The sequence below is a fragment of the Opisthocomus hoazin genome, chromosome 2 (assembly GCF_030867145.1).
Source record: "Opisthocomus hoazin isolate bOpiHoa1 chromosome 2, bOpiHoa1.hap1, whole genome shotgun sequence".
Lineage (NCBI taxonomy): Eukaryota > Metazoa > Chordata > Aves > Opisthocomiformes > Opisthocomidae > Opisthocomus > Opisthocomus hoazin.
The window spans coordinates 81,851,792-81,923,880 of NC_134415.1; positions in this window are offsets into that span (position 1 = coordinate 81,851,792).

Below are 72,089 nucleotides of genomic sequence, written 5' to 3' on the forward strand. Positions count from 1 at the left end.
ATACAGATACAAAATGAGAGTGTTAGAAATTTCAAAGGTACCAAAGAATACAAGATATGAAGCAATCATAGCTAAAAAATTTTTTTTCTGACATCTCTGGAGGAGTTAATTTGTGGTAAAATACATGTACATGAGGAAAACCACTACATAGTCACAATGCAAAATAGCAAATGACTAATAATGATTTTAGGCCGGTGATTCTTTTTGATGCATCTCCTTATTTCAACCTCAAGGGGTGTCTATGTGTTTTCAGGAGTTCAGTGCTTTTTCTGAAAGCAGTATAAGTGCTGGCATTCAATACCATTGGATATTCGAATGATAATGTAACTCTATTCAACTTCATTTAAAAAGAATATTTATTGAACTAAGAGAATAACCAGATCTCTGTACCATACTCTTATTTACAGCTATGGCATATGCAAGTTTAGATGCCTCTTACAAGATGTGTGCTTCTGTTTTTTTATCAACCTGATGCAGCTAGACCTAGCAATACATTTTCCATTGACAGGGAGAATTGAATAACGCATAAAATCCAAGCTTTTTAACTTCCTTTAAATTCAGCATAAAATGTTTTTAAAAACACTAGCAAGTACATTGAGAATAGTGCATCGTCTATCACAAACAAAATTATAACTGGATTTTAGCCTAATTTCCACCCCAAAATTCTACATATTTTTGTATCATTCAGTCCTTTTACTTTCCAGTGTAACACATCTCTATGAAGAACTGTGGCAGTCCAAATAGTGATTAAGTTTGAGATAAATCTTTAATTTGAATTCAAATCCTTCACACAGCTCTTGTTTTTTTGTACCTTTTTCAGTGAGAAATCTTTTCCTCAGTACTGAGGGGAGAGAAAACTACTTACATATTACTATTTCTGTGTATATGGAGAAGTGTGGAAGGGTACAGGCCGTGTCAGTATTGTTTATAATCCTTATCACTGGTAAGTAAGGAATATTAAGCTCTGATGCCTTTAGCCTTGAGATAAAACAGCCTCCAAAAAACAATTTATAATGTCTTGTCCTGGGAGATTTATGTAGAGATGTTAATGAAATAAAATATAAAGGAAAATAGATTAATGGTCCTGTTACTCTTGAACGTCTTAGTTGTACTATTCCCTTATTGTCGTCTTTACTCATTTTTGCCTAAGCAGTACAGAACTGCAGGGAGTACTGTGTGTTTGTACTAATCTTCTTGCTGCTGAAGGACCACCAATGGATTGTTACAAATGTGAGTTTTCTGTGAGGAAACGGAAGACTTGCTAAACGGTATTGATGGATGATAACTGTGTAAGTGGATATCATTAACCACTTGGTGTGCAATACAAAGTTTGCTTTCAAGACGTAAGAAATTGCAGTAAATTAATGAGCTTGAAGCCAAACCAAACAAACAAAAAACAGAGGTAAGAGAGCAATCAGATCTCGATTAAAAGGCTCAAATTAGCGAGGTTGTCAGACACAGCTTATATAAGCCACTCTAGAAATGTGATTTTCTGCAAGTGCCAAAATGAGGACTGTATGCCATATTAGTTCCTCTTAAGCAGGTAAAATAGAGGTTAAGCTGGACTTCGGTGGACCAGGCCCCGTGCTGACCCAATGCCACTGGCATACACTTGCCCCATAAAACTGCTCAGACTGGCACTTTTTCACAGGTGAACCAGTGGGTCCAGAATATGCTTTTTCTTCTTATCTGAAGAGTATGGCTTATAACCTTATGTCAACTTCAAAGACATTTTGCCAGCATAGGACAGCTACTCTGCTGCCATTTAAGGTGAGGCAGTAAAAGCTTTTCCTGACTTGACAATCCACAGGCTTACCAACCTTTCAGTTTCCACTCTTTTGAGAGGAGTTCTAGAAAAGTTTAACATTTTCTCACCAGTTTAAAAGCCCTCTTCCTTATTGCAAACAACAGACAGCTAAAGAAAATTAGACAACATAATGCTAGATGAAAAAAAAGAAAAAGACATTAAAACTTAGGAAATTGTGGCAACTAATATTGCTGAGTATTGCCAGCAATATAAACAAGTCTTAAAGCAGTTAAAAATTACGTTATGTAACTCAAGACTGCTGTGGCGTGACTGAAAATCATTGGAATTAATGAGAAGCCTCATGGTGTCTGTCTGTGTTTTGGGAGGCAAAACCCAGACTGAAGTGCAGGCTTACATAGTTTAAGCTAGTCACACTCCTTTCTGCTGACAGAGCTAACTATTCCGCCCAGCTCATTGTCCATCCATACTGCCAAAAAGAAGACAGTCTTTAAGCCAGGTGCCATAGACTAGTTGTGTCCACCTTACCCAGCCATCAGTCATAGGACTACCCTGGGTGCATGTGGTGTCCCATGTGGTCCCAAAGCATAATTTTTAATTGTGTGTACACTTGTGGTGGGTTTTGATTGATTATTTTTCAGACCAAAGTGTGCCAAATACCTGAGGGCAGCTGTGTCCTTACCCCATGGAAATGAGTGTGCGTGTTGCATTCACTGAGTAGTGGCAAAGCCACAGCAGGTGACCTACTGGTGCACTCATGAAAAAGTGCCAGTGTAACAGTGTTGTGGAATGTGTATATCACAGCAGAGTGGGTCAGCACAAGGGCTAGCCCATCTAAGTCCTTCATAACTTCTATATTAAATACTAAAGAGGAAATAAAATGACACATGGACCTCATTTTGGCTCTTGCAGAATGTCACATTTCTAGACTGGCTTGTATAATTTTCTGAAGAGTAGATGGGGTAGGAAGTAGCCTAGGGCCTGGCTACTGGGATGCAAGGCGAGCGATGGGGAAGAGAAAGACCTCTGCCCACATCCAGATTACCCCAAACATTGTGTTGCCTCTCAGAGTCCTTCACGGTCCTTCCTGGTCCCCAACCCCTAGTCCTAGGGCTCAACCACCTCTCCATCTGTCTTCTCCTCCACGGTGCTATCTCCTTCTCCATTTCAAAATCAAATTTTGCTGCCCTTCTTTCTCCACACACTGTGACAAGAACAAAATTACTTCCTTTGTCCCTAATCTTGAAGTAAAATTCAGCTATGCTTATTCTGCTGAAGAGTGTTGAGCTGGCTCTGGAAAAAAACATTCTGGCAGCCTTATAGCTAAGGACAAATGCAGTTGTAAGCATGGTATATGCATAGAACAGCTTGGGCATAGGGAGGTTTGGACTGGCAATGAGCTTTACTGCTTTTTAAAATAAGATGGTTCTCGTTGTGGTAACAGCCTGTCTCTGTGCCCTCACCATGTAAGGGTTTGCAACTGAACCTCACCTTGAACCTGAGTGGCAAATTCTCATCCCAAACAAACACAAGAATGGTGCTTACAATCTCCATCCCTTTCCCCAGGTAATATGTTCTGAATGCCAGTGGAAGCACTTTGCAAGTGTCTGTGATCTGCTCCAGGAATCAAAGGTTTATTGCAGAGGATCTAGCTCCTCTGCCCTGGTCTGGAGCGTATGATCACACTCCTCTTCTGCTCTCTCACAGTCCTGCTGTGTACTGGGTACTGGCATATTTTGCAGGGTCCCTCTCCCATTCTGGGGGAGGCAGCAAGCAGGCACAGAGCTCCCCAGACCCCCTTGAGTGCAGGGAGGCAATTTTCCCTTCTTACCATCTTGGTTCAATGCTTTATTCTAAAACTCATTGTGGTGGCATTATATGCTTCTGAACTTAACAGGCCTTGAAAGCCACTGGTGCTTTTTCGGCTACAAATGGGATGCTACTGGTAGATTTGTTTCGTTGGATTCCTTCAGCAGAAATCTCCCCTCCACCCCTAACAGTAACCTACGCAGCAAGAGGGAAGGGAGCTGGGTTTATGCTGCTGTTGGTTTAATGTTAGTACAAAGCCTTCCTAGCAAAGATGCATTACTGTGGAAATCTGGGATTTAGTGGGTCATTGGAAGGGAAGATAACCATCAGAAAATGCTGCAGTTTGACATCACACAAGTAGCCTCAATCTATGAGGCCTAATCTTGCATGCAGTGATTCATGGGTAGTCCATAAAAGAAAAGCAGCTCTGCCACGGTGAAGTAAGTTCAAGGCTGCTGCGAAGAGGGGAAGACTAATCTTAGTGGATGAGAGAAGAGCAATGAGCTGGTATGAAGGAAAATTCAGGCTGGATTTTAGAAAAACCTTTCTAGTGATAGAAACGTTGAAGCACTGCAATAGATTTTCTGGGGAGGATATGGATCTGCGGAGCTGGAAAACTTTAAGAACTGATGATACAAAAATCAGTGAGATGGACACAACTGAAGTGGATCCAGCCATGGCACAAGAGAAGCTAGATGACCACCTGAACTTCCTCTAGACTATTTTTATCTAAAACTGTAGATTTATTGAATGACTCTCAACATTTTACACTTTGCTTGCAGTACCACATTCTGGAAACAAGGACTGCAGTTTTCACTTAACAAGTTTCTAACTACTGTGATTGTGAGGACGAATTCCAAATTGTGGCCAGTCAAAATCAAATTAAAGTAAGTCCAAACTGAGAGAGAGAGAGATTTTAAGCCAGGCCTGCAGCTTGGAAATACTTTGTATTGACAAAACTAAAGAAGTCCAAAATATAGGGTAGAGTGAGGAGCGTTACACAGTGTCATGCAACTTGCATTCTAGTAAGAATTAAATTTTGCCAAAGGCTGAGATTTTTAAGGCTTCCCACTGCCTGAAAAACATGGAAGTTGTTTTCTATGCATGTTTATTTATCCCTTTTCACCGGGAAAATATTTTTGCAGCCATTACAGGAGTGCTTTAGAGAGTTTGATATAATTGAAATGCTGTAGGCATTGGGAAAAAATAATGTTTTGGAGATGGAGTTCTCAAAGGAAACTGAGTTCTGGCTCCAGCTGCTTTTTTTTGCTAGAATCCTCCTTTTTAGATAAATGTCAGACAGGAGTTCTGAAGCTGAAAATAGAAGTAGATGATGAAAACAATTCTAATCACTAAAGCAAGATACAGAAACAGCAGAATAGGAAAGTGGTCCTAGGTGAAGCTAATAAATCCACGTCTGACAGCTAGATACATTGGAGTGTACAAATTATATGCTTTTATCCGGGGAAAATTTTTGAGCAAGATTAAGGTTTTAATGTGATTGCCTTCTTGTGACAATTGGAAGGAAGTGCATGATTCGTTGCAGTGAGAGGGCACTGAGTTAAGGTCACTGAGTGTTCAGTCTTCCACACGGCACTTGAATCACCTTAGGCAGCAAATTGCACACTCTACTTTAAACAAGAAAATAGAGGCAAATCACAATAGCTGAGAAAAAATGGAGACGTGCACAGGCTCTTCTGACTTTACATGAACACTGAATGTCATGCTAAGGGAAAGAAAGGCTAAAAGACAGAAAGAGATGAAAATGACATGCCCTATTTACAATTGTTTGTGTATTTTAAAATACAGCTGCTTTATTCTTGAGTTACTGTTGAAGTACACAGATCTTTAAGTAGAAATAATATAACAACATTGGAAATGTAACCCCTCCCTCCTTCCCCCATACCCCCCATTTCAGCGATTAAAGTACTTTGGATACTTTGATGTTTTAAATTCTAATTCCTTTGTTGTGATTTTTATGGAGGCTTTGAAGGTAGCTTTGCAGATTTTTTGTATTTTCTTTCCTAATAGTTTTATCAGGACATGCTTCTGTTACAGCTTAGGCACTTAAAGGAAATACATTATTTAAATGTGAAATGGAAAGAGAGAAAATGTTAGACCACAGTGCTTTTTTCTTTGTCATTCAGAGATATAATAGAACAACTCAGAAGACATAAAAATAAAATTAATATGGGAAATGGCGTACTCTCCTGGCTTATCTGCTAGCCACATACAGATGTGGTCCTTCCACCTTTAACTAGCTTTGTTTTCAGAACACAAACAAGTAAGTAGCTTATATCTACATATTTTGATGGGAAAAAAGCAAGGCACTGATTTAAAAAAAATGGCTGAACAAACCTTCTGCTTCTGACAGTGGCAAAAGGTCTTTCTTTCTAACTTCCTCTATTCCATGCATTTATACTATGCCAACCATTCTCAACCCAATTCATTTTATTATAATAGTAATTGTTCTTTATTGCAGTAACATCTAAGGATCCCAAATAGGGTTCAAGACCCTATTATTCTAGGCACCATCCATGTGCATAATAAAACCATCTCCGCTGTAAAGAGCTTACGATCTTGACATATGACAAGGCACAACAGTAAAAGAGAACAAACAATTGCAGGGGAGGGCTGGAGGGGATGCTATCAAGAAAGCCAATACACTGGATGTGCTAAGTAGCAGTGTCTGAACACTAACTGATTAGCTATTGTCAAGGGCTTTGTATAATCTGTAGAAATAGTTTTTCTCTGTGTCTTCTATATCACTTAGTTTTCAGTTTTTAAAATGCAAATGTGCTTTTTACACCTCTTGAATAAACTGTTGGGAGGGGGGAGGGGAAGGAAAGCTGAAAGATGGAAATGATATAAGATCTCTAGAGATAAGACAAAAGGATAGGTGAGTTTGGCTCCATCTCTGATGCTTGTACCTGAGTACATTAAGAGAAATTGCACTACTGTCTTCAAAGCATCTAAAGGAAATCTGAATTACTTTTGCTGTTAATACCTTTACCATACCTCTACTGCAGTTTAAACAAGTCTGAAAAATCAATGCACACATGTACAGTCCGCGAGGGAATTTTCTTACTTTTTTCATTGTGTAAGTGTTTTTAAATAGTGAACAGGGTAATTTGGATGCATAGTAAAAGCATGTTGAATTAGTTTCTTTGACTGAAATGCAGAGGTGTCAGTTTTCTCTTTCTGTTCTTGAATTACTTGATCATAAAATCCTTCCCAGTATGGATTTTCTATAATACACGTTTGCTAGCATCCTGTACATTTTCTGCTAATCAATTAGTATGTGAGCATATCAGTGAGAATGGATGACCACAGAAGATGCGAAAGTAGAAATAGCTGCATTTTATTTTTTTTTGTCTCAGCAAAGCCTTAAGAGAAACTGTAGGTGTTGGCAGTTCTTCAGTTTAAGATGTGATGTTTTGGAAGTATTATTATTTGCTTCTTTGAAGGGAAAAAGAAGTTATGGAAAAAACTGTGTGGTAAACCAAGTTTGTTAATATGCAAAAATAGGTGTTATTTAACAATATTTCTCCACAATATATGTGCAGAACCAGTGTAAGTTTATAAAGTCCTTACTGGGCCAGGAGCAACTGTGCTCACTGGAGCTGTTTTTTGATGTCTTACAATTTGCTCATGTTCATGATCGTTCAGAAAGGTCCTTAAACTTTGCTGTAGTTTTCTTTTTTGCCCGGACAGCACTGCCTCTTCCTCATCAGCACATGTGCATTTTGTCATCAGCCCCTCTGTGAGTGACACTGCCAAGAGTCTTCATGTAACGTGTATCTGTATGGGGATGGTAGAGTGTCACGTTAAAGGGAGGGGTAAAGGGAGTCTGATATTCAACTTGCCTGCCAGAGTGCTTCCAAGGACTTTCACTGAAACAGTTTCACAAAGTTGAAACAATAGGTAATTTATTCAAGCGACAGTTATCACAGATTCGAATTGTCGTTGATAAATTCACTGTCTACAAAAGTCGAGCTCAAAGTAGTAGTTTAGCGCTTTAGTTAACAATGTGTTCCCGGGGATACGTCTGACAAAGTCAGAGGCACGACTCTTACCAAAAAGGGCATCCCTTCTTGGGAGGGGAAGAGAGGTTCGGGCCCGTCGACCCATCCGTCAGGTGAAGTTCTTGCTTGGCTCCTCCTCCCAAAGAGAGTTTTCAAGTGCCAATTTTTATATGTTTGGAAATCTTTTTGCGAGGTGGGACTAAGTCAATTATTGTGTATCGATTGGCTCTTGGCATGGAATGTCGTGTCGTCAGAAGTGGGACTCAGCAGTGTGACACGCCTTCGGAGAGGGCATCTTGGTATGTGTATTCGGGGGCCATCTGTGCTTTATCCAAAGCAATCTCTGAAGCAATCTCTGGCTGCGCAGCAGCCTCCACGATGCCCCACAGATCACTGAGTTTACAGTGATGGGCTATCCCCCCTTACTTTTGTCTGATAAGGTAAGCAGCAGTTATTTACTTCCTTTGTTAGTTCTTCGACTCTTGACGCCTCAGTCCGTTTGTCTTGCATTCGACAAGTCCAGCAAGGCCATCGATTACATAGAGGCACTGGGGATGCCTAACACATACCATCATAGAGTTATCTCAGGTGTCTAATACTGAACCACGCTGAGTATCTATGGGCTATAGGGTGGGAACACAAGGCCAGGGGCTCTGACTGCCATTGCCTGTTCAGGAGCAGGATGCTGTTGAGACCTGGCTTGAATCTGAGAAAAGAGAAAATGCTAAAGTGCCTGTGTAGCTGAAAAGATGTTGTGGCTCCCAGGTGGACATGGCTGTGGTGACAGTAGTGAGCCAGGCCCATGGGTCCAGTTTTTAATGGCCAGATCTGGGCTGAACCACCCAGAGGAGAGCACTGGGTGAATTTAAGCAGTTAGACTTCTAAGTAGCCTGGAGATGGACTTCTCCAGACAGACATTCAGAGTGGACTCCCATGGTTTCTCTCAGTCTAAAGGGACTGTGTAGGCCATATAAAGTTAGCAAACCCTAACTCTGTGGAAAGATCTCACTGAAAGTGAACTCCACTGCTTTGTCCTCTTGCTTTGTATGTTCGCATAGAAGTAATAATAAACCAATGTTTGTAGGTAACTTTTTCCTTCGGGTAATGAACAGACATATGGTTGTGTAACTAAACAGTGCTGTGCATTGTTTCTCCACTGGAAGAAATGTGACAGAGAATGGACTTCTCAATTCCAGTAACCATTATTACCAATAAGTTTTTCATCCAGTCTGGGATAGCTGTCACCTCCAGAAATCAGTGATCATTGTGAAGTGCTTGTCTCCTTCCACTGATGTCAACGAGCTCTTAGGCAGCTTAGTCTAGATGCCCTTTAGATGGGTAAAACAAGCTGTGATGAATCCCACCACAGCTCTACTTCCTTTGAAAGGATGTGATGAATGATCAGCAGAAACTGTGTGGCAAGGTTTGCAGGGGAGCACAAGATGGTAAAATGGCATGACTGGTCTCTGCATCTGATATCCACAGCTATTTCTCTACCCTACTCTCTTCTTCCCAAGATGTAATCTTACTTCAGTGTTAAATGAACCAATTATATTAGCAAGTGCTTGTGCATGTGTGGGACAAACAACCAGGACATCGTGCAAGTCTTTTGAGAACTGGCTGAAGGAAGCCTAGTGAGGGGTATGCATGTGCCTTCTGCATTTTGAAAGCATAACTCCATTAGAAGAACCCTTCTGAGAATGGTCTAGCTGGACAGCTGAAAAGCCTGGTGTCTCCATCTTGCAGCTAGACTTTTCTCAGACTGGTTCTTCTAACGGAATGATGCTTCACACGTTTAAAAGCATTAAATAGATGAAGCTTAACTTTTGCCCTTTTCCTGTCGTTTCACCCCGGCTAGCTCAGGTGGTGCCTTCTTTGACTTGATGGCTTCAATGAATTGTTAGGGTTTTATTTACAGTTGACTCAGAGGAGCTTGGGCAAATAAATCCAGCTGAGCACTACACCAGACAATGACTTGTCTGAGAGGTAGGGACTGCAGTGATAAATCTAGCCATCATTTTTTCACATTTAACCCCTTATACAAAACTGCTTTGCTTAGAAGTTTAAAATTGTTCTTTTCCCCTCTCTGCAGAAAACATGCACACACATGCATAGACATATGTACATGGATGCATGTGCACACACACACAAATGCTTTTAACAGAGGTCTCCCTGAATTCTGGGAAAAAAGCAAATACCCTTTTCCTGCTAAGCTGAATTGTGTTCTGCAGTATGCCACTGGTTTACAAGGTAGATTTTAAGAATTAAGAAAAAAATAAAACCTCTACAAAATAAAAGCAAACCCTTGATCTAGTCAGAATCAATTAAAAGGGAGCCTCTGATGCAAATGCCACATCAGCACCAATTTTGTCACTTAAGAACTTTAAGATCAGAAGCAATTACCTTCTATAGCACCTTGTTTTTATGTGTCTACCCTTCATGGCCTTGGCTAGTAACTTGGCCTACACCATAATCTACACTGACATCTAATTTCAGTGGATCTGCAAGCAATCTAACTGAAGATGGAGATACTGAAGAGTGAGGAGTCCTGCTTTATCACTGCAGATGTGAAGTTTCATTATTTTTTGCCAATCCAGAAAGCCAGTCTTACAGGAATGAAGTTTTTTTGTATACATACGTGTCTGTTTTGCATATCTCATTACTTGAATTATTTCCTGGTTTAGGCAAATGATCACTGCCTTTAACTAGATGATTAAACACTAACAGCTCACAAAGAAAAAAAACCAGCTGAGTACTACTAGCATTGAGTAGATTTACCATTTTCAAGTATCTCTGAAAAATGAGAGCAAAAGAAAAAGAGTGCATTCATCGCTAATCATATTCTTTGAAGTATGGTAGAGACCTGGCAATTTTATATTGTGAGTGAAAGTCACAGTATTAGACTAAGATTATTTTAAGAAACACTTTTATCATTTTCTAACTGACAGAAAGGGCAAGTCTGCCAGCCATGCATCTTGATATTTCCCCGTGAAACAAAGAAAGAATCCTACAATGATGTGATTAATGACTTGCACCCATTTTCTCTGATCCCCAAAGTTGAATATAGAGAACAGAGCTGATCTTTGCACTATTATCCCGCCTTCTATTCAGACCAGGCTAATACCAGCACAATTTCTTTTGCAATGCTTGTTCCCCAAGCCAAGGAATTTGCATATCACAGAATAAGGTTATGTAACCTAGTTGTTGATTTCGATGGTGCAAAGAGTTGTCAGGGTTGTTTTTGTCACAAACAGTGTGGCTTTAAAGTAGGTCTGATAAAAACGTGTGTTCTTCCTTGTTATTATACAGTATGCAAAACTAGGTAATGTTGTAAACACGTAATTAGTGAAAGAAATGTTTGCAAGTTGTGTATCAGTATGTACCCCCTCAATTAGTGTTGTGCAAGTGGTGAATCAAGACAGTTGTCACAAAGGGCAGCTGTCACTTCTCTATTTGAAAATGCAGTTGCCCTTGCAGCTCTCTTTCCTAGACTGTTTTGAGATTGTTGTGGGTCACTTTCATACAAACTCTTGCAGAACAGTTGCAAATTCTGTAAATCTAAATTTTACATGACTACTTCTATTGGTTCGTGTTCTTACGGTCCACCAGAGAAAGTGCCCCACTTCAAAATGGGACAAAAGACAGAGAGCCTGAACATTGAAGGACACTCAGATCTGGCAAGTGTTGCATAAGGATCGTGATGCTGAGGGCAGTTTACTTGCTCAGCACCTGACACACTTTTGTCCACTCACACATAAAACGATCACCAAAGGGGAGAAAGAAGAAAAATGTGCTGCAAAGAGGGAGAAGGAAGGGATACGTTCCTACTGATGCTCCTGAAAAAAAGTACTGGCTGCAGGTTCTTAAAGTATAAAATAAATTGATGAAGGGATAAAAAAGAGACAGTTTAACTGCTTCAGTTTCTTGCCATTTTTCCATGATGGGAATGAAGGTTTTCTGAGGCATAACCTAAGGTACAGAAGTTATAGCAAACAAACAAATAAATACCAATGCAGATGAATATACAGAACTGATGCAGGCAGATTCCAGAGCTCCTAGTAGTTAATTTTTTACTGTAACACAGTGGAACTGGCAGAAGTGGAAATACATTTGGAAAGCTCAAGCATTTTTAATACTACTGTATATATTGAGTTATTAATTCTAAATTATGGGGGAAAAAAGCACTGATTTTATCAGAAGCAACATTAGCACTTTCCCTACAGAAAGTATTTAGCCTAGTGTCATTTAAGCAGCCCTAGTTTATTTAGTCAAAGTAATAATAAAATTAATTTAGACACCAACATTTAGATGCTCAAACCAAGGGGATTTGGGAATAAATGCTATACCTATGACGACATAAATGGCACCATCATCTTAACTGCATCTTTCCTATGTACAGAACAAAGACTTCTTTTTGCCTTTTTGGAGGGCTGGGATGTCAGTCACATCCATGTGATGTACTCAGAGGGATGGCTTGCACCTGAGTAGTAAGCAAAACACTTCCCTCCTCCTGCCCTGCACCTCCACAGTCTTCACCCAGGGAAATGTTCCAAATGTTCTCACTTGTCTCAGACTTCACTAGCCAGGACCAAATGCTCTCATCTCTCTTTAGCAGAAGCTGCTTCTGAATACAAGTCAGCCTTCTCAGGACTGAGGATATCAAGTCAGAACGGAGAGCAATGACCATTTCAGCTTCCTTGATTGTTTTTTTCATTCAGTTACAGAAATGAAGGTCCTGAGAGCTCTGAAGGATGGTGAGGTCTCTACACCATTCTTCAGTGAATTACCAGTCTTTCCCTTCGTTTGTTAGCTCTCCGTTGACTTCTAATAACCTTTTTAAGACACCAATTTATTCCATTAGAACGGGAATTTTCCACACAAGGTTTTTACAGTGATCGGGATACAAGTTAAAACAGTTTTATACTACTGATTTTAGAGGTTATGGACATAGACAAAACTTCCCTGAGCTATGATCATTTTTTTCAAAAATATTTTGTATGATTAGCTCTTCACTGCCAACCCAAAGTTGACCTAACGTTTTCGACTCCAAAGCTTGTCGCTGAAGAAACTTGACAAGTACAATATGCAGATTCATCTGGGCCTTTTTGTTTCTTGACTTAATTCCAGGTATCTTTTATACTCTATAGTAATAAAAAGAAGTCTCCATCTGAATGTAAATCTCATTCAGGGGCTTTAGAAAAATCTGCCCTAATACCTGTCTTTCCTTAGAATAATTTTTGATATAAACCATTTCTACTTTATCTGTGCTATTATTTTTTTGTCCTTACTCTGTTACACTGCCAATGTACAGTGCAGCTACACTGTCTTTATGTTTATTTATGGTTTTCTGAAGAAAACCACTACCTACTTCCTATCAGGATTGCTATTCTTCTATTTTTCTTTTATGGTTGCTACAGCAGTTTAATGTCCTGTACTAGTAGCTCCATCTTCTCTGTTTTGTCAGACCTCATCTAATTTCTTATGTGAATTAAGAGCAGTAACTTTCATTAGCTGTATTGACTTCTACTCTCACTTATCTTCATATTGTGGTTCTTTGTTTTTTTTGGTTTTGCTTCATTTAGTGGGGGTGTTCTTTTGTTGTTAGTCTTCCTGCCTCGTGTGCCTTTTTATCCATTATTGCAGTCTTATTTACCTAATATTTATTTTCTCTGTGTACTGAAAACAGATGTGGAGCTACTAAGTTTCTCTCCCAACAATGTTCTTAATTTCCATGTTGTCTCATAAGACCTGTCTATAGTGATTTTAAAGTCTCAGTACTCCAAGGATTTAACAGAAGTCAGTCCAATGAGAAGGTGCAGAGACACCTTTTCTGTTGCAAAGTCCCTGACAGACTTTCATTTTTTAACCTCAGTTGGCAACAGAGAATCATACAGTTGCTCTCTTACTCCTCCCCCCTCCCCAGTGGGAAGGGGAGGAGAATCAGAAGGAAAAGGCAAAACTTGTGGGTTGTGATATAAACAGTTTAACAGAACAGCACAGGGAAAAAAACCCCAGCAATAATACTGATCAAAAGAATATACAGCACCACCACCCAATGCTCCGCTTGCTCTTCAGTAACAAAAATCTCTTCCTTCAGCCAGCCCCCACTTAAATACTGAGCATGAAGTCACATGGCAATGAATATCCCATTTAATTGGCTGGTTTGGGTCAGCCCATCCAACTTCTTGTGGAAATTAACCATATCCCAGCTGAACCCAGGGCATAGACCTTCAGGGCTTGGGTCCTTCAGGGCCCTGCTCATACCATGTCGCTTGCCAAAATCCCCTGGCAAGGCTGCTCATTGCTTTGCTACTTCCTAAGCTTGTATGTGAATGTTTCTGCAAGATCTTCCCTACCTCTCAAGTATATTTAGCATTACCTTGGTGAAATAGGCAGTAAACTGGTTTTAATGATCATCAGATGTGTGAAATGTCTTGCTTGCCGCTTCCCCACAGTTACTCATATAGCCAAGAAATGTTAAGACAGAATAAAGTAAGTATTTATAAAATGCAAAGATTAAGAGCTCAGGTACTATGTTTAGAGAGATGAGCACATACATAAAAGAATATCTGTATGTTAGATCATCTCCAAAAGGTTTCTTTTTTTCTTTGATCAAACAAGCTGACAGGATGCTTAGATGGACTTGCACACACAAGGATTTACTACACAAAATCTTTCTCCAACATTATTACTTTCACTAAGAAGAGTCCTTATTTTGGGGATACGTATTACCTTATGTGCCATCAATTCTCTCCAAGTTTCTCTTTGGATTCAGACCTTCAGAATGCAGATTCAGGTCTGAAGAATTTCTGTGGACTGTAACTTGACTTGGATCCTTGTCTGAATAAACAACTGAAAATGACTTACTGAGCTAATTCATTTTTAGAAAGATTGATGCTCTTTGGGTATAATTTTTGAAGCCACTGATTATTTAGGTGTTAGAACGACTATCCCAGTTCATAACTAATCACAAATATACAAATCACTAGGAAAATGCTCCTTTCCACCAGATGAGTGTGGATCAACAGGCAAGTCATCATCACCTCGACGTCCCAAAATTTCTTGCTAACACAAGCTGCAATTCTCTTTACTCTTTTTGCTTATTCCTGACCTTTTCTAGAAAGTAAAGATTCCCCTAAATGTCACTTCAGAACCTAATTCTTTTAATATACACCCCAAACTTAAAATCATTGAATTCTTTCATTCAGAAAGGATCTTTGGAGCTCATTTAATCCTGATCAAGTCAAGCTCAACTTCAAAGTCTAATCAGGACCGTGCTGAACCAAGTATGAAAATTTCCAAGGATGAAGACCCCGAAATGTGTCTGGGAACTCTTCAAATGCTTAATCCTCTCACCATGAACATAGTTTTCCCTTGGTCCAGGCAAATTTCCCTTGCTACGCCTTGTGACAGTCATATCTCATGCTTTTATTTGTCAGCTCTGAGAAAAGTCTGGCTCTATCTTCTCTATAGCTCAGTTTTAAGCAGTAGAAGGCAGCAAGCTGATCCCCCCTTAGCTGCCTTCTCTTCAGGTTGAACAAATAGATTCCTTTTGGTCTCTGTATTTCATGTGCTGCAGCCTCCTAATCACCCTAGTCATCAGTTGCTACCGGGAACAACTAAAGGTAGACATTGTTTTGGATAGAGCTTCACAAGGACAAAATGAAAGGAAACAACTACTCCCTCATACCTCCTGGTTACACTTTTGTTGTCCAGTATGCTGTCATCCTTCACTGCCGTAAGGGTGCACTGCTGCCTCATATTCGACTTGCTGTCCATCATGCCTGTATCTGCAGAGCTGCTTTGTAACCAGTCCCCTCCAGCCTTGCTGTTACTTGCCGTTATCTGGACTCTGTCTTTGCCTTTCCTTTCCTCCACCTTCATGGGTCAACTGTTTTTCCATCTGTCAAAGTCTCCTGCCTCTCCAGTGCACCAACTGCTCCCCGTTGTTTGGTGTTGCTGATGAACTAGATGATCCTACCCCAAAAGTGTTTAGCAGCATCAGTCCTTGTACTGAGCTCTGAGGAGAGCCACTTCTAACTAGGTGCTTGTTAGACTCTGAACCGTTGACCACAGTCCTTTGAGTGCAATAATCCAGCCAATTTTTCCCTGTCCTTGAAGTCTGCCCATCCTGTCTGTACCCACTCAGCATGCCTACAAGAATGCTGTGGGAGACGGTGTCCAAAGCCTTCCTAAAGTCAAGGTAAAAGACACACACTGCTTTCCCTTTGTCTGCACAGCCAGTCATTTCATCATGGAAGGCAATCAAGATTAATTGGAATAATTAAGGATAATTATAGATAAAGGATAATTATAGAATTTTCCCTACCTTCCATCAATTTCAGAACCACATTTGACGTCCTTACTCTGGTGGTTAGTTTTATATTTCAGTTTCTCAGTCTGTACTTGTGACAGACTTATTAATTCACCTTCATAATTAGTCCCCAGTTGCATAGATTTGATTCTTGTCATGAATCTCAGGTACTCTCTGCTCTGTTTTATCACCTCTTTTCCCTTGCAAACTCTGTATAACATTCACTTTTCTCTTTGGGCTTTAGTATCTAACTTTATCTGTCTCCTATTTTTCTCTTGCGAGTCCGGTTGCTTATTTTGTTAGTTGCACTGCAGCTTCTGCTTGGCTGTTTTCATCAGATCTTCAGAGTTTTTTATGGAGAAATACATTCATAACTTGGTTATAGTTACCATTGAGTAGACTATTGGCAAAATATTAACATATGTGAATTTGGCATGGAACTATGCACTAGCTTAGTGATACCTATTATAAATTTCAAAAATATACTTTGATTTACACAGACTAGGAACATCTTTTGCATAATTTATTGATAGGTCGGATAAAACATTTAAAACTGGTGCACAAATTTCGTATGCAAAAGATGGAACTGCACACTTAAGCTGAAATGCTCTGTAGTTTTGTAGTAGGGGAAAAAATGCATATCTACATTTGCAATTTCAGTTGGTGGATACCCAATTTGTATGCATATGCTGCACATGTGGGTTTTAAAAGAAAATAATAACCTTCTGTATATCTTGGAGTTTTGGCAGGCTTTGATATGCACCTAGGTAATTGTCTTTTACTGCAAACCTGAAGGATCACTTATAAAGCTTTTAGATGGTGACCACAGCAGTATTTAGGTGTAAAAGAGATTATTGTAGTAAATGAATCTTGTCTAAAAACTAGAAGAAGAAAATTTGTTTGGCGTTCAGTTAAAAGCACAATGACTTTATCATTTATCTTGACTCAGAATTTTGGCTCTAACTCTTCTGGCTCACACAGTTGCAAAAGGAAAAAGGATATGTGCTCCCCCTCCTGCCTATTTCTTATCCAGAACCAAGCAATTATGTTTCAGAAGAAACCATTTAAAGGACAACCAATTTCACTGCAAGCATCTAGGCCTCCAGCAGTTTAGCATGACTCTTGCTGCAATGACATCTGTAAATGTGTCTTGTTGCTGCAGTGTGCCTCCTAGTGTTTTCTATAATTCTGTGGCAGAAACCCTATTACTTATTGCCTGCTGTGTTCAGTACTGTATTTCAGTAGTTACTGCCATAATGGACATATTATGCTCACCCGAACAGTATGCCTGGGAATCTAGGGAGACAATTCTGTGCGTGTTTTGTAAATGCAAACTGCTCAGACTTCTATGTTTTGATCTACACAAGAATACATAAATGAGAGAAGTGGAAAGATTTTTGACAGATACATATATAAAAATATATTTCTCAAGAGACAAATACCTCACAGCATGTACAACATTCTGATTGTCCAGTGTATTACTTTTGAAATAGACAACTTCTTTTCTCCTGACTGAAGAATTATTTCAGTAAAATGGACTTTTCCCCCACAGAACTGGATTATGATAAATGAATAGCAAGTGCTGCACTTAATTCATAGGTTACCTTTCGAGTAGCTTGATTGTCCCATTGCACATTCCTGTCTTTAGAGCTGATAGCATCTGAAAAGTGGGTGTCAAACATCCTATTATGGGTACCTAGCATCCTATTCTCTCTATTTAGGATAGTATATACGGGTCTAAACTGTTTGTCTCTGTACTGGGAGGAAGGCATTCCAGCCCATACTGTCTATGTGCATCTGGCAGAGTTGTTGCATTACAGCGTACTTCTAAATGATTCACACTCAGGGACAGAACGAAAGTCCGCTGATCTCACTGAACACCACAAAAGACATGCAATAAATGAAAAAAGACAGTAGCTGAGTACAGCGGAAAGGCAGAAATTTTCTTATGGAAGTGTTGTCAAGCTGAATCTACACAAGGTAGAATGGAATGCAAATAATTTTCTGTATTTTAAAATACACATTAATCATAGCATGGAAAGGAATACTAAAATTAAAGAATTCCTATAGTTTAATTCAATACTGAGCTTTAATTTAGCTGCTTTGTCTATACACTTGTTCATACTTTTTTTAATTACCAGATGAAATATAATCTTTTTCCCGAGAAAGACCACTCCTGTCTTAAACTCGAACTCTTACACCCCTAACTAGTCTCACTCCATTCTCTCACCTTATTTTCCACTCTTTTTTCTATACTTTTCCATCAAAGAAAAACTGAATTAGGAGTTTGGATTTATTTTTTTTCAAGAGAAAAGGTCATCCTGGGACTAGCTCAGTCAGAGCTAGTCTGAACAAGAATGTCAGTGAGAACAGAATGGTTTGGTCAAAGTTCTGAGCATCTTAAAACAGGGTTGTACACTGAGAAATATTGAGCAGCTTTAACAATATGTTATGCTTCCAGCACCGCTTATAGTATATCAAGTCAAAACCAGGAAAGGAAAAGAAATAGTTTAATAAGCAAGCAGATCAACCTTAAATGTTGTCAGTCTTGAGAAACACATAATGTTAAATACACTGTTACTATTTATATAGGTGCTATTAAGTGTCAATGCTTTTTCTGTTAATTCTAGTAAATCAATTCAGATTTCTTAAAAAAGAGGAAAAGGGAGTAGTTGTCCATCACAGAAAATAATTAGTGGTGTATAAGAGGTGAGAAGGCGAGAGTGAAGGAAGTTCAAATATCCCTTGAAATCTCAGCCCATGCTGAAACAAATCTAAATTCGAAACCTTTCCAGGAAAGGGATGAGGAAAGAAAGTATGCCTTCGGTAGAAAGAAGTGAAGCAGATACTGATTCATCTGGGTTTATTTTATCTGTGGCAGACCATGAGCTTAATTACAGTGAAATGATGATTAGTAGGTCATCAGGCTGAAGGTGAAATCTACGAATGCCCAAGAGGAATAGTCTGAATATTCTTCCTATATTGTATAATTAGGCCAAGATAAATCCCTCCTGACTACTATGCTAAAAGTATTTGAAAGACAGTGAGGTAAGGACAAAAATGTGTCTGTATGGCTATCCTCAAACTAGCCAAATCTGTATTTTTAGATGTTGTCATAATCTGTGGATGTAATCAAAAGTGGAAAAAGTAGTGTAAGAAGAAAACAGTGTAGGAAATACTGGAAATGTGGTTGAAATTGTTAGAAGATATGCAACTGGTGGAATTAGATACAAGTAAAGTAGTTTTCTTTTGGAGCAGGTTCCTGGATAGGACCTCCAAGGCCTTGTTTCGTTGCTGGAGATGACAGAAGTCAGGAGCAATATAGAGCTGTTTCAAATTTAGACTGAAAACTCAGATCAGATAACAAAACAAAAGGCAATATGCATTTTTCTTTTGGATTATACCTTTAGTGAATAACTTGACAAAAAAATTAATTATATAGGAATATCATCTGAAATGAACTTTACAAATCAGTTGAAAATAGTACCTCTGAAACCTTGCCAAAGAGCCACTTGCGAGCAACAGAGAGGACTTGTATTTTCAAAATGCAAGCTCAGATTTGTCCAGTAAGGGCAGGGCTCATGCTAAGAACTGTCTTGGATTTTGATTTAAGATAGTTTCTGCGTCAAAAAATATGTAGTGCTGCAACGGATGGCTTCAGTCTTCTTGATGAGACCATTGGATTTCTGTTTGATTTCCCAGTATTGAAGAGCTAAACATAAAGAACACTGTCATCATTACTGGGACTGCTTCAATGGACACTGGAAAATATTTATTTATGCTAGTTGTGCTGTAGTAGAAGTATGATAGCAGGGGTTAAGTTTTATTCACCTTTAGAATTGCGTGATACTGGAAGCCTAGAAGAGGAGTGACATAGGAGCCTTTACAGGAGCTTATTACTTTCAGTCTTCCTAAACAAGAGAGTGGTCTTCACAAGGACAGCTACTCTGGCTTTTGGGCTTCCACAAAGTGAAGAGGGAAAAAAGACTGGTTCTATCAAGTTGTGAGCAGAGAAGTATTACCTGCATACTTTACAATCTTTGGGGCTTTTCTAGTTAATAGGATTTATGTTTCCTCTTTGAAAGATTTATGTTTCTCTTATGCTAAAATATACCATATTTCAGTACTGTGAGACCTAGGATGATGTCTTACTGTGGCAATGAATCTATGCAGATGACTGTGAGAAGAGAAACATAAAGTAGAGGCAGATAATTATTTTTTAAATCTTTATATAATTTTATGTATCAGCCTGAATCTGTATGTGTTTAACAGTAGCATTTGCCTTTACCATTTCATGTACGTGCTTCATTCGGTTGGCATTTATTGTGATTTAATCTCAGGCTCCCTGTGGCTTTTTCAATGCCTGTTTACTTTTTCTAGCTTTGATTCTTTTCCTTACAATGATTAAGAGGAGAGACAAACAAAAACCAAAACAAAGTCTTGTCTGAACATGCTTAGGACCTGGTATGAAATGTAGCCAGGGACACATTCTTTCTACCTCCATTATCCACAACAAGAAAAGACAAACTATAAATGACAGCACTAAAGCAGACATGTAAGATTAGTAAAAGTGGGATTGCTGATTAACTTCATCATTCCCTGAATGATGATATAGTAAGTTTGAGCAAGTGACAAAGATTTATTTATTAAAAATTCTTAGGAGCATGATGTTGGTATTCAGCCTTTTCTGTTGAATACAGTTTAAGGATTCAAATTCTGCAGCAGTACACTTTTCAAACAAGTTTAAAATAGCACTGTAGTTTAAAAATGTACTTCTTTATAGTGCTGCTCTTGAGAATTAGGCTTAATTTTCCAAGATAAAAAAGTCACTAATGTTGATGCATCATTATCTGAAGTGTACTGCACACTTAGATTTTATGTGTAAGATACTATTCTTGAACAGCCAATTTGAGGAGTTGGATGAAATTGTAACAGCAATAAATATGAATTGTTTGCAGTTGGAATTGGTTTGAAATTGATTGCTTCAGTTTGTGGTTTGTTTGGTTTTTTGTTTATTTTTTTTGCTTTTTTGTTTTTTTATTTTATTTTTTTTTACTATGAAAATGCTGCCTGTTTCAAGGAACAACTGCTGCGTAGTATTGCTACTGAAAATATAGAAAAGAAAGAAATCATTTAAAACTTCTCTTATGGGTTACTCCCTAGATATTGCATGTCTGATTTTTTTTTCTATAAAATAGTGTTTTGAGGGTTTTTTTTCACTTTTTTCAAAGCACAAATGTCATTTAGTTACTAAAATCTTCTAACCTATTCATCTGATCTGATAGTTCAATGCCACTAATTCACCCTGAAAAAATCACCTTCTTAAGAACCTGAAGTTAAGGAATTTGTATTCTTTTACCTTGGAAACTGCAAAATATTTTAAACCACAAAAATAAACAAATGACTTGGATTTAATAAATACAACATGTTCAGAAAGCAAGTTGGGCGAGCTTTAACCCTTATTTTCTGTGGTCAAAAGCACATCTGACCTTGTCCTAAATCTAACAAGGGCTCAAAAATCCATGAGCTCATACAGTGATATAGGCACTAGTACATAACCAAATCCTCTGGATTCTTGCAAGATGAAAAAATGTGATCCTAAACTTTGGTCCTGTTATCTGCAGTCCTAATCTTAAATACAACGGGTAGTCTGAAACATAAAACCAAGCCAGAGACCATTTGCATCAGACAAGTACAAGCCACTTTTACTTTCTTCACCAGCTATCATGCTAAACTGGCCCTCTCACTTGTAGCTCTAGTTTTATGTCCATGCTCGGTGGGGAGTTCTGTTGAGTGAAGACCACTTTGGCCTTAAAACTGTTCTCAGTGCAGTCCAGGGAACCCAGAAGCCTGAAACATTTAATTGATTTTTTGGCGAGTTTCCTGATCCTGTACCTACTCTAATCCAATCTGTTCCCCCTGTCCTCGGCACTGGTGAGTCGCACCTTGAATGCTCACATACTGGTGAGGCCGCAGCTCAAACACTGTGTTTGGTGTTGGGCCCCTTGCTACAAGAAAGACATTGAGGTGCTGGAGCGTGTCCAGAGAAGGGCAACAAAGCTGGTGCAGGGTCTAGAGAACAAATCTTATGAGGAGTGGCTGAGGGAACTGGAACTGATTAATCTGGAAAAGAGGAGGCTAATGGGAGACCTTATCGCTCTCTACAACTACCTGAAAGGTGGTTGTAGTGAGGTGGGTGTTGGTCTCTTCTCCCAAGTAACTAGAAATAGGATGAGAGGAAAAGGCCTCAAGTTGCATCAGGGGAGGCTTAGATTGGCTATTACGAAAAATTTCTGTATTTAAAGAGTTGTGAAGCATTGGAACAGGCTGCCCAGGGAAGTGGTGGAGTCCCCATCCCTGAAGGTGTTCAAAAACTGTGTAGATATGGCACTTCGGGACATGGTTTAGCTGGTATGGTGTTGTTGGGTTAATGGTTGGACTTGATGAGCTTAGAGGTCTTTTCCAACCTTAATGATTCTATGATTCTAGGATTCTCTAACTGTAGCCAAAAACCTCTAAGAAGAACAGAAAAATGTGGAAATTATTATTCCTTTCTGGAATAAATCCTTACTCTGAACTAACAGCCCTCCCAAGTTCTATCCATATCAGAAGAGAATGAAACTCTCCCCTTCATTTACTTTATCATCCAGTTCTGATCTAATCTTCAGCTGCTGCCTTTCCAAACCATGCTTGCAATCCCAAACCTAGCCCAGAGACTTTTTTCAGGTCACAAAACTGATAAACAGAACCCACAGATTTGATTTTCTCCTCTTCAGCAGAACCTCTCAATTGAATCTGACAGGGCTTTTGTTACCTGGTAGGCTATGCAGTTCCGCAGTTTCTGCTTTCTCTGATGGAACTCTAACTCAAGACTTAACTATGCATAAATATTGGCCCAGAGAACCAGCTCTCCGGACAAGAGAAAATAAAGGTTTTTTTCTTCTGGAAAACTTCTGGAACCAGTTTTCTTCCTTTTAATGGTGGGCCTGGTAGGAGGTGGTCTCAGTAACAGAGTTATGTTTATGTACTCCAAAATCCTTATTATAAATTTAACTAAAAACTCCTCTGTGGACTAGATTACAGAAACTGCTCTCTTACTCATGCCGAGCTCTTCTGAATGCACAAACCTGATGTTTTTATTTCAGCTTCCCACAGTTCTAGGTCTAAGCTCTAATAAGCATCCAGAACAACAAAATTGAAAAGACCTTTTTTCCTTTCTGAAACCTTCATTCTAGACTGGTATCATTTGCAGGACCAAACACTGAAACTGGCTCTTCAAGATCTGCTTTTGTATTAAGAATTCCCAACTCACTAAAGAATAAAGCTCTGTCATGAGCTTTACAGGATCTTGGATAAATCTGTTTCCTTGGATTGTCCAGTCCATGACCTTAGCCATAACTATCACCCCTTTCCTAGGCTCTAAAATAGAATAGAGAGATGGACAGGGAAAAAATAAAATCTATTTCTTTTTGCCATGGTGGAACAAAATGTCCCAGTGAGTCCTGAAGGATAAAGAAACATGAGTTTACATTTATGGCTTCAGACCCTGCTCCTAGGAAAGTTAACATGAACTGCAGCTCTACTCATATGCTAATAGTTTTGACTTGTTTACAAGAACAGAACAAAATAGCAACAAAAAGTCTTCCAACATGAGAAGAAGCTTTCTTCTGGGTTGGCACCCTGAGACCTACTGCCATATGGTGTTCTGTGAACCTCAGTGGAGTCAACATCCTAAGTTTGTGCTTCACTGTGGCAGACCTATACGTGAGGAAAAGCAAAATGTAAGCTGTTGATTTATGATTCAGGTATTGGAGGATCCCTCAGTAAAACTCTCTCTCTGTGCTTTGCTGTCAGAAACTTAAACAGAACTCAAGCAATAGAGTACAGTATGGCTTGTTTCTACCTACTCCATCAAAAGAAAACAGAAATTATTTGTCAAAATAGATGGCTGAACCTTTCAGGATCATACAAAAAGACTGGGTCTGCAGCTTACCAGGAAACAATCATAAGGATAGTTAGGGAGTACACAAATTTATAGGACTAAAGGGCAATTTTTTGGCACTGTTTTTTATCATAGGTCAGTGCAGGCCCACTCACTCTCCTTTCTGCCCTACCAGTGCTAAAGTTTAAAAATATCTCCAAGACCTGAGCTACAAAAAACCCGAGCAATTTACGTTTGTCATGGTGTCTCATCTTGGTCACAGAAACCTTGTAAACTGTGCACTTATAGCAATAATCTGCATCTGAGAATAACAGGACATCAAGGATACTGCTGTCCTTGGTTACAATGCCTGTCATCCTAACCAGAACCATAACTCGATGTCTGCCAACACATAAGAAGTTTCTTGTTGGACTAGAAGAAAATATCAACCATTCTCTGGAATGGGTGCCAGGAAATCTGCTAGGAACCTGAAGTTCATCTCTTCCCCAGCTTTTCTGTGCTTAAAAACATACTGCACAGCCTCCAAGACAGCTTAAGGCAAGATATAAATTAAACTGCCTCTGATTTTAGTCCAAAGGCCAGGCAGGAACCAAGACAAAGCAAATTTCTCAGACACTATTGTAAGGTGATGCCAATTGATGATATGGCCAGTGCTAAGCTTAGCCTTATTTCACAGACTTCTGTTGTTTTCTTCTGTTTTAGAGCAAGCCATAATTACAGAGGGAACAGGGAAATAACCTCATCAGTAAGTGTAAGTCTAACTTCAGACCCAAACCTAAACTAAAAAAAAATTCTAGAGACTCCAAAACAAACTTCAGTAAAAATAAGATGTATTCTTTTCCACTGACTTGGGGATGCAGGATTTTAGGATGTGCTTCTCTATAATTCTAATGTTAACCATTCACCAACAGCCATATTCCTCTTCCCAATATTCTATCTGCAATTGTAAATTTAACTGTTATGCTCTGCTTAAGAGTGGAGACACTCCACTCTTGGGTGGTGAATAAAATAGGAATCATTTTTTCTTTGTAGCTCTAGATCATATTTTATGTTCCTAAGCCTTGAAAGGTCCAGTAATAAAGTAGGCACTTCATTCCCTCTCCTTTCTAATCCTAACCCCAGCTATAAATTTAGTAAAAGGAACCATCTTGGGAAAATTACTCACCCTGACTCATCCTTTACCATAGGTTTACTAGTTATACAGAGACCCTATATAAGGAAGAAAATGAAATAGGAGCTACTTTCTTGCTCTGACACCTGTTATCATTTTACATCACTGCCAAGATTAGGGGGAAAAAAATCCTAGAAGTCACTATCTTCTTCCTGAATCATGCTTTATCACCTCTAAGGAAGTTCTGTAGAATCAGCATATTACTGCTGTCCATGACCCTGAGCCTACCTAAGACTTAAACCAGGGCTTAACAGTAAGCCAGAGACCTCAAAGTAAACTACCACTCTCTGCCTAGACTGAGGGGATTTCATCAGCAGTAATAGTAGTTCCTAACACACTGTTCTGCTTAACCAAAGCCCAAGGCTCCAAAGCTTGCTGTACAAATGTAATTTCTGGAATTAATTGTTCTAATATCTGATGTAAGGAAGTTTTAAAGGATTCAGTAATAAATTAATATCTTCCTCTAATTCTGACCCAGTCCTCACCCTTTCTTTAGCAGTAATGCTTAGTCACTGTTGTTATTTGATTTAGGAAAAAAAATAGAAGCCATTCTCCCTTCCAGAATCATCACTCATCGGTGACTGATTAACCTTGTGGGATTCAGAACTTCGCAAGTCTTTCTCTGTAATCTCAATTTATGCTTAATGAAAGATTCATAGTCAGGTGTCACAACATACAAATTGTTCTTCATTTATAAAACCAGCATTTTATAGCAGTTCTTGCAGGATACAGCAGGAAAAGTAAACTCTTATGTCTCCATCTAGCTACAGCACTGGATTCTAGTACTGCAGCACTGATATACAGATAAACATTATTGAAGGGACTGAGATAAACTCTTCCTTCTGCCACCAAGGTCCATTCTACTTTAGAACAAGCACCCAGCAGCTTTGGCAGAGGACAGCATTTTGGATACTCTCCTCCACAACTTGCACAGTCTTAAGAAACACCCAGAGAATCCTCATGTAGGGATAAAACGTGGATAATTTCTTTCTTTCATACTCAGCTTTCTCAAAGCAAAAGACACACAAGAGAGGAAGAGTTTATTTTTTTAGAAGTTCACAACAAAACTCTGGCTTGAGTGTAGGCTTAGCAACAGCAGATATTTTAGTCTAGTATTCAAATTATAGTGGAAAAGTAATTCAGATCTTAGTCAGAAAAGCCATTCTCCTGGCACTAAGCCATTTTTTACCTAAGCAAAATCTTTGATACACAACAGTACATAACTATGCAATCCTGCTGTCATGGCCGTGAGTACACCACATGCCCTGACCAGCCTCACCTGGGGCCCTCAACCCTCACCCTCCACCCATAGGCCAGAAGGCCTGTTTCAGCCTAGGTCTTGGTTTCTACTCCTGGGCTGAACCATGGTGTAGGTCAAACCAGCCGTGTTTCTGGCTTCTGTTGTCCTGACTTGCTGTCTGTACTCCTTGATGGACCAGACTTCCCCCTGCCTGAAGACTGTTGGGCTGTCAACAGAGGCTGTTACTGTCATCACCCCTGGACTGCTCAGATACAATGGGGCAGTGCCCTATTTGTGCAGTCACTGCCCCAGGTTTACTCCTGGCTCCTCATCCCTTGGGAAGCAGCCCTGCTGTTACTATCCCCTGATGCTCTGTGCTTAGCAATCATAATCTTAATTCAAATCCTTGCTCAGCTCATCCTTCTTTGAAGTCAGTGAAGTGTCTGGGAACACAAAAAAGTCAAGATTTCCAGCCTGCTGTGAAGCTTTTCCTGTAAAGCAAACTCTTCAATCATAGAATCATAGAATTACAGAACAGTTTGGGCTGGAAGGGAGCTTTGAAGGCCATCTAGTCCAACCTTCTGCAATGAGCAGGGACCATCTTCAACCAGATTAGGTTACTCCAAGCCCTGTTCAACCTGACCATGAACGTTTCCAGGGATGGGGCATCTACTGCCTCTCTGGGCAATCAGCTCCAGTGCCTCACCATCCTCATCGTAAAGAACTTCTTTCTTATATCTAATCTAAATCTACCCTCTTTTAGTTTAAAACCATTACCCCTTGTCCTATCACATCAGGCCCTGCTAAAAAGCCTGTCCTCATCTTACTTATAAGCCCCCTTCTAAGTATTTAAATGCTGCAATGAAGTCTCCCTGCTGCCTTCTTTTCTTCAAGTTGAACAGCCCCAACTCTCTCAGCCTTTCCTCATAGAGGAAGTGTTCCGTCTCTTTGATCCTTTCTGTGGCCCTCCTCTGGACTCGCTCCAAGAGGTCCATGTCTTTCCTGTTCTGAGGGCTCCAGAGCTGGATGCAGGACTCCAGGTGGGGTCTCCTGAGAACAGAGTAGAGGGGCAGAATCACCTCCCTTGACCTGCTCGCCACGCTGCTGGGGATGCAGCCCAGGATAACGGTTAGAAAATCCCTTTAACCTAAACCACGGTCCATTATCTTTTTCTTGAACCAGCTTTTGCTGAAATTCAGCAGGCCTTGAAGACAGAGCTCCTTGGAATTTTAGTCTATACTCCTTATTGTAAGTACAAATTTAGTTTTAGCCTTAATAGTAACCCAAGAAATGCATCTTGAATGGAGCAAATTGTTGTTTTCTCCTTCTGAAGTTGGTCTGTATTCTGGCTTAGGGAATTCTGCAAGGAGTTCTCTGGTCTCTGTTACTTCTCTGCTTGATCTTTCTCTGAACTCTACTCTCGGTTTACAGCAACCTAGTTGAAAGAAAACCAGAACATTTATTACCTTTCAGTATTTGCCTAGTTCGTGTCTGGATGTTGTGCAATGTACTATTGAGACTAACTGTGCAGAGAATCTACTTTCTATAACCCTGTGTTTAACCACTGCACAAACTTCAGGCTAAAAATATCCCCTAATAATAATAGTAAGTAATGACTAATTGTAATTTTGAAAAACTCAACTGTGTGTGACCTAGGTCCCACTTTTGGGAAACGCATCTCTGTGACCTTGGCTCAATTTTATTGAAAAAAATTTACTTTGAGAGAATGTGTCAGTTCTGCAAGGTAAGTCAGAAGTGAAATCACTTGTGTCAATAACAGTAGTAGCTCATGAGGAAAATACTGGCCTGAAGAAAAGATATAAAATTCTGAGAGAAAATACAGAGAGTAGGAGAATGGCAATTTAGCAAGATCAAGGATCACCCTGCTGTAGGCAGTAACTAAACCTGATACTTCCCAGCTGGCTGATGACTGCAGGTCAGCAGAAAGCCATTGGGTGCCTGCACCAGGACAGTGAGCATCACAGTTAGTTCCAGTTATTTTCTATGTATAGAAGATAATTGTCTTGTGCTCATTAGTTTTGTGTCATCCTACTTGCAAATCCCCTTCTTTTACGCAGTTAAACGTGCCCATTTAGAAGTGGTCTTCTAAAGAAAGAGTTATAAGTCTTCTAAACTGTAAGCAAAACCCTAATGGTGAGTAAAACCCATACCAGAATATATTGTAAGCTATTTCTCTTTATGGTGCCAGGGCCAGTCTTCTGTTTAAAGGGATTGCAAGAATCCAATTAGAGCCTTTATCTCTATAAATTTTATGTTTATGACAACTTGCAGTTTAACTGAGAGACCTAGTGATCCTGCCTGGCATTAGAACAAAATAATAACCTTTCTCCCTTTCTGGCATTTAACACTTAGCTATCTTGGGGATATTGCATGGGTGAGGAACAAATAAGGTTCTTGAGCCCCTGATTTATTAATCCTAATCCTAAACCTAACCCTAGTCATAGCCAATTTTTAGGTATTCTCTGCTAGGAGCAGCTCTTTTTTGACCTTAAATGCCTTGCAAGGTCCAGCATTAAATATTTCAATTCTAAAACTACTGGTGAAGAGTGAATCACTCTCTTGGGGCTCACAGATATACCACAGGATTGTGGCTCTCTGGTCTGGAAGCACATCATATCTGGTACGATAGGTATATCATATCATACCTGGTATTGTAGGGCTTTTGAAACGGCATTAGGTGCCTGTATTTATTCATCTGACCTCCAACCCTGTGGTTTTTATCCCTTATCCAGACTGCAACGTAACCTATGTTTAACTTCATCTTGGGCACTCAGCTGAGAACTAAAGCCTTCCCTCCCCCTCCTCAGTGTGACAGTGAGTCTCCTGGATTTCCAAAAAGCTCTTCAGATATGTGGAAATAGTGCTATGGAAATGGGTTGCTGCCTCTGACAGAGCAGACATATTGATGTTTACTGACCAAAGTTGGCAAGTTTAAAGTTTGTCTGTAAATTCCAGTCCAAGTGATGGCCTCCTATTGGTGACAGTAAAAAGGAAGAATACCTGATTAGTTTTGAATTTCCTTCCTTTTGAAACTCCTTTTTTCATTTCTTTTGTAGCTCTTTCAGGTTTACTAGATCAAACAGTGACATGAAAGCCTTACCACATCAGTCAAAGTTACAAAATTCAAACTTGAAAAGTCTTTCTCCTCTCCTTGTATCACATCTAATGCTGGCATGAGGCTCTTTATGAGATAGTTACACATGTTGGTCTAATATGGAGTTATCTTGGTATTTCATTGCTATTTCAACAAATCACAAAATTTTTGCAAAAAACAGAGCTCTTGACATTAACATTGTCATTTCCCACTTATAAGTTATACAAGCTAAACTCTGAACAACCAGTCTGAAGAAGGAAATTCAATGAAACTTTGTGCAGAGTGCCCGCAAAGTGACACTGCAATTCTAACTCTGTCCCTGGGCTATGGATATTACATTGCTTAAGGTATTTTATTTCAGAAAGAGTTCTGTATAAGAAAAGTCCAGGATGAAACACATGGATATTCTGACCATTAGGCTTTCAGAGGTTGACCAGGATACAGGGACACTATATGTTGTGGTTGTTATGCTTTTTCATATGTGCTCACTAAGTTGATAAGCCCATTTATTTCCATTTTCGAAATATTTGAGAAAAGGCATTTTTCTTTGTACAGCTATTATGAGCATAACAGCTTTTTAGCATATCAATAACTATATCCAATCTAAACAAATTTAGCTGCTTGTAAATAGGTGTATTTCCTATTTTTTTCATTTTTTTAAAAGAGAAATTTAAGTCCTCACAACTAAGGAGTACACCTATTCACATGTGACCCTAATGACTTGTTAGCTGTCATAAATGGTAAATAGATGAAGTGAGCATTTAATGGACACCTTGAATTCTTTAGTGTTTAGAGACTATGTTACGAGACATGGGGCAATAATTAAAAAACGACTGACACAAGAATTTATCTTATTGTGCCTCAACAGTAGAATGAAAGTCTTTTTAGGGCAAGCACCATCTTTTTGTTCTCTGCTAGTACAGCGTCTAGTGCAATGATATGTACTTGCTTACGGGCTCTGAGGTGTTTTTACATTTTAAATGATAATTGTAATAGTATTCTAACAGCTGTAGTAGATTTAATAAAACATTCTCAATTCAAACTCTAATTTAGAGATGTCGTTATTGCATACACTGTAAAAAGTCTATTGAGGGAATGTGGAGTGACAAGTCTAGGAAAAAATGTTTAATTAAACATTATTTGCTTGTCATTCTTCACAGTGATTTCTAAGGCATAACTAAGAAGAGGGTGGCATATTCCCCAAAAGAGACACACCAATGAAATCTGTGTATCAGCAAAGAGTTCTTTGAAAGGGCTAATTGAAATAGCTGTGAGGAACGGAGAGTTCCTTTTTACTGAAATAGGAGAGACTTCTGGGAATATGGTGGAGACAATCAGTTCTGTAGTAAGAACACTAATTCTGTAATGAAGTTTGAACACCTTGGAGGTAAGATATTGCAGTATTAATGAATTTTCATGAAAGATGGGAAAATCAGTAATGAAAAATTAGAACCTTAGCCCTCTGCTAGAAAATTTCTTCCTTGAGAGATAAACAGGAATGGATACACACTATAGTATATATAAATGAGTGCATGCTTATATACATGTATAAAATGAGCACATATATACTTGATCTCCATATTCTGTCATTTATTCATTCTCTTTCACAATCTCCAGTTATAAATGACCTAGAACAGAAATAACTAACTGAAACTGATTTGTAATTAAAAATCTTGAAAAAAAAATCATAAAAAACTGCTTCAGAACAGAAGATATCATAGAACCACAGAACAGTATGAATTGAAAGCAGGATCTGCTCCATGATATTACTGGGCATGGAGGTGAGGCTGACTGGTTGGTAGTTCTCAGGGTGCTTCTTTTTACCCTGTTTTAAAAATGGGCATGAGGTTTCCCTTTTGCAGTCACTGAGGACTTCCCCTGACAGGCACAATTTTCAAAATAAGGTGGACAGTGTCTTGGCACTATCCTATTGAATCCGTCCAATAGACAGTAGTGTCTGGCAGTGACAGCAAGGAGATGATGTTTAGGGTGCTGGTGATACTGGCCATGCTCTGGATGTTCCAATTTTACTGTCCCTCCATCCATGAATGTTGGATGAGGGGTGTTAGAGGGTATATCCCTGCCTATTTGTTTTTGTGTCTCTTTAAGGAACTCTTCACAGAATCGCAGAATGGTTGAGGTTGGAAGGGACCTCTGGAAGTCATCTGGTCCAAATTCACTGCTGAAGCAGGGTGACCTAGAACCAGGTGCCTAGGATGGCTTTTGAATGTCTCCAAGGATGGAGACTGCGCACCCTCCATGGGCAACCTGTGACAGTGCTTAGTCACCCTCACAACAAGAAAGTATTTCCTTATGTCCAGATGGACCCTCCTGTGTTTGAGTTTGCATCCAGTGCCTCTTGTCCTTTTACTGGGCACCACCAAAAAGAGCCTGACGCCCTCTTCTTTGCACCCTCCCTTTAGGTATTTATCTGCATTAACAAGAATGCCACTGAGTCTTCTCCATGCTGAACAGTCCCAGCTTTTTCATCCTTTCCTCATAGAAGAGATGCTCCAGTCCATTAATCATCTTTGTGAATAGTCCCTGCATCATCTTTGTTCACCAGATCCCCAGGTTCTTCTCTGCCAAGATGCTTTCCAGCCAACTGAGCAAATTCTTCAGGAACACAGGGTCAGAGTCGAAGCAGTACAAGATACACCTTAGAGGTGTAAGACCTGTAATATTGCTAGGAGCTCACCGGTGCTGCTGCTAAAAACTGAGTCTGTAAAAAGATATAGCTTTCTAAATTTTAAAGATTATTCCATCTCATAAAAAATCTAATACAGTTGAAATGGTAATAATTTTACCAGTGGCCCAGAAGCGAAGTTAATCTCAAGCTGGGTGTACCCACCTGTCCACAGCTGGCAAAAAGAAAATGGCAATGTAGAAATGGTGGCATTTAATCACAGACTTGGCTTATAAAAATGATGATCTATTTCAGTTCTTCACTTTTCACAATTCCTGGTTAATAGAAACTGTAGTGAGAAATGACTTGTCTGTTGTGGCCAGCCAGGTGACTGTAGCTTTTTCCTGGATGTCATATGGTTGTAGAAACTAGATATTTCAGTCCAAAAAGGTAAATCAGATTCTGTGTGTAGTGAATATCCACATGGTAAGAAACTCAAGACTCCTATTTACTGTGCCAGCACTTATCCACCTTGGTAAACCCACTGGTGGCAACAGCAGCTTGTGCAAGATTTGCTGCATGAAGAAGGGCTTTAATTTGCAAAAGGAGAAACCTGATCATGGATGGAAAATGTGACTTTGTTTTTTCCTTCATCATGGGTAGGAATTCAAGAATCTTGTTTTACTTAGCCAGTGTAGACAATTTACACAAGGAAAAGTAAGAAAAAATATCACTGATCAAACACCAGAGCACAGGTAGCAACCTGTTGTGGTTTAACTAGGCAACAAGCAACTAGGACCACTCAGCCGCTCACTCACTCCTTCACCCCTCGGTGGGATTTGGAGGAGACTGGACAAAAAGTAAAACTCATGGGTTGAGATAAAGAAAGTTTAATAAGACAACAAAGGAAATAATAATAATAATAGTGAAGAATATGCAATACAATAAATATGCAATACAATTTTTCTCATCACCCAATGACCCATCCAGTCTCCAAGCAACAGTTGCGGAACTCACAGGTTTCCCTGAACTCATGTTTTTTGTGGATTTCAACAAACTCATGAATTTTGCAAAACTTGACAAACTCATGGAGAAAGACCCACCTCCCAGCAAAGTTCGAACTCCTAGAAAAAGGGTTGAACTCCCAGAAAAGAGATTGAACCCATTGAAAAGAATTCCTGCTCCAAGGCCATGGATTACACGCTTCACCAACCTTGTTTATAAACTGAGCATGATGTCTATGATATGGAGTATTTCCATTGGCCACCTTAGGCTAGCTGCTTGGCTGTGCTCCCTCCCAGCTCTTGTACACCTGCTCATTAACTGAATACAAGAAAACGAAAAAAGTCCTTGATTTCTTAGTAACAACTGGAAACATCAATTTATTATCAACAGTCTTCTCATAGTAAATTTAAACCAAAGTAGCTACTGGGAGGAAGACTAACTCTATCCCAGCTGAAACCAGGACACAACCTAAGAAGTGGAGTTACTTAAATAACAATGGCTAAGCGAGGAAAAGACAATGCTTCTCTACAGGGAAGGATTTACGGATCCAGAAAACCAATTCAGTAACTTTTTTCTCACATGAAAAGAACAACAAAGAATTAAATTTCCAATTTTAACTCTGTTGCCTTCCTGAAGTTTAACATATTGCAACAATAAAAAGAAATTTTCACATCTCGCATATGGGGGGGGGGGGGGGGGGGAGGGGAAGCGACTCAGATTCTGTGAATCCACTGGGGCTAAATTAAGTTGAAACTGCACCAAACAATTAATTTAGGCATTTTATTTATAACAGAGGTAACTTGGAAAACACGGAAAGCATTGTCAATGTGGGTTCTTATCAAAGATGCCTATAAGAGGGAGAGTAAAGAAAAGAGAAGAAAAGAAAGAGGGACAACAAAAAAGGTATATCACCACCCTAGGATGATGGATCACCTCCCAGCAATGATGATGACAGGCATTGCATCCTCTGGTGGTGGGTGCGCATGAGGGTCTTTGCATGTGTGTCTTTTATCACCCAGTCTCTGCCCTTAGTCACACCTCTTGGTGACTTATATGGCAATTTTTCTAGAAAGTTCGTGATCTTCTGCGCAGGTACCAGTGGGGGGAAGATATCATGATGGGTCTCTTAGGGGGTCTGAAGTCCCTTACTCAAATGAACTTTATATGACCTCTGGCCATATTTGGGTAAGGCACACCAGAAATATGCCCTCCCTGTCCTTGTTTGCAGTCAGTGGTTGTTGGACAGACCTCCCACTGCAGGAGAGCGCTGTCCTGCCTGCTCAGGACAGCCTGAAGGACTGTCCTGGCGTTGAGCCACCTATTTCAGCACAATGTTTTGAGGCATAAACACATATTAACCCTTTCAATCTCTGACAGAAATAAATGAAACCAAGATAAAACCAGATAAAGGGGAAATGACTTGGGAGATCTGACACATCTTTCAAAACATTTCTTGTAAATAGGACACAGCACAGAGTGCAAATTGAGGTAGTACAGGCAATCCCATCTTTTCTTATTATTTGTCTTCTGCTATTAAATTGGTGGTAAACATTGTTAAAAGTAAAGTACGCAAATTCCCTAAGAGTCACCTTTGAGCAATTTACCACTATTATACAAATAATACTTTCTGCTCATTGCGGTTTGTCTTTGCGATATATTCAGGCTGAAGAAATCAGGGCTGAGTCATCTACTTAAGAGGATAACACTATAAATGTGATGGATTGTAACATTTTTCAGAGCACAAAAGGTAATTGAGTGAAGTCAATTAGGAAAGTAGGAGGACTTAGTGGAGAAGAAAGGAGCAATCTGTAAACTACTGTGACATCCTTTTTGGCTAGGCCTTCTGAAACAGCTTAGTAGGCCATCTAGCCTTAGAATTTAAGGGATAATGGGAAGCAGTTTCTTTGAAAATTCTGGCCTTTGTACCTATGAAAAAAATTGAAAGTCTGTTATTGTAGAGGGAAGAATGCAATTTGAGAACAATGTAGGTTGTAAACAAGCGCATTACTTAGAAATGTGAGATGCCTTAAATGCTATTAAAAACAAGACTTTATTGAATGTGGAGTCATTAATTACAATAGTTGCTGTACTTGCAAATTAAAAACACTACTTATTGCCTTTTAAAAACGTATTTCAAGAGTGGCTCCTTACGATAAGTTACTCCTCTTTGGTTAGGTCAGACAGTCATTATACTGTTGCTGTTTTCTTTACTTTCCTGTCCGAAACAGTATGCTAACTGCTTAAGTAGTCCTAATTTTCCTCAGCATATTTGTAATTAATTGAGGAGACATGGTGGGCATCACCAGAAGAAAATAATTGTTTGAGCTCCCAAGAACATTCCTTATGGATATTCTTAGCGTGTTTCTAATTGGAGAAAAAAGGTAATGTGACATACTGCTACTTTGATATTACATTGTAGCGTTATGACTTTACACCACCTGATTCTCTAAGTTTTAGTTTTGAAAAGCACTGTTTTAACATTTTCTTTTTCATCATCTATAAATCAAACACTTCAAATAAACATTTAATGTCCAGAAGTAGTTGCAGAAAACCCTAGGGCATCTAGCTGACAAGCTAACAAAACAACAACAAAAAACCCCATAGTGGATAATTGTTACTGTGTATTAAGCACCACCCTGTATTTTTAAAACTTTCATGAGGACACAAAAAAAAAGGAACAGGACTTGGATGCCCAAACAAGTGATCCGGCAAAGAGCCATATGACAGCTGAACGGAGGAAAGGAAAGCATGGAACTTTAAGCTCAAATCGAAAAGTAATTTTATCTTAAAGACTAAATGCATTCTTTTTTTTTGAAAGGATTTAAGGCATGAATGTATCACAAACCAAAAGGAGATATTTTGTCTTACTGTTTGTATATGGAAAGTTTACTTGATTCTTTGCTGCAAGACACATGGAGTAATACGAAAAATGGGCTCTTAATTCTTCACTTCTCAAGGTTGCTTAAGTTGTGGATAGTCTGAAGCACAGGAATAGTCTGCACTAATCAAATTGTATGCATATTTGGGGTTTTTGAGTGGGGTACACACTGGAGAAAATGTTCCTTAGGTTTGTTTTCTTATTAAAATATTGATCTTGATAAGTGGAGAAAAACGAGGCTCCTTTCTGAGTACAGTCCATCCTGGAACAACAGAATTTTTATTGCTCTTAAGTAATGGTTATTTGCAAACTGAAAGTCACAGTGCCTATATGAGGAAAAAGGAATTCTGAACAAAAAGCCTTGCTGTACTTATTCATCTATAGCAGTATCTTCACTGAAAAAAATCCTATGCCAATTCTGCTTATGGCTCTAATGTTTAAGTATAATGTTAAGTAAGATTAGATCTGAGAAGAATGATCAGCACATACATAAGAATTTTTAGGGTTGGAAATTGTTCATTTGCGAATAAAATTTGGCTACACTCTCTGCTGCTCTAGGTCCACTTTTATTTGATAAATACATATCACATGAGATTTAGGCCCCAGGTTTTTTCCATTATATACTTCAGCATTTAGCCCTTGGTGATTTTAATGCTTGAATGGGAAAGCATTCATCTGCATAATTATTATCATTGTTGCCACCGCTACTACAGCTGTTACTATTATTATTATTTCTTACTGAGACTTTATTCTTCTTGTTAGTGTGTATATATAAAACCTGTAACCCATTCCAGTAAACTAGTTATAGATATAATTCCTTCCTGTAGTTACAAGTGACAGAGTACCAAAGCCAAATATTTAAAGCTAACTACTTAGTAAGATTTTCAAAATTTCAGCATAAATACCTCAGAGTTCACTGGAGGTTTTTTACAATTCCCATAAGCCTTCAACCTGAAAAAAAAAGACTCTGTAAATGTAAATGATTTGCTGCCAAATCTATATTGTTATGTCCTCAACTATCTTTACAACCTGTGCTAAAGTACAAAAGGTCCATATTCTCTGACTTTTCCGGGCAAAATTTGTGCATTTGAAATCTAAAGCAGTTTGTATGGGCAAAAATTACCAATTTTTGTATAGGGTGAGCTTCCACCGGTATTAGCTGAAGATTATTCTATACACAGACAACAAGATGTAATCTCTTGTACTAAATATTCATTAATAGAAACATATATTTTTTTCCCCCTTAGCATTACCCATTCATGTGAGGGAAGGGGTGAAGCTGTAGTATAAAATACTACCTGCTCATTGAAGTCAGAGTAGCAGCTAAGAAGTTGGACTAAGGATTTCTGTGTAAGCTAGTATTCAGACAAAACCAATAGAAAATTATATGTCAGACAAGATCTTGAATAGAAAATAGCTACTGTTTTTTTATGTTAGTTGTGTAATGACATACGACTGTACACATGTATAAGACACAGTTGTTCAAAAATATCTCAGAACACTAGAAAACACGGTCCTCTACTGTCTCCTTCTCTTGTATATTTCTTACTATATTATGATCTGCTGCAGTCTAATTTTAAATTAAAACACATTTGTGTAACAGTTTATGTAGTCCTTTGGCTTTGTGAGGCTTACCACTATTGTCCTGTCAAGCAACAAAATTCCATGACTTCCTCCAGCCTCCACACCCCCAAGCCCGAAGGAAATGCAGCTGAGCAGAAATTCTCGTCCGGTGGGTCTACAGCTGGATTTGTCCTTGACCAATTCTCTTCTGCTTTTTTGCTAATGACTTGGATAGCGGAAAAGATGGCACATTATGTGTTATGTCTGACATCAAACTGGGAGGATTACCACCTCATTCAAGGGCTGATTTAGATCTCAATTACCCCTTGACAAAAGACGAGTAGAAAGGGCTACACTTCATCAAGGATAAATCAAATGCACAAATAGGAAATGACGGGCTAAGGCAATATAAGGGAGCAAAGAGTCTCTCGCAAACTGTGTAAGAGGCAGTGTCATGGAGTCAGTGATACCTTTGTCTCAAATCTTCTTCCCCACTTATTGAATAAAGTCCATCTCTCTCAAGCTGTGATGATTATTCAGTCTGCACAATTACTTTGTCTATCTGAAAAAAACATGGAGTTAATCCCAAAGTTAAGGCAATGTATCAGAGGGGTAATAAGGTGAGCTGTTGTGCTTATCTCTTTGTGTCTGTCATCACATCCTAACTGTGCTTTTCACTTGAATGAACTCGTTTGTATTTTGCCTTCAAATGTTTTCTCAAAGCCAAAAATGACTTCAGGATAAATACCAGTGAATACTGACTGAGTCTACTGCAGTGAATCCAATGTGCCCTAGGCCTTTCCTAGACACTGAGGTGTACACTTGTGCATTCAAAGTTCCTTATGCCAGAGCAGGGTAGCTCCAGCTAAACTAAGAATGGGCTTTTGGCCTGTCCCAAACCATGCCCTGGAACTGCATGGAAGAATGTCAGGTAGTATGGGACCAAATTGTCTCTGGGACTATGCCAGGAAGATGGCATGGCTGTGTAACAGTACTTACAATTGTGTCCAAGTATCCAGCAATATTCCTGGGCATTGCTTCATGTACAGGAGTACACCACTCCTGGTCAGTTCAGGTTCTCATGCCACAGTGGGTAGAAAAAACAATTAGGGTTTACTAAGTACTCTCAGGAGATCACCATCCCTTCGTAGTTTCAGGAGCCCTTAGGAATCTAGAGCGTACGTCTCCTTTAAGCTGCAAGGCTGGTAATCCATGTTGCTAAATGAGTGGGAAAAAGAGTCCTTTCTAAGATGTTAGTCAGATCCTATTGAAAAACAACCTAAAAATGGAATGAAGATCTGAGAACGGGCATCACCTCAGACTTGTTACAGTTAACTTTAAGATGTTATTGAAAAATATGGAAATCCTGGTGATTTTATGTGTTACTAGGAATATTGTATGAGACCATGAGGAACTTGGTGAGGGTTGGTAAGGTCTCAGAAAGAATACTTTTTCCACTGCTTATTTAATGGTCCTAAAATTAGATGTGAGAAAAATGTACCAGAGTCCAAGACAGGGCCCAAACACAGTACAGGGATTTAAAAGATATGATCTATGAGGAGAGCTTGAAATAAGAGTATTTGTTCAGTCTAGAAAAGAAGAGGCTGACTCATGAAATGATCTTCTTGTGTTTAAAGGTGGTTACAAAAAGACAGTGAGCAATTGTTCTCTGTCTCTGCTGAGCAAGGACAAGATGGAATTAACTCCATTTGGATCAAGGAGTATTTAAATTGAGTACTAGGAAGCCGTTGCATTTAGAATGCTAAACGCTTAAATAGTCTATCTACCCAGAGAATGTCTTCTCGCTGTCTCATTATAAGATTTGTAGGCAAACAGCTATCTCAGTCTCCCCTTGATTTGGCCTCACTTGATGTAGCTGATTCATGCCTTGGGCTCCCTTCTGGACATTTGCATGTCTATGATTTTATGGTAAAAATCCCACATTCATTCCCATTCAGGAGTATGGGAACAGGAGTAAGGTGTTTTTGTTCTCTCTCTCTGTTCCTTGTACTGCTGTATGAGAAGTCCTTGTAGAATTAGTGGCTTGCATATCATAAAAGGACATTCATTCTCTCTAAAATGCAACTGATTCAGAGGAACCCTACTGCAACTCATGGGACAGTCTGTAGTGGCAAGAACAGTGCTTGAATCCCCAGATAAATTCAGATGAATTGCTGTTTAACTACTGAGGGTATTATTGGCAGTTTATTGCTACTAATTCAGAAAGTATAAAACTTTTTTGTGTTCTGACATTGCACAAGGAAAATTTCAGTCTAAAATGCTTTCTAGAAGGGATCTGTTGCTAGAGGTTTAATTGGATCCCGGGGTCTGTAAATATAGTAGATGGTGTGTGCTACTTTGATTCAGCTGAAGACGGTTAGGCTTACATTTGTCTCACTGTGACCAATAGGTCCTGCCACTTATTTTCAATTATGTCATGCTGCTCAGTTTTATGCCTTCAGGTTGCCAATATTAACAGCCAAATATTTCATTTAATAGGAACCATTGCTTGATTTTTGATTCTGTGGATACATGGGAAGGGGATGACATGCAGTACTAGGTTTTCAGACATAACAGGTCTTTACTCATAGAGGCATTACATTCATGAGAAGAATTGTTCTACCAAACTTTTGCAAAACTTCAGAAAAAGCTGCTGGTATTTTTAGGACTGTAACAAAACAGCAAACCAGGATTTTCAAAAGTTTCTGGCCAAAGATGCCTTAGTCTTCATAATTAGACTGTGTCATTCTGGCTAACAAGTTTCTCTTACTAGACCTTTATATTTTGAAAGGAAGAAAAACGGCTTTACTTTGACCTTATCAAACCGCAAGTGAGCTGTGCAACAGGCTGCTGTACTGATCATCTGCACTGGCTTGTGCTTGGAAAGGCTGCAGCAAAAGAAAACCTCTGGAGTAACAGCTTCTCTCCGTCTCATTTTCCTTTCTGTTTTTTTTTAATTTTTTTGTTCAGATGGACTTCCACTCTGATATCAGGCTAATTGGGTGAGGCACTGTTCATTCAGCGATAACTTACTGCCTCAGCTGCATTATCAAGCCATTGTTTTGACTGATATTTTTCTGCTGTTCAAAGTGCCCTCTAACAAGCTCTACCCTTTCTTGCTGATCCCTAGTTTAAAGGGTTTGAGGAAACTCAAAAGACTGACATTCTTCATAAAGCTCAGCATATCTTTACTATCTGTAGGAAAGCACTGCATATCAATTATGGAAAATGTTAAAAGAGAAAAATTGAAACTGCAGAGCTGTCTGTAAATAATTAGAGAAGATCACTGATCTCATTTACTGTTACGGTGCTTTCATGAGTCAGTACACAATGTAGGCAGAACATCTAATTTAACGTTGTCTCATCAGGTTGTGGCAAGCCATCCAGATGACATAATTAAAACACAGTGGTCCTTATCTGGCCTGAAGGTTAAATTCCTCAATCACCTAAAATAATTTTGTGCTGTCTAAAAGCCCTTGGACATCTTGTGAACTTACAAGACAAGGGTTATGGAGGTAGCTTTACCACCTCCAGTGTTCAGCTCCTACTATGATTTACAGAGAGGCGAGGGAAGCATGGACCATTGGTGAGGGATGGAGTCGATGGTTGGAGAAGAAGGACTCTGCTTTGGCTGATTCTTCCTTCTGATGCCTTTTGCAGCAGGGGTAATCTCCGTTCAGCCTAAGGTAAAAGCAATATTTCCTGATGGGGACATCTGCTTCCTTGGTCTTAATATGATCCAATAACTTACAGTATAAACTGGTTCCTCAAGGTCTTGAACTGACACAGCAGATAGCAAGAAAGAATCTGGCCACGTGGTTAGTTGCTTTTTCCACATTGGTCCCAGTTATGATACATTTTTACACAAATATGGCATTTCAGATACTGAAACAGAGACAATTTGGGGCTCGTAAAGTATTATTGATACCGTCATGTAGGCATTGCTGGCTTAGCAAGAATCTGCTGGTCCTAATACTCTCCTCTGACGTGCGGAAAGCAGACTCCACAATTTGTAAGACTGTAAAGTAGGTATGTTTATTCGGCGCTGGGCAGCATGGGGGATAGTCCCACCAAAGTCGTGCGTGCCGAGCAGCAACGTGTCTCTTCAATTTATACAATGAAATATTACATATACATTAGATTTCCCAATACACCTATACATATGCACCTATCCTCATTGCATATCAAAATCAGTTCCAATAAATAATTTCCATATTATAATTAGTTCCAAGAACTAATTTCCATAGACTCCTCTCAGTTGCACTTGCGCAGTGCCTCCTAGTGGTGGTCGTTGAGGGTCCCAAGATGAAGGTCCATCCTCTTCATCACGGTGTCCGCTGATTGACCTTTGTTTCTGCGCAAACTCAGTTCTCTCCTGGCTCCCGTCCATACAGCAGGGTCGGTCTTGACCGGTTCTAAGCGACTCCCAGCCCCTATCAAGAACTAACCCCTTTGTACGGAGATGTAAGACTCTCTGCTTCAGTTAATTTAGACAATAGATAAGCACTATCAGTTTTTTTTAAAAGCACAGCAACTATTAGGTAATGCCACTTCTATTAAAATCCCTTTTAACCCCTTCCTTCACCTCCACTACCTGTGGCATTCAATATCTGTAACTTTCGTCAGCTTCTTACGTTGGTCTCTGGCACATCCAGCGATTTCTCATGTCATGTCCAGTAGTTTTCCACATCCTCTTCAGATAGCTGCACCTCTGGACAGGGCCTTGCCAAATGCCTAGTCTTTCACCTGCCAGCCTAACATGGACATACTGCATATGTTACATCACCTGTGTAGCTAGTATGCCTCTTGTCTGTCTTTGGATATCAGGAAGAAAATGGGTGGGATCAAAAGGAAAAGGAAGGGCATATACACAGGGAACCTGGTTATCAAGCCAGAATGGATTAAGGAATTTGTGTTTTCTGCTATAATCTCAGACTTCCCGGAGTCAAAATTCACTCTGAGTTACAGGAAAGATGAATCTAACAGGACATTTGTACATCACAGTATCTTTAATTTAGTACTGTCATTTCAAATGCACAGATTATACCTACTGCTCTTATATGAAAATGATTGCTCTTCTGTAGGATGCCCAAAATCCAAGGGAAACTTGTTGGTAATCCTTACCACATTTCATGGGGTTGATCATAAAAAAAAGAAAAAAAGAAAAAATAAAGAGAAATTGAAGAAGGAGGTCTTGCTATCTAATGAAACAGAACTAAGATCTTTATGTATATTACAGTATTTTAAGTTCTACACATTTTTGTATGCCACAGTTAATATTGGAATAGTGTTCTACCTCAATTTTTCAGTAAGAAAAGCATATTTGTTAGGGAACTTTTCTGTGTTAAGTCTTTATGAAATGTGTGTTAAGAACATCCTGACCTTACACATCTAACTTGTGCTTCCACAGAATCCTTTACCCACCACAAGGGAGAACAATGACACAGTACAGGTGGGTTGATCTGTGTAGGAATATGCTGTACAGGAGCCAGTGTACATCTGAGACTTCATGATGGTTTACATAACTCTTTTCCCAAATCAGTACTCTTTCGAGGTACAAGTGATACCAACACAGGTAAGCTTAAGTGTAAACTTTTGGGGTTGTTCACCCTGGAGAAGAGAAAACTCTGGAGAGAGCTTACTGCAGCCTTTCAGTACTTAAAGGGGGCTTATAAGAAAGATGGGGACAAACTTTTTAGCAGGGCGTATTGTGATAGGACAAGGGGTAATGGTTTTAAACTGAAAGGGGGTAGTTTTAGACTGGATATAAGGAAGAAATTGTTTATAATGAGGGTGGTGAAACACTGGGACAGGTTGCCCAGAGAGGTGGTAGATGCCCCATCCTTGGAAACATTCAAGGTCAGTTTGGGTGGGGCTCTGAGAAAGCTGATCTAGGTGAAGATGTCCCTGCTTATTGCAGAGGGCTTGGACTAGAGGACCTTCAAAGGTCCCTTCCAACCCAAATTATTCTATGATTCTATTTCTCAGGGAGGGTGCCCTGGTATGGAGTTCACTCTTGGTCATCTCATGGGAGATGACCACCACTCAGAGCAGGTGAAAAGGGAATCAAATATGTCATCTTTCACAGCTAGAGCTGTGTTAGATTCTCTAATAGCTTTCCTTATACTTTTTCTCTGCACATAGGCCACCTGAAACAGCGGCAAGGCTTAGAATACACGATCATATTTTCTATTAGCACAAAGTCTGTACGTTTTTGTCAGTAATGGGTTGAAGTATCTAAAGAGATCTGAAGATGCTTCTTTTCCTATGAACTTGGTCTCTTCTGTATTTTAGACCATTCTATGTCCGGTGGTAGAAAAGGGTCTGTAAAATCTCTATGTGCACTGCCTTTAAATTCCCTTTCAAAGCTAGTACCTGTATTTGAACCCAATTTTAATAACATTGCAGTAGATTAAGACAGGATTTCACAGAAATAAAAAAACTCTGAAATGCATTGTAGTTTGGTGTAATCAAATCGCAACTGATCTCCAGAAGATTGCTTCAATTTTAAATTCCTCTAGTCTCAGTATCATCTCCTATTTGCTTTTCCAGTGCTTAAAACAGAAGCTCTTCAGGTCACACGCATTTTCATATTTATATAGCTGCTGTCACACAGAGAGTGCTAGTAGAAACAAACTATAATAAAATATAACATTGCCTAGAATAACATGTGCAATACTTCATCAACAGTAGCAGACATATGTTACCCACAAATTAAAGCCTCCCTACAGAGAATATTGTAGAACTGGACAGATATCTTTCAAAGGTTATAAAGATTCCTCCATGGCAAGCAGTGGAACAGTTCTGCTCTATGGCCAGCCTGATGACCCATTAAAACATACTTCATTAAATGTCAGCTTGACAGTCCACACAAAGGAACCAGCTGACACAGGCGTGTGTAGAGAAGCTCATTTGTCCACTGTTCATGCAGTATTTCTGTTTTCCCTCAATTTCACTGTTTTCTTCAAATTAAAGTACTTTAATTGCACCTAGATCCAAGGTTTCATAAAAACCTAAGCATGAACATGAAGGGACTCTAAGAAGCATCAGTAAAAGAAAGTCTTCTCCCTGAAAATATACATCCAAAGTGTATTCAGGTTTCTGAAACCTTCACCACGTAACCACATTCATTTCCAGTATAGAGTAACACAAGATTTTTTTTTCTTTCAGCTTATTCTTTCAAATTTGCCCATTTCAGATTTTTATACTTTTTTAAAAAATTACTTCATCTTTAAGTTACTTATTGATCGATCTACTTGTAAGCAATTTTATTAAGCAAAATAGAACCGGAAAAATACCTCTCCTATTTTGAATACACATATTAATATTTGACTTAAAGTATGACTCTAAAAGTCAATGAGAAAAAATATTTTATTCTTTCTTTTTGTATATGAAGAAATATAAAGTAATTATAATATCATAGAAACATAGAAAAGTTTGGGTTGGAAGGGACCTTTGAAGGTCATCTAGTCCGAACCCCCTGCAATGAGCAGGAACATAATATATATTATAATTTTTTCTTACTTAAAATTTCTAACATGGAGAAGAAAAGAAAAACTCAGCATTTTGCGTAGAGTGTATTAGAATCTACCATGTACTCTCCTATAGGGCCAATAACTACTGGATGTCAGGATAGCATGGGCAGCAGGAGCATGTGGTGGCAACAGTATTCCCAATATCAGGACATGTTAGTTAGGGAGCATCCCGGTGGGCTTGTTGACTCAGTAAAAGGGACTGGATAGGGGAAGCCTTCAATGAGTGGCAGGTGCTGGTGGGGACTGGAGCATGTATCGGACAAAGACAAGCTAAGAGAGTAGGGTTAGCTCAGCCTGGAGAAGAGAAGGCTCAGTTAGAACCTTATTGTTGTCTACAACCACCTAACCAGAGGATGTGGAACACAGAGCCAGACTCTCCTTTAAAGTGCCCAAGGACAGGCTGAGGAGCAATTGATGCAAGTTGGAACATGGGAAATTCTGATTCGATATTAAGGAATTTATTTATTTATTTAACCAGGAAGTTGGTCAAGTAGTGGACCAGACTGCCCAGAGGTATCACAGAATCACAGAATCACAGAATGGTAGGGGTTGGAAGGGACCTCTGTGGGTCATCTAGTCCAACCCTCCTGCCGAAGCAGGATCACCTACAAGCAGGCTGCACAGGACCGCGTCCAGGCTGGTCTTGAATATCTCCAGAGAAGGAGACTCCACAACCTCCCTGGGCAGCCCGTTCCAGTGCTCCGTCACCTGATCTTCACTCTGATTTTGTGTCTGCTAGGAACTTCAGATACACTATTTTTCAGAACTCTGTTCCCACAGTCCTTGAACAAATTTCAGTGAATGTAACTACTTTATGGACTTATGTGCATTTAATGTTCCTTAAAATCAATCTTTAAATAGTATACATTCATGAAAAGGTGAAATTAATGCATTTTTTAATGAAGTGTTGCTGTAAGAGACATTTAGAAAATCTCAGCAGCCCGGGTAAATGTTTTCCTGGGCTTACAGGGGAATAAAGAAAATCTTTGTAAGGTTAAACATCACTGTTTCTTATACAAAGACACAGTTTCTGATAGAATGTCTATTTGAGAAGGTCATGAGTTTTATTGCAAGTGGACAGAGACTTGGATGACTAAAGATTTTTGGACAGTATTTCTAGAACTTAATGAGCTACATCAAGGGATAATGAAGAGTTGTGATATGAGTTCTCTGACTGAGTAGAACCTCATTAAGCAGTTAAATCATTTTGGTATCATAATGTGTTTTGAAACTGAGGATGAATATCTTTTACCAGAAGAGTGCAGGGCCCCCTTTTGTTGCCAATAATTTTTGAAATGCAATCTGCATGACCTGCTGTCCAGAAAGTGGCTGGCAGGTTATGACTTGCCTAGTTTCTACCACCTGAATCTAAACCAGTAGCGCACACTGTGAAATTGAAACTGGCATGGGACTACACTGTTCATTCCTTGTTCTTTAAAGAAGAAGGTAAGTGGAGGTCAGATAGTGCTAATTTTGCTCTCTGCTTCCTACCTATTTGTGCAGGCTGAGGCACAGAGGCTGAAGACACTCTGAGTGCTTGCATGGGGCAAGGAGGAGCCAACTTCCCCAGGTGCAGGACTAACCTTTCCTCCCAGACACAGATGACTTTGGATGGTTATGTAGAGTGTTGGACTGGTCTTCACGGTTCCGTAACGAAGGCTTGTGGTTCAGTCTTACCTGAGCTACTTGGTTTTAAACCTGTGATTTTCAAGGCAGTTTTACTTGTAAGAATTACCTTTTTAGTTTCATTTACTTTCAGTGATTCCACTCCTGATTTGTATTTCTGCTACTCATCGATTAGAAATTATTTCAGATTAAGTTACTCTGTAGGAGCTCCAGTAGTAAGCAGAAGTTGCAGTCCATGTTTGATAGGAATCATGTGGGACTAAAGAAATGGTTTTGCATTGAAAATAGTGCCGAAGAAGATGAGAAGTCTTCTGACTCTCAGAAGAATTGTCTGTCAAAGTTGTCAAGTGGTTAGATCTGATTTATTTCTCAGATTCTACCTCTCTGTGGATTAACAGAATTGTTCTCTACTCATATTATCCAACGGCATTTTGGGTTTAGTGAAAAACATTAATAATTTTTTCACTTGTGAGTATGTCCTAAATGAAACAAAGTCCATTTAGCTGTTACAAAGTGAACCCACTTCTCATCTTCCTCATCCATGTATATTTCCTCTCCTTTAATGTTTAGCCTCTCTCTGAGTCCACAGGCCCAAAATGCTTCATTTATATTTTGGAGGACTCAGTTCTCAGAAACTTTTGGGAGAAGTGGGATAGGAAGATCATAGTAATCAAAATGAAGCCTTACCACTACAGACATATCTTAATGTTGTATCTTATATTATCCAACGATAATGATGTCTGTAAAAATTTACTGCAGGACTATCAACTTTCCTCTCACTATCTAGCTCTGACAGAGACCTGAGGGCACTAACAGGCTTTAAAAGCCCTGCCCAGCCTCACATGGGACCCCCACCCATGCCCCATCCCCGGCCCCAGACCTTGCCTGAGCTACGCTGCAGATGTGCTGACCTCCAGTTCCCTCTCCTGCTCGTGGATGGACCTGGGACCTGCTTCACCACCTTGCCACGTCTGGGACCCTGCAATCAGCCCCCATTCATTAATCACTGGTCATTATATAGGCCTTTCTTCTGAGGTTCTGCTCACAGCAGAAACCTGTGCACAAACTGCCAGCTCTCTGAGGCAGCAGTCTTTAAGCTGTACAGTTCTGTAATATGTAACATTATATACAATATGTACAATTTGTGTAATGTGTCCCTTGTCTATATGGTTCTCCTAACAAGGGTTACATGCACAGCCTCTGCCAGAATGGAAATGAGGCTATTGATTTTCTTGTTTAAACTGCTCTTGAGCGAATTGCTAGTTTATGAGGGGTTTTTGATGCATCTAGTTGTAAAAGCCACACAGAGAAAAGTTTTCATTTGTCCAGACACCTTCACTGCATTTGAAGATGGGGCTCCTACGTTATGGAAATGTAGGAAATTGAAGGACTTTTCTCAGGAGCTGCAATGCGCAGTTGCTGTTTTACCCACTGCTTTGTTTGCTTGCATGCTCATGTACATGCAGCCAGACCTATCAGCTATGAAAAAAATAGTCTTATTTTATCATTTGCCATCTATCACCTATCTTTATTCTTTGTGTTCCGACTACTCTAAATAATACAGGGAGTAACAGTAAACTTTTTTGTAGGGATTTTTTCCTTGATAGAAATAGAAGTAAATTCTTTGCTTCATGGTACTAGGGTTTGTTTGCCACTTGTAGTAGCATTGTACCTATGAGCCACATGAAAGAAAAGGACATGTTTCTGCCAAGAATACAGAAAAAACCCCTAACCTATGCCACTTTTTATCGATACATGTATTAATAATGTTTTAGTGGAGACATTGGATTTTCCATCAATTTCATTATAAATTGCAACCTCTTAATTTATTGCTGACTAGGAAATATTCCACGTAGAAAAGTAATGTATCTTAGGTTGCTCTGTAATAGAAAGTTCCCAGCCATCTCAAGCCATCACTATAATCTGACAGCCAAACAGCTCTATGATGAGCAAAATCTGCTCCATGATGAAGCTTGGTAAATCTTGGGAAATGTTTACATGACAAATTGCAGCATGCCAACACTCAGAAAATGCAGCCTGTAGAGTGTCCTTGGATACCCATTGTAATGCTTTCCCCAGAGATATTGAAAGGAGATTGAATAGCTGTTTGGTTGCACCTTCTTATATTGCATTAGTCCCTTGCTTCAGGACACCAGTGGGGACAGGAAGAATTTACCCTTTAAGGAATAAGTCCATCTGTGTGTAAAAAGAAACACTGATTCAGAGGAAGGGACTGTTCTAATTTTAACACTGCAAAACTAAATGATGTTGCTAGAAATATTTTGTTAAATAAATCGCATGATGAACTGAATAATACACCTCAGAGGAAAACGATAACCTTAGAAATAGTGCTGTTTCCCATTTTGGTGTAGCATTGTAATAGTTTTACTTAATAGAAGCTTTTAATCATTAATACGTGCATTAGGTAAAACTCACATTTGCGAAAGTTCCTGTTAGAAATTGAAAACAAAATGGAAATTTCTGCATAAGGCTTTTTTCCCTCTCCTTTTAACATCAATTCAGTCTAATTTATTGGGTAGAGATAGAAGATAATCTTACCTGCCTGGTCTTGCAGGCACACAACCAGTAGTCAATGGGAATAATATAAAAGCTTCAGCAGCACTTCTCTTGAAATAGCAGCTACTTTGCTCTGCTTCTTTTTTTGTCAAACTGATAAAGCAAATAATTGCTTTTGCCAATTTGCTGTACAGACATTAAGTATAAGGGTATAGTTTTGCGTAAGTTTTTTTAATGTGTGATTAAAAAAATAATGATATTAATTAAGAGACAGATTCCCCCCAGCACAGTAAGCAAGCTTCAGTGCTACAAATCACACAGGAGTATGTGAAGGGATATAAACCTACCATTTCCCCTGCTTTCGTTATCCCATGAAAGCAGAAAACCCACTTGTAACAAGAAGGAATTGCTGTCCTGTAGCTTGGGGTGAAGGGGCTGGGAGGAGGATATTGCCCTGGTTTTGACTGGGGTAGAGTTAATTTTATTCTTAGTAGTTGGTATAGTTCCATGCTTTGGATTCAGTATGAGAATAATGTTGATAATACACTGATGTTTTAGTTGTTGCCAAGTAGAGCTTACATTAAGTCAAGGACTTTTCAGCTTCTCATGCCCTACCAGAGAAAAGGCTGAAGGTGCACAAGGAGTTGGGAGGGGACAGAGTCAGGACAGCTGACCCAAACAAGCCAAAGGGACATTTCATACCATATGATGTCACGCTTAGCATATCAACTGGGAGGAGATGTCTGGGGTACGGCGATCGCTGCTTGGGGACAGAGTGGGCATCAGTGAGTGGGTAGTGAGTAATTGCACTGTGCATCACTTGTTTGTACATTTTTTCATCATTCTTGTTATTATTTTTTCTCTTTTTTTTTCTATCCTATTAAATTGTCTTTATCTCAATCCACAAGTTCTAACTTTTTTTTACCGATATCTGCTCATATTCCAGTAATTAAGCTGCTGTGGCTGTTGAGTGAAGCTCCTTCATTTCTGTTCCCCAGTGAGTTTCCAACACCCATTTAATTCTTTAAAACTAGGTGCAGAAAAGCTGTTAGTCTTCAAGATTTACTTTAGCAATACCTTGCAATGGAGCATAGTTTTCACATACACACATGCGTAAGGACACAATATACCTTGGCTAAGATACTACGTATAAAAAAAAAGAAAACTTGTCAGAATCAATATGATGCTTAACAGTGAAAGATGTTAAGTTATTGCAAGTATATATATACATATATTTTAAAGCTGCAAAAAAACAAATTACAAGAGGGAAAAGCAGAATGTTGTACAGCACTTGCTTGTCATTTCTTATGCAAACAATCCTTCTTGTTTCAGATCAGTATTTGCTCATGCTCATTTGCTCATGGTGTAAAGGAAAACATATGCTGTTTGCCCATTAATTGGTATTTTCAGACCAAAAGTTTTTGCCTGTTGACCACATCCCTACCCTTCCACTTCACCATCCCACATGACATCTAGGTACCATTCATACCTATGAGAATTTCAGTGTTAAAAAGCTAGTGAAAAAGAAAAGAACAGATGTACTTCCACAGAGAAAATGGCTTTACTTGCACTTGGAACTGAGGAACAACTGAAACTGTGCAATTGAGGAATCTTGCAAAGATGATGCCTGTAGAAAAATTCATATACCTCTAAAGGAACTTCAGACGTATTTGAAATAGCAGGTCTCAGAGAATTTTGTGGGAAAAGAGCCTTTCCCAAGCTGTTAGGACTCACCTCAAAGTGTTCTTTTTTTACCCCCTGTGAGGGAGACATTGCTGTGAAAATGGCTGTGTGTTGCACTCTAAGATAATACAGATGAAGCAGAGAACTGCAGAGGTCTGCTAAATAAATTTTCACACCTGCTTGCGTACCCTGCCAGTATGGATGACAATCCCCTTGCTAGCGGGCTCTTGAAGAGGACTTTTGTTTAAATTTTCCCTTCTGTTGGATAGAAATCTGCGTTTCTGTGAAGAGGAAATTATTGATTAAATTCGTGATCATGACCCTTTTGGCTGATGTCAAAAGTGGCAGAAAAGTTAGGCTAGAATGTAACATTAAATTTCTAATTACTCAGACAACCTAATACTTGGGGTAAACACCAGTATGAATTCTAACTACTGCATTGCTGTGCCTCACAGTGTGGCAGACATAACTTTCATAAAATTTAATTTGTAACATTTTATGCTCTGCTTCTTCCAATTTCTTCTCTCCTTTTCCCACAATTAGTAAGAATACATGAGTTTTTTTGGAAAGGAATACATGATTTTCTTATGCTTTAAAAGTGCCTGCTGTCTTATCTGGGTAAGCTGATGTGCTGTGGCATTTTTGAGCAGTCTGGAAAAAGTAAGAGAGAAAACAGGTCAATAGAAACCATCATACATTATGAAAAATTAATCATTATTTTTTTAGTCTCCTTGCTTGTGTTTTATATCAGACCTTGTATGACCCAATGAACCCACGAAAATCTCAGTGTGTAAGAACCTGTGTATGGTCTTTGATACTTTTCCATATTTGATGATAATATGTATGAAATAGCTGCAGAACTATAAACTGAGAAGTGATCATTAGATCCATGGATCCATTATTAGGGGTTTCTATTACTAGAGCTGGTTTATATGTGAGGACTAAGGAAAATTAGTAGGATAAACAGCTGTACTGCAGTGCACTAGCTGTGCTAGCTTTTTCTAGTTTGCTCAAAGCTTCTATTTTCATTGGAAAATACAGGTGCTCCTTAACTGTATAATGGCTGTCATGCTGTTTGGCTATGCTCAGGTATTTCCGAGAACATGCAGTTGCTCTAGTAACAGATGTCCTGGCCAAGTCTGTGCACTGTTGATACGAGTGATTTCTCTTTGGCCCCAGTGACCTAAGGGAGAAGCTGAGGAATTAGAGACAGTCGACATGCATGGGACTGACTGTCCCAACCTCTTTTGCTGCCTTTTCCACCACTGGGAGCCTCAGCCATGCACTTGCCTACATGCTGCAAGCTTCCAGAGCAGCAAGAAGAATGAAGATGCATTACCTGGGATGAAGGCAGTAGAAAGCAGCTCAGGAGGTTTAAGGTGCTGGTAAGCGGGCCAGGTGGGGACTAACACATGCTCAAAAGAAGTGATGATGACGATGATGATGATGATGAAGTACACAAACCTGAATAAATCAAGGCAGAATAGACAGAATGAGGTGAAGTTGTAAGTCAAAACATACCTAACACAGTTACTGCTGCAGGCTGGCACTTGCGGAGCGCTGCTTTTGTGACTGCAGGCTGCTTAGCTGAAACACTGCTAACCTTTCTGAGGCCTTAAAAAATCAGTTACTTATATTAAACTTATATAAAGTTCCCCAGAAATGTCCTGTTCCCCTGGGCAGCAAGGAGTCTCTAAATTACTTCTCAAAGCTGTGCCAAGAAATGCTTTTAAATTTTGGAAAGTACACCAGATATTTCTTCAAACCTTTTCTGCCTTCTTAACTCCTGCTGCACCACCTTAGCTACAGAAAAAAGACTGCAGTTTTAAAAATTTTATACTGACACATGCAGGAAAGATTTTTTAATAATATCGATTACTATGAACTGATACAGGGCTTCAGTCAAAGACTGTGTTTTTTTTTTTAATTGCTAGTTCTTATTAAGATAAAAAGCTCTTTAAACCTCCTTCCTAAATTATCCAACTACCACATGCTGAGAGAAACAGCATTTATCCAAACTTTTTTCTCAGGAAAGAAAAAAGCAAGTCAAAGTACAATAAACAGCAAAAAAAATTGTTCAGGGTCACAGATTCATTTTTTGTCTCATAATTCCCCATATTCTGGATATTGTACTTGTGTTTTCTGGATGTAATGTGTTGCCAGTACATGTACACAAAAATTTTAAAATATGTATAGAAAGTACTGGATTGTTGTGTGAAACAGAATCTCTCTAATCATTAATTAGCACTGTTAAAGTTAGAAAGTGCTAAAGCTTCTGTCAAAATCAGAATTATTGTTGCCAGCTCTTGTGGTTTTAATGCAGTAAATATATTTTCTTGAAGGCCTGCCATAAGTTCAGTTATTACACTAGAATTTCAACTTCCATTTAAAAATTGCAAGTTTACGTTCTAGTGGTTAAGCAAAGAAGCTTGAAAACGTAAATTAAATACAACAATACAACTTGGTATGAAATGATAGCGTCCCATGATCTTTAATACATTCTCTTTATTTCTGAATATCAGAGAGCCAAACTTTCTCAACTGGAGAAGGAAAGCTTTTGTTTGGCAATAAAGGACTTCAGAGTGTCCTTTTCGTGCCAAATTTGATTTCTTGCTGATTGGTCTTTTTGCTGTCATAGTCATTGTTATCTCTTACTTTTAGCTCACAGTTAACTACAGGTAAGTCTGATACTGGTTGTATTTCTCAGGTACAGCACTCATGTCCCCTGTGAACTAGCCAGAGCATGTGTCAGACTAATAATTTTATTGGCTGGCAAGCATGGTTTGTAATGTGAATACACGGGAGGTATGTGTCTCCCTTTTCTTTTTTCCACTGCAACTCAGTAATGATTTCCTTTTAAACAGTGGCAAAATTAACTCTTTGTATTCATCACATTATTTCTTCTATTTAATAAATGCAAATAGAAAAAGGAATTAGACGGGAGAACGTGAAACAATTTGGGAAGACTAGTAGGGAAATGGCATCTTTTTTTTCCCTAGCGCTGTCTACGTTGCTTCAGAGCTGTTGTGAAACTGGAGTCCCCCAGAGCATTCTGCATAACTGTTATGATAAACTGATTCCTTGACATTTTCTATGAATTTATGAATTCAATCAATATTCCCAGACCAAACAGAAGCAAACTCTCATGTTATTTATACTCCTGAAAATAAGGGTCAGCTTTGTCTGACTTCATTTACCTTGAGTAGTACTTTGCAAATGAGATGCCCCATCAAGCTGCAGTGTTTGTAGAGCAGGACTCTGCTCAGACTAAGGCTGTCTTAATCCTCCTCTACATTCAAAACTATTCTGTGGAAAACACAACGTGCTTTGTCTTAGAGAGGTGCTGCCCACCTATTCAAGCCCTGATTCAGCAACCCAGTTAATTTGGGTGCGAGGGTCTTAATATAGTGTTTGCAGAAGTCAAAGAGCTTCCCCTGTTTCTGTTCAGCTACTCAAATTTGGATGACTAGACCCTTCACTGTTCCTCAAGAGCCTGTGTCACCAGTTGTATGTCTGATATTTTCCTGGTTAGCAGGAACCATCTATATACCTTATACTAGCAGGAGCCATCATATATGATTTTCAAATTTGTGGAGGCTGAAGTACTGAGATGTTATTTCACTCAGAACCGTTTCTTTTTGGAAAGACTAAAGTAATTGTTTTTCATTGAAATCAATTTAGTGCTGAAAAGCCCAAACAAAGATTTCCCAAGACACTTAAGTAGAATAGGTATGCCATGATAACCGTGATTTAAATATATTTGTCTGTAAATGTTGGAGTACAGTACACCAATATATCAATACAGTAGCAATAAAGTAAAAATCCTGAGCAGAGTTATGGCTTCATATTTCATATGTTTTCACATAGTGCAGTGCTATTATTTTGTTAGTGATTATTTTTATTAGCATGCTCTGCTCATGGTCAGGAAAATTAATACGCAGGTATAAACAGAAAGACACTTGTTTCCTAAAGACTTTACAGTGTGTCAGCTCTGTTCATTCAGCATCCTTGGCCGCGAAAGTTGAGATCTCTGAGACACCCCTGCCACATTGCTCCAGTGGGAGGGTGATCTCCTCTCAGAATGGTGGTGGAAAAGTCCTGTTTTGATAACTATGTGTGCACTGTTATATACAATGTTGCTTAAAGGTAGCTGGGTCTCATTTCTGTTCGCCTCTGAACATCGTTGATGTATGCAGGTAGGCATCTGCTTAGGTGGGCTGCTTGCAGGAAACCATCAGCTCACGTGTTGACATGGTTGTGATCTGGGAAGCGGGAAGCTGTGACGTCTCAGTGGGTGATGACCAGCAATAATGGAGTCCCTCTTTAATGGTGGTGGGCTTCTCATTAGCAGATACTACAGTGACTTTGAAGAGTCTTGGCTGAACTGTTACAGTACTGCAAGAAAGAAATTTTATGCACTCCAAAGGCCAGATATTTAGGTGTCTAGGTGGAGATTTAAATATATATTTAGCTAGGTAGCTTGAATAGTTTATCTTTAGATTTTCTGGAAATGGAAAGAACCAGAAGTACCTATAGACTGGACAAGTGTGAACTTTTGTGCCTGACTTTTGTGCCTGACAGTGTGCATGGAAAGATAGACTTCAAACATTTTTATTTGCTTTTATTGGCTCCAAAATACTGAAAAAACTGTTTTCTATCTTTTAAAATTATTAATTGACATCCATATTAGATAAAAGGTTCTTTTATTCAGCATTGGAAGATAAAGTCATTTCTTCCTTCAGACTCTGTGATCCTAACCACTCAATTTTTTTGTGCCTCTGTTAGCACATCTTCAGAAGTTGATGCAATGCAGAGAGAAAAATGGTTATGATGATAGAATTGATAGGAGCTGGGAACCTTTTCACCATTTATCAGAGACTCCATACATGTAGATGGTCTCCAAAATGTATGTGTTCCACTCAGCTTGATCAGGGTATAAATCAGGGAGGAGAATTCTGCCCACTGAATATTTTAAAAAGACAGATAGAGATGCAGATGGGTTCAGTAAAACAGGAGAGTGTGAATCTAAATGTGAAATGAAATATAGATGAAAATGCCTTGCCTCAGACAATTTTAATATTAACGTCAACATCTCTTGGATGAAAAAGACCAATATTTCGTGATTGTGACATTTTACACAGTTACAAAACAAGCAGATTTCTTAGGGATATTTCTGAACTAGATGGAGAAAAGTGCTTTTTTTTAAGTAGTGGTACGACTTTAGACTCAGTTCCGCCCGATATATTTAGTTCTATTACCTGTCTACATTTCACAGTTTAAAAGTAAAGAAGAAGGAACAACTTTCAATGGGTTTAAATGTAGATGTCTGTTATTCAGAACTCTGATTCTACAATAACTTGAGTAGACTTACCTGTTTTCATTGCTTACATAAAACTTCTTCAGAATCAGACATTCTATACAGATGGAGATTATGAATTATCTCTTTGTCCTAAATAGCAAACCCATGATTTCTAATGGAATTGGATAGCATTAATAATACATAACTTTTCCACCATCTGCTGAAGAAGTCTTTTGGGAAACTTTTTAACAGAAAACAAGTTTTGATTTGCAAAACCTGACTCAAACTCAGATGTTCTGGTTTCAGAGTGTTTGGTCTTAAAAGGAACAGTAGATGGCTTCAGAGAACACTCCCACCAGTGATCGCTGGTTGCAGATAAAGGTGAAAGATGCAGCCACAGACCATACAGAACAGCCCCAAAGAGCTCATGCAGGAAAGTGAGATGTTCTTTTTTGCATATGCTGATAGCAAAAAAAAAAAAAAAAAAAATTAAATTTTGTAAAAGATTAAAAAAAAAATTTAAAATTCATTACTGCAGTTTAAGCAGTTAAAAACCACAGTGAACAGCCCTTATAAATGAAATTATGTTAGACACAATTGGACCTTAATGATTTTAGATTGTTTGACTAAAATACACTGCCAAAATTCCACACCTAATAATGTTCAAAGCCATACGAATAACTGTACTGGATTACACTGAAAATCTGCTGACCCTAGTGTCTCCTGTGAGAGAGAAGCTGGTGCCACAAGTGTAGGGAAGGGGTTTCTGAAGAGCATATTTATTGACGCTTCCCTTCATAGGCCTTTCCAACTCCCATCAAACTGCTCTATCCATAGTGGTGTTGTTAATAATAACTGAAGGATCTTCTGCCAATCTATAATTTTGTCTTTGAACACATAATGCTGGCTTCCACCGTGTCGTAGCAATGAACTCCTAGTTTAGATACACACTTAGTCGTAATCTGTGTTTGTGACTTAATGAGTGTTTATTTAATGGAATAATCACCGTTTCGTGACAGTCATGATGTCATAGGCCTCTCTCCCATCCCAGCCCTCCCTGAAAATGTTTCTGATCCAGCTGAAGCTCTCAGAAGTTTATCCAGTCCTCCTCAACAGTTCAGTAACTTTGTTCATAATTGTCACTTTCTCTGTGCTTTTCCAGCTCAGCTATCTCTTTTTTGAGAAGGTGCAATGACTAGGTTTGTACTATACTACAGCGGCAGTTTTGGGTTTTCTCCTTTGTTCTTGTCTAAGGTAGAAAAATACAAGTGTTGTGTTGTCTTCTTTGTTACTGCAGTTAAAGCAGTTAAAAATCACAGTGAGCAGCCCTAGTAAATGAAATTATGTTAGAGACAACTGGACCTTAAAGATTTTAGAATATTTTTAGATATGAAGACTTGCCTTGTCCCAGATATTTTGACAAACTTCAATTTAGTATTTGGATAGGCTGACATGCATATCTTTTGGTTTTACCTCTAAAGAAAATGTCTAAATTGTCTCACATCTTTAAAGTCATTCCGGTGTTTGGCCACAGTATTTTGTCTTGTGTGAAGAATCAAGTTGTAGTGTTTTTTTCCCCCACATATATACGTATATGTATGTATATGTAAATATACGAGAAAGTTCTTATCTTCTTCCCAATTAAAAAATAAGTGTAAATGTTACTTCAGAAAAATTACTGCCCTAAATCAACAGTATTTTAATATGGTTATACATTTAACACATTTTCTTCTTAAAGTTCTAGAGTTATGTAGTCTTCTGTCCTGTTCTTAGCAATGTCATTGGTCTCAAACCTTGAGACAAAGTGAGAACGTACTCATCTTTAATATTTCAATCAAATATCTTCCTGTTGTAATATTACATTTATAAAATGCTTCAGTAGTCATTCTTTCTATTGGAATTTATAGACTGAAAATTATGAAGTTATAGGTAGATTTGGAGACCAGCTTTTCTCATGGTCCAGAATGTTATAGAATAAAATAAACACTTGTTTACCAACTGATTGATACCTTGCTGTTCCATGTATGCTTTTTTCTTTTCCTACTTAGCTATTGTGCATCAGTTAACTATGTCTTTAATAAGTGATTATTAACTTCATTTCTCCTCTGTAATAATAGATTTCACTGCTATGCAAACATGTAAGAACTATGCAAATAATTTCAAATTACATGCTTTTTGAGGAACTCACATCAGTTTCTTTATATAGCTTCAGAGACCAATAAATTTTATCACCTGGAAATTTATGTAATAAAATGCTGGGGATTAGTTGGATCAGATAGATGGAGCAAGCCCGTTTATAAATGCCCCAAGTCTCCTTTCTGCAAAATGAAAAAAATCCATACCAAGGTCACAGAATCACAGAATCACAGAATAGTAGGGGTTGGAAGGGATCTCTGTGGGTCACCTAGTCCAACCCCCCTGACAAAGCAGGGTCACCTAGAGCAGGCTGCACAGGACTGTGTCCAGGCACGTCTTGACTGTCTCCAGAGAAGGAGACTCCACAACCTCCCTGGGCAACCTCTTCCATGGCTCTATCACCCTCACAGTGAAGAAGTTCTTCCTCATGTTCAGGTGGAATTTCCTGTGCTTCAGTTCGTGCCCATTGCCCCTTGTCCTATCACTGGGCACCACTGAAAAGAGTCTGGCCCCATTCTCCTGACACCCACCCTTCAGATATTTATAAGCATTTCTAAGGTCCCCTCGCAGCCTTCTCTTCTTCAGGCTGAACAAGTCCAGTTCCCTCAGCCTTTCCTCATGGGAGAGATGCTCCGGTCCCCTCACCATCCTCGTAGCCCTCTGCTGGACACTCTCCAGTAGATCCTCATATTTCTTGAAGTGGGGAACCCAGAAATGGACACAGTACTCCAGATGGGGCCTCACCAGGGCAGTGTATAGGGAAAGAAGAACCTCCCTCGACCTGCTGGCCACACTCATTTTAATGCACCCCAGGAACCCATTGGCCTTGTTGGCAGCCAGGACACACTGCTGGCTCATGGTCAACCTGTCGTCCACCAGTACACCCAGGTCCCTCTCCACAGAGCTGCTCTCCAGCAGGTCCACCCCAAGCCTGTACTAGTGCATGGGGTTGTTCCTCCCCAGCTGCAGGACCCTGCACTTGCCCTTGTTGAACTTTATCGGGTTCCTCTGCACGAACAGGTCATTAACTCTGTGCACAGGATCACTGTCTTCTGTGTTCATTTGTGTGTTTGAGGAGAACCTTCGTACCTACACGTGCTGACCATCAAATAAGAGCCGTCAGGGAGTTGCAGGTTTGCTGAATCAGAGCAACGCATTGCCTGTCTAATGCCCCCCTAGCTCCTGTGATGATGGATATTGACAACAAGGAAGCTGCCTGTTTTTGTTGCTAATTTGTTATCTGATTTATAGGTCTTCTGTGTGCGTGTCACTTTTATGTATGCTGTATTTCCACTGTTGATGCTGTCTTCCTTCTGCTCACAATGGTGTTCCTGTGTCGCAGCAGATTCATGTGTTTGTGTCAATGAATGAGACAGAAGTGACCGTTCTCCTCCTAGGATGCAGCTCATAAATTATCCCTTACTACCAAAGCACCAGACAAAACAGTTTTTTCAAGAGGTCACAGATGAGCAATGTCCAAAGGAATTTTCTTTTTCAGATGTTCATTAATGCATCTGTTTACTGATCTAGGGTGTGCAAACTGCAAAAAGGTCATAATTTACAGGTGCAAATACATTCACCAAAGCCCTCTGGAGACCAGCTTGATTCTGATGTCGGTAGATACTAGGTAAACCAAAGGTCTTAACCGTATGGTTTCAACTATTCTTTCTTGTTGAATTGTTACATTGAGTGCAAAATCTTATTTCAGGTAGGGAGAAAGCACAAAATAAAAGATGGGAGGGAAATGAAGGCAGAAGTCAGAGCAATTAATATTACCAGCTGTGACTAAAACTGCTACGAATATGGTGAGCTCAGAACATTTACCATATTTATGCCACAAGATGTCTTAAATATCTGTAATTGTATAATGAAATGACTCCCCATATAAAATTGTGTCACACAGAATTGAAGATAACTACATTCCAAACAGCAAAATAAAGGTAATGCTAACAGGGGAACAAAACTTGGGATATTCTTCCTACAAAAATTCTGGAGTGAAAAGCTAAACCAAAAATTTGCTCTCCTGGAGCATCCACATATTTCTTATTTTGGAAGAAAAAAGCAGAACTATCTTGTTAAGGGATTTAAAGACTATGTTCTGAAGAAATTGCAGAAGATGCATACTCCTTTCGTACACGTAGGGAAGAAAAGTTGAACCACAGCTGAAAGGGCCGGAGCCTGGAGCTGGGACGAGTTAGTTTTTTCTGCTGCTGACTTCCAAGATAATAAATTTCTGGGGATCTGAAAATGTAGGCAAGAGTCGCTGTAGTGAGTAAGTAGGAGGAGATCAGTGTCCAACAGGAGACCGGTTGGACTCTGACAGATACCCATTGCATGAGACAGTTCTTATGGAAGTCTCTGCTTTTGAGGAATTTGTACTTGCCAAGCAAGAATGGTGTGTTTGGGTTTTGTTTTTTTTTCCCTTTTCCCTGGAAAACTCTAACAAAAACTTTTTCTTTTCCCCTCTAGCAAAACCCATTAGAAATATGACATGTAATGACATTGCAAATAATAGTAAAAATAATAGTAATAATAAAAGCCAAGAGCTAAGAGTAAGGCATCTGTACTGGTTTAAAGGCTTCTTACTGTGTTTGTCATCATCATACTCCACCAGCTAGGGTCTCCTTGTCTGTAGCTTTCACCATTCTTCTGATATCCCCTTTTGCTTAGACACTGAAATCTTCTTTCTGTTCAAAAATGTCCTGCTGAGGAATAAGATCCTTCAGAGTCTGTGAACAACTATATTATTTATTTTTCATCAGATCATTCTAATTTTATAATTGGTGCATAGCATTAGGCTGTATAACTCCTCACGCTGCTTGTTAGCACCGGATTTCTCAGAGAAAAACTGTGGGTAGGTCTGCACTGTTTTATGTCTGCACAAAAAAGTCACCATTGAATAAATCTATCACTGGGTACTGAGGTGGTCATGTAGCCTTGTTGTCCACCTTGCTGACTCTGATTTTTGCACCACGCCAAGTTCCTGAGCAACCCTGTCAGCCCTCCTGGCACAGGGTGGCTGAGCTTCTGCTGCCTCCTTGGGCTGACCTGAGGAAGGAGCAAGACTGCCCATGTGCTGCTTTTAGCACCCCTGTAAAATACATTTTATCTTACTCATCCAAGATATCTCTGTTCAGGATCCCATATAACATTAGAACATTAGATTTTAGTTTTGCAAATGGAGGTTATGTGTAAAGCTTTTGCTTATTTTGGAAGCTTTTCCTAGAAAACCAATGGAATGGTCTTATATTTCATGAAAGGATATGAAATAAAGCCAAGTGAATGATATTTTGTATAATTTATAAAACTAAATCAGACAAAAGCTATTTTTAAAAAAATGTTTTTCCTCATTTTAAATTGAGTTTCAAGACTTTTAAGATTACTGAAGTGGCTGAATTAAGTTTAGTCTCTACTATGGACATTTGGTGAGAGGAAGGAAAATGAGAGACTCCCCTAGGTCCCTTCATGAAGAATTAATTGCACAAAGAGAGAGAGAATGCCTGTACACTCTTACAGACCCCTTATCCATATCTCTTGGTGCCTGCCCCTGAAGGCAGGTCCCCTGCCGAGGTCTGTGCAAGTAAACCACTGTGAAAGTAATTGATGCAGGCAAAGAGTAGCATTCAGTCCTTGAGACGCTGAATTGGGAAGATCTTTTCGCTGTTTTTTCTTGTCATGCAACAACTGTTTCAAATCAATACTTTTTTTCAACAAAAAAAAAAGGAGGGAGACTGAATTCCCCTCAGTTACATGCAGATTATGTCCCTGCCCGGTGTCAATATACATATCAGCTAGGCAAAGCTTGGGCAGCCCTCTTTTAAAGGTCTGTATATGTTTACAGTTTGTCCTTTTTCTTGTCATTTTCAGTGGCTTTGGGTACCTTTCTTATTGCTTTATTTAACTTTTATTCAGTGGGTTCTATTTGTCCTGATCAATGGCAAATGCATACCTTTCTGTTCTGGACTCTCCCTAGACTATAGTTTGGTTTTGTTCCCTTGATTGAGTTGTTCTGTTACTGCTATTTGTGTTTTCACTCTTAAAGCTTGGCTTTCTTTAATTCACTTTAAACAAACATTTGAAGAGCTGTAAAGGGCAGACGATACCAATACTGTCAAGATCCCATTGATCTTCCAGCTGAAACTGCTGGAAGGCAAGTCGGCTGGTTTCTCAAAGTATTTTGTTTTTTTTAATTTTCTGATTATTTTGATAGCTTAGAAGTTTTTGTAGTAACGAAGGTGAAATCATCCTTGCCTTTTCATGTACACCTCCTTTTCGTGTTAGTCCCAGCCAATATGGCACTGTCAGAAAGTATTAGATACAGCTTTTTGTGTTGTCTGAAACAGTTTCTCAACCGCAAGCTGGAAACAGCAGTTTGAAAGCCTGTGTCCCGGACTGAGTTTAGCATGTTGTGTTAACACTTATCTTCATTATGGTTATTTCTGCCAAATGTTTCTGCTTTTCAGACAGTTCCAGTTTTCCTGAAGGGAGAGATCTGTTGGGCTTTAGCTGTGGAGGTAAATAACTGGCCATGAAGAATGTGAGAGGACAGAACTAGCATGTAATAGGTTATATTTATGTGCACAGGAGTTATGATATATTTGATTAGGTACAAGTAGAAATGTTCTGTATTTTATATTGTTGTACTGTATTTTTCAGTATATATTTCAGATTGTAAACTTGAAAAAATTATAGCTTTTCCTAGGATAAAGAATGGTGGTAACCTGAGGGTCGGTCTGCACCAAAGAGAGGAGATGCTACAGAGGTCGCTGAGCAGTTGGAGCTGTGCACCATTAAGTCATCACAGCTCAGCAATGACTTCAGGGCCGGTTATATGCTGTGCATACAAGCAGAGCCGTTTCAAATGTCTGTGTCCCTGACGTGTGAGGCATAGCCCTAGCATTCACGGTGATGTTTACTTACTTGTCAAGTTCTGGACCAGAAAACAGAGCTTCAAACATTCCTTCATTACATCAACATGCTGATCTGATTAACATGGTCTGTTGGCTTTCTTACACAAAATGAAATAAATCTTACTTTCTTCGTCTGAAGCAGGAAGTGAGAGTAATGAAATGGCTATCAGGCATGGCAGCTTTGGAGTCCAGAAGGAGTTTTCCTCTGTCAAATTAGTAGTTCAAATTCTGTTGTTCCTTTGTAGTGTGGTGAGATCTGTGCTGCAGAATCATTTGGCAATTTATCTAACCACACACATAGGCAACAGCAGTTTCAAGGACTGAGTGCAGGCTGTGCTTTGTCTTGTGTCTCATTATGTGATGATTCTCTTGGTCATTTGTGCTCCTTTCATAGAATCATATGAATCCTACAATCATAGAAAGTTTTGGGTCGGAAGGGACCCCTAGAGGTCATCTAGTCCAACCCCCCGCGCAGTGAGCAGGGGTACCACTAACTAGATCAGGTTGCTCAGAGCCCTGTCCAACCTGGTCTTGAATGTTTCCAGGGATGGGGCCTCCACTACCTCTCTAGGCAACCAGTTCCGGTGTTTCACCACCCTCATTGTAAAGAATTTCTTCCTTATATCCAGCCTAAACCTACCCTGTTTCTGTTCAAAACCATTACCCCTCGTCCTGTCACTGCTGTCTCTACTAAAAAGATTGTCCCCATCTTTCCTATAGGCTCCCTTTAAGTACTGAAAGGCTGCAATCAGGTCTCCCCGCAGCTTTCTCTTCTCCAGGCTGAACAAGCCCAACTCTCTCAGCCTGTCCTCATAGGAGAGGTGCTCCAGCCCTTGGATCATTTTTGTAGCCCTCCTTTGGACCTGCTCCAACAGTTTCATGTCCTTCTTGTGCTGAGGGCTCCAGAGCTGAATGCAGTACTCCAGGTGAGGCCTCACCAGAGCAGAGTAGAGGGGCAGAATCACCTCTCTCGACTTGCTGGCCACGCTTCTCCAGATGCAGCCCAGGACACGGTTGGCCCTCTGGGCTGCCAGTGCACATTGCCTGCTCATGTCTAGCCTTTCATCTATCAGTACCCCCAAGTCCCTCTCAGCAGAGCTGCTCTCGATCCTTTCATCCCCTAGCCTGTATTGATAGCGGGGATTACCCCGACCCAGATGTAGGACCTTGCACTTGGCCTTGTTGAACCTCATGAGGTTCACACAGGCCCACCTCTCCAGTTTGTCCAGGTCACATTCTTCAGGTTCTTCTTTGAGAACTTAAAGAGGATGAATGGATCAAACAGAAGTTCACCACAAAAGCTCTGTGGACTGTGAACATTATACTGAGGCCAGCATATAATACGGCAGACAAGGTCTCCACAGTTTAAACTCATGTCTGTCTGTACATTTTCCTATGTCATCTTATATGGTTGTCCTACTTTGGACAAAATCAACCCAGTGAATGTCACGAAACTCTTAGGCTAAACAAATAATACAGAAATGTAACATTATTTCCTCTCCCCCAATTTATTGTTACCCCTGGCCCCCAACCAGAAAAAAATTGATACAATACTCTGGGACCTTAATAATGCTAGTTTATTTTGCTTCAATACTTTTCTAGTACTAAGATGCTGTAACTTCCTACAGTATATTACAAGCTGAAGGCACAAGAAAGCTCTCCTTGCCACAGACATCTTCACAATAATTCACCTTTGAAGGAGTTAAACTATCAAAAGCATGACGATTATCTGTAAAAATACACAGGACTGCCTAAATGAGAGCTGCTGATTGAAGATCCAGAACTTCTAGGAGCTATACAGATAATATAATTTTAATGTCGATATTTTTGCATAGAAAACACGATTACAAGGAAGCATGTAGGCACCTGTATAGTGCAAGTGGTGTGATAAAATTTGAGATGTATGAGAAAAGGAAGAATAATTTTGAATTTTAAATTATCAAAACCGTAAAATTCTGTAAAGTTGTAAATACAAATGAATATTACAATATATTAATTATTGAGTGTTTGTATATATATGTATGTATGCACACATGCACATATTTTTTTTACTGTTTATCTCACTGATTTGTCTTTGAGTCTGTGTAACAACTGTATTTCCTAATGTTCTAGTAAAAACCTGACCACAGACGCCCATGTCATGTCCGGAGTTTTGGACTGCAAAGGGTAACTGTCATTAATTAAATTTACTATGTCCAAGTGAAGATAATACTCTGTTTACTGATGCTGTAGCTTAATTTTCTGGTCTAAGACATACACTGGTGAACAAAGTATCTTTGAACTGGACAGGAAATAAGGAAATCAGGAACACTTGCAGAACGGGGTACTACATCTTGGAAAGCAGAGTTGGAAGACAGTTTGGGGTTACAGTAAACAAGCAGCTAAACTTGTGCTTGTGTTTTGTAGCAAGGAGCTGGTATATCCTTTGCTGTTGATCCTTCTTTTGGGTCAAAACAACCCCATGCAACACTAGAGGCTTGGGAAAGACTGACTGGATAGCTGTATGGCAGAAAAGGACCTCGAAGTGTTGGTCAACAGCCACCTGAACATGAGCCAGCAGAGTGACCAAGAAGGCCAACAGCGTCCTGGCTTGTATCAGGAATTGTGTGGCCAGCAGGAGCAAGGAAATGATCGTGCCCCTGTACTTGGCACTGGTGAAGCCAAACCTCGAATACTGCGTTCAGTTTTGGGCCTCTCACTCACTACAAGAAAGACATCGAGGTGCTGAAGTGCATCTAAAACCAGCTACAAAGCTGGTGAAGGGTCTAGAGAGAAAGTCTTATAAGCAGCGGCTGAGGGAACTGGGGTTTAGTCTGGAGAAGAAGAGGCTGAGGGAAGACCTCATCGCTCTCTACAACTACCTGAAAGGGGGTTGTAGTGAAGTGGGTGTCGGTCTCTTTTGGCAAGTAGCAAGTGATAGGACGAGAGGAAACAGCCTCAGGTTTCATCAGGGGACATTTAGATCGGATGTTGGGAAAAATTACTTTACTGAAAGAGTTGTCAAGAATTGGAACAGGCTGCCCAAGGAAGTGGTGGAGTCACCATCCCTGGAGGTATTTAAAAAATATGTAGAAGTGTTGTTTAGGGACATGGTTTAGTGATGGACTTGGTAGCACTAGTTATGGCTGGACTCGATGATTAGGTCGTTTCCAACTTAAATGATTCTATGATTCTATGTATAAGCAGAGGGGCAATAAATGGGAGCAGGAAAGTGATAGTAATCTTTACTCATGGCAGTGTTGAGCATGGTACAGGAGTATCATGTGCTGTTCTGGTATCAACATTTTTTAAAAGGCTGTTGGAACGGTGGTACAGAAAAGAACGGTAAAATGCCCTATGGAGACTGCACAAGCTCCAAGAGATAATTTGATTATAGTCTATAAATATCTTCAGGGGAAAAATACAGAACACTGAACCAAGGACTGGAAGCTGCAGACAGACAAGTTTAAATTAAAACGAGGCATAATTTTTTTAAAAGTGAGATTGATTAACCAATGGAACAAAGGAAGTGCTTGAATTGTCATTGTATTGCTGTTCAAATCACGGCTGGATGTCCTTTCTGAAAGTCAAACACAACTTACAGGACTCAGAGAGAAGTAACTGGCAGAATATGAATGACCTGTTAAACAGAGTCTACCAGAACAACCACAGAGTTAGCTCCCTTCTGCTCTTCAGGTCTATAGTGTGAAGCCATGTATTTCACTGAGAACTCTCAGACGGGTTGATTTCTGGACCACACGTCTCAAAATTCCCCTCACATTGCACAAGGAATTCAAAGCCATTCCACTTGTCCTCTCTGAAAGTGACTTCACTTTTCTTTTTGATTAATCTTGTTGATATCAGAATATCCTGTGGATTGTTTCTTACATTCCTTCATGGATGAGTATTAGTGGTGCTTAATGTTTATAATATGATGTAAAGGTTTTCTGTCATGAGTTTGTCCCTCACAGAAAGACTAAAATATTTAGGAGTCTAGATGTGAAAAGTGGTTGTTCAAAGTCAGTGTATGTCCAGCATAGGCTAACTCTAATGAAAACCTGTTGGACTGTGGTGGAATCAGGAAAGCCCTGCTTCTATAAATGAAAGGTAATTCTATGCTTAAAATTACTTCTGGTATTTGTAGTTTGTATTGCACCTTATGACATATACTTTAAGAGTCCCATCATAGCCTAGGCAGCATTGTGCTATGGACTACACAAACACAGAGAGAAAATTATAAATTAAAGTAACACTCTACATAAAGCCTTAGTCACCAATCACCTATAGGACTGAAACCGGCAATCAGTTTAATGGTAGAGGACAATTTACCACCCACTAGCTGATCAATGTGAACTGTCTGTCTGCATACACCATGCTACTGAGGGCTACATTAATCTTAATTATCTGGTCCTTGCTGTGGGCTAACAGTATGTGTATGGACAGTTGCCATGGACCAGTTGATGGGTGGTGACTTGCTTCGCTGTAAGAGATATGTCTGGGTCTATTTTAAATGTATATCTTGCCTTCTAACTTAACACATCCGGGAGAGTTAATCAAGTCAGGGAATATACATTTATGCATGTTCAAAAGAAACAGTAGTATGAAATAGTTGATCATAGCGTAAAATGCTATGCTTTTCCTTCTCATCTATCCTGCATAAGTAAGAGCTTCAGCTGAAAAGAAAACCAGTTTGTTACTAGCTAATGGTAGACAATGAACAGAGATCACAGTTCATAATAATTCTTCCTTCTGTGGAGTCAGCTTTTCTCTTTGTATCAGTGAAGGAAGATACTAAATACTCAGTTTCCAACAGTTTGTCCTTTAAAAATATGAGAAATATTTGGCAACTTTGCTGAACTTTTGATACAGCATGCCTTGGGAGAAAAGGAAGTGGCTGTCAATGGTTGACTGAACTGAAATGATGGAAAAATAAAGATAGATAGCATGTACAGTTATGGTTGAAAGTACATATCACATTGGAATTATCAGCAATGGCAAACAAAATGATGCTAGTAGCACCTATAGCCCTTGTAAGAGACAATGGACAACAAGCGTATAAAAATAGCTGAAAGTTTAACAGCAAGAACTTTCCAAGCACATGAAGCACTTCCAGTATTTTTACCTTTTAGTTTTCTGTTTAACTGTGAAAAGTGAGTCAGATGCTGCATCCAGAGAGTAGTGGACAACAGCTCAATGTCCATAAGGATTTTAGTGATGCATGGTGTCCCTTAGGATTCTGTATTGGTACCAATGCTGTTTAATATCTTCATCAACGACCTTGACAGAGGGATGAAGTGCACCCTCAGCAAGTTTAAAGATGACATTAAGCTGAAGGGACACGTGTGAGGGACAGGATTCCATTCAGAAGGACGTGGACAAGCTCTACAAATGCGCCCATGTGAACCTCAAGAGGTTCAACAAGGCCAAGTGTAAGGTCATGCACCTGGGTCGGGGCAACCCCTGGTATCAATACAGCCTGTGGGATGAAGGGATTGAGAGCAGCCCTGCCAAGAAGGACTTGGGGGTACTGGTGGATGAAAACGTGGACATGAGCCGGCAATGTGTGCTCTCAGCCTGGAAAGGCAACCGTATCCTGGGTTGCATCAAAAGAAGCATGGCCAGCAGGTCAAGTGAGGTGACTCTACCCCTCTACAATGCTCTTGTGAGACCCCACCTTGAGTCCTGCGTCCAGCTCTGGAGCCCTCAGAACAGGAAAGACATGGACCTCTTGGAGCGGGTCCAGAGGAGGGACACAGAAATGATCTGAGGGATGGAACACCTCTCCTATGAGGACAGGCTGAGAGAGTTGGGGCTGTTCAGCCTGGAGAAGAGAAGGCTGCATGGAGACCTTATTGAAACCTCTCAGTACTTGAAGGGGGCTTATAAGAAAAATGGGGGCAAACTTTTTAGCAGGGCCTATTGTGATAGGACAAGGGGTAATGGTTTTAAACTAAAAGAGGGTAGAGTTAGATTAGATATAAGAAAAAAGTTCTTGACGATGAGGGTGGTGAAACACTGGAACAGGTTTCCTAGAGAGGTGGTAGGTGCCCCATCCCTGGAGACATTCAAGGTCAGTTTGGGTAGGGCTCTGAGCAACCTGATCTAGTTGAAGATGGTCCTGGTCATCGCAGGGGTGTTGGACTAGATGACCTTTAAAGGTCCCTTCCAACCCAAACCATCCTATGATTCTATCATGATCTTGGAAGGACAAAAAAGGGAAAAAACAAATTTCTTCAAGTTAGTGGATTGCATTTTTTTTTAAAAATGATAGTATTCTAGTTTCTTCTTTTTTACATGTAATGTCTAAAATAGTGCTTTTTGGGTTATTTCTGACTCCTAGTTCTCTTCTTTTTACTCTCAGAGGCTTATTTTCAAGTTCAGGCCTAGTGTTACTCTCTTATTTAAGGTATTGTGCTACCATTTTATTAAATAATTTGGCACGCACTTCATAAAAATTGGAAATAACATTGGATTATGTTATGTCAAGTGAGCCTGCAGCTGCATTTTCCAAGTCCCAGGATTTGAAACTTAACTTTAAAGCCCCACTTGACATGAATAAGAGGTATAAATAGTTGGTTCCCCAGTTTGCTGTTTGAAAATGGATGGATAGTTCTCTAAACCCTTTTAAGGAAAAGCCCCAGTAGACAGTACTGCAGGACCGGATCATACACCACAGTATGTGAATAAAAGAAAGGAGGAAAATCAGTTATGGTAATGGGGAAATGGAGCTTGGGTTATTTATGGAGTTATAAACCTCTTCCTTTCCCAAGTCAGATTCTTTTACCTCTTGTCACACAAGTGAAATTATTCAGCAAGGTCAATGCACTCTGGCCCAAACGGCAAAACTGATTTGCTTGACCAAATGAGGCTGAGGTCTTTTGGGTTCCATACCATTTTTGAAGAGGAAAAAAATGTTACTATTTGAAAGATGCAGATGAGCTTTGTAGATACACTTGCAAGTATTCCCATTATCCAGCAAATTGGGTGGTGGGATTGGAAAGAGAAATGGTAAAAATGGTTTCTGTGCTTTCCTTATTGTAACATCTATTTGCTTGATCCCCAAAGGAAGCCCACATTGCAGAAAATTTCATTAAGTAAATTTAAATGGACTCAGCTGCATAATAAGGAGTTAACCTACTCCTCTCAGAAAACTCACAAATCACAAGTCGGTGGGTTTAATTTGTGTCATTCCTTAAGGTTTTAAGACATTTTCCAAATGCAGAGCAATTGGAATTTTCAGTCCTTAAAAATGCTAAACTGAAATGAATATTAAAGAACATGTGTATTCAGTTCTTAAATATTCTTGAGGAGCTGTTGCCATTTCATGGTCAATGCCAGGTCTGTTCTGCTAATAATTTTTAAGGCAATTATCATCCTGAGACTTATCTGGTCTATTACACCCTCTCTAAAATGAAGATGAGTTGCACTGGCTTGTGTTAGATATCGTCCCAAGGAAGGGAACAGCTGAAGGCAATTCATCCCAGAACACCCTCCATCTGCTTACTTTGAACAGTCGGGGACTTTCAGTTTCACATTTCCCTTGACCAGGGACTGTTAACTCCATCGAAGTACTCTGATTTCCACAAATGGATGCCAAAATGCAAAGATTAAACTAATTGTCTTTTATGATCCAGGGCTGGATTTGAGTTTAGGTCTCAAGGTAGACGAGGACATAAAGCTAATATTCTCTTTCATTCTACTGTTCAATTGCTTTTTGTTTCAGCTTAGCTATCCTGTGTCTTACTCATAGATTTATGCTATAGATTTAGGTCACTTCCAGAGTTTTACATCTGGAAATAAAATTTTGCTATAAAACAGTAGCAGTCACTATTTTAATGTCACAACTTAAAAGCTGCATATATTATTTTAGTTTCAGAGATAAAATGAAGGCTGGTGCTGTGAATCTATGTTACAGTAAAAAAGCAAATAAAGAAGTTGCAGCCTGTTCTGGTGTCATATGAAACAACAAAACAGACAACTGAGCTGATGATTTTCCTTTCAGTTTCTGGGAAGCTTTTCCATTTCAATATATGTGGAGAATTCAGAGCATTCCTTGCTTCTGTCTGACTTCAGTCTAACCTAAATAGTTAGGGACATTGTAAGAATAGAGAGAATGGAGTATTAATTTATATATTCATTCATTCCTGTAATACTTTTCTGTGCAGACACCACAGAGGAATATGCTCCATATCTTTCCACCTTCTTATTGAGATTTTTTATATTACGTACACCTGCCCATCATATTCAAGCTGCTGTGAAGGGAGATTCAACTTCGTAGATGGACAGCTGAATCTCCAAGATACTATGCTAGAAATGGAAAGATTCTTTGCGAAACTTGTGAATTTGTCTAAAAACTCTAATACTCATATTGTGATTTATTGGTAATGGTTTCATTGCATATCCTAGGCAGCACTTATTTTGTACATTCTAGTGATTAGACTGACCATAAGTGGCTTCTTAAAACATATGTTTACAAAGGCTTTTGTAGATAAACATGAAACAGTATTATACTGAAGAAATAGCACTGAGACTAGTGGTATGTGATATACATTCCATTTTCTGTGTTCTTTAACTGATGTGCTTGCAGAAGGGATTTTCTGCAAAGGTTTTATCACAGCCATAGCCATAAGCGTATACACTCAATGCGCAGCTGTTTGGTGTGGTGTAAGAAATGAGTTTGTATTGTGGAGTAAAATGATGAAATTATTCCCCCGGGTTTAGGGGTTTCTTTGATCCCACATTTAAAGAAAAAAAAGCAAGACTGTTCCCACCGTAGCTGACCCCACACTTTAGTAGTAATAGTGACTAAAAAAACCCTGAACACACCTGATTTCATCCAGCATCACTTTTAGATGTGTTACCCTAAAACCCAAAATTGCCCTGAAGTAATCTGACTGTTTTCTGCTTCACATCTCACAGACTAAATAAATCAAAAGAGAAGCCCCCCTCCA